The 72,089-nt window shown below is 39.7% G+C and overlaps 4 protein-coding genes across 11 annotated transcripts; 3 read left to right on the forward strand and 1 right to left on the reverse strand.

Moving 5' to 3' along the window:
- Positions 1–30,286: 30,286 nt before the first annotated feature.
- LOC107772946 (uncharacterized) lies at positions 30,287–35,354 on the forward strand. The gene is made up of 3 exons (XM_016592401.2): positions 30,287–30,620; positions 32,074–32,633; positions 34,504–35,354. The coding sequence occupies exons 1-3, from the start codon at positions 30,431–30,433 to the stop codon at positions 34,756–34,758; spliced, it is 1,005 nt and encodes a 334-aa protein (XP_016447887.1). The 5' UTR covers positions 30,287–30,430; the 3' UTR covers positions 34,759–35,354.
- A 272-nt stretch (positions 35,355–35,626) lies between these two features.
- LOC107772947 (casein kinase II subunit beta-3) lies at positions 35,627–40,652 on the forward strand. Of its 8 annotated transcripts, none has more exons than XM_075243715.1 (4): positions 35,627–36,183; positions 37,657–37,872; positions 38,927–39,078; positions 40,340–40,652. In XM_075243715.1, exons 1-3 carry the CDS (start codon positions 35,949–35,951, stop codon positions 39,019–39,021), a joined length of 546 nt encoding a protein of 181 aa, XP_075099816.1. In that variant the 5' UTR covers positions 35,627–35,948; the 3' UTR covers positions 39,022–39,078; positions 40,340–40,652. The 8 variants fall into 8 exon arrangements, with proteins under 8 accessions (XP_075099816.1, XP_075099815.1, XP_016447889.1 ...); XM_075243714.1 differs by having other exon boundaries at positions 35,636–36,183; positions 38,924–39,078; XM_016592408.2 differs by having other exon boundaries at positions 35,645–36,183; positions 37,654–37,872; positions 38,945–39,078.
- Positions 40,653–44,543: 3,891 nt separating this feature from the next.
- On the reverse strand, positions 44,544–48,181 carry LOC107772948 (large ribosomal subunit protein eL43). Its single transcript, XM_016592409.2, has 5 exons — positions 48,041–48,181; positions 45,567–45,606; positions 45,119–45,207; positions 44,901–44,983; positions 44,544–44,772 (listed from the first exon to the last, which is right to left on the reverse strand). Exons 1-5 carry the CDS (start codon positions 48,041–48,043, stop codon positions 44,709–44,711), a joined length of 279 nt encoding a protein of 92 aa, XP_016447895.1. The 5' UTR covers positions 48,044–48,181; the 3' UTR covers positions 44,544–44,708.
- Positions 48,182–52,679: 4,498 nt separating this feature from the next.
- LOC107772949 (acyltransferase Pun1-like) lies at positions 52,680–53,496 on the forward strand. The gene is made up of 3 exons (XM_075242727.1): positions 52,680–52,776; positions 52,874–53,259; positions 53,383–53,496. The coding sequence occupies exons 1-3, from the start codon at positions 52,680–52,682 to the stop codon at positions 53,494–53,496; spliced, it is 597 nt and encodes a 198-aa protein (XP_075098828.1).
- The last annotated feature ends 18,593 nt before the right edge of the window (positions 53,497–72,089 follow it).

Below are 72,089 nucleotides of genomic sequence, written 5' to 3' on the forward strand. Positions count from 1 at the left end.
ATACAACATATCCCAAGAATGCCACCGAATCTAGCCAGAACTCACACTTGGAGAACTTAGAATATAGATTCTATTCCCACAAGTTCTGAAGTACCACTCTGAGATGTTGCTCGTACTCCTCCATGCTACGCGAGTAGATCAAAATGTTATCAATGAAGACAATGACAAACGAATTAATATATGGCCTGAACATCTTGTTCATCAAATCCATAAATGCCTCAGGGGCGTTAGTCAAGCCAAAGGACATCACTAAAAACTCATAATGTCTATATCTAGTCCGGAAAGTCATCTCTGGGACATCGGAATTCCGAACTGTCAGCTGATTGTACCCCGATCTCAAGTTGATCTTAGAGAACACCCTAGCACCCTGCAACTGGTCAAACAAGTCATCAATACGTGGCAACGAGTACTTGTTCTTAATAGTAACTTTATTCAACTAGCGGTAATTAATGCACATCCGCATAGTCGCATAAATAACACCGGTGCACCCCAAGGCGATACACTTGGTCTGACGAACCCTTTTGTTAGCAACTCCTCAAGCTGCTCCTTCAACTCCTTCAACTCTCTCGGAGCCATGCGGTACGGTGGAATAGATATAGGATGGGTACCTAGATCCAAATCAATAAAGAAATCGATATCGCGATCTGGTGGTGTGCGTGGAATATCAGAGGAAAACACATCGGAGAACTCCCGGACCACGGGCACTGAATCAATCGCCGGAGTCTCTATGGTAGTATTCCGAACATAGGCTAGATAAGCCAAGCACCCCTTCTCGACCATGTGTCGAGCCTTCAGAAAAGAAATACCCCTACTAAGTGTACTGAAAGATGAACCATTCCACTCCAATCTAGGCAACTCTGACATCGCCAAGGTAACAGTCTTGACATGGCAATCAAGGGTGGCATGAAATGGAGATATCCAATTCATGCCCAGGATGACCTCAAAGTTGGTCATATCAAGCAACAGAATATCCGCTCTAGTCTTATAACCATAAAATGTAACAATGCAGGACCGATAGATCTGATCCACAATAACAAAATCACCTACTGATGTGGACACATAAAAAGGAATACCTAAGGACTCACGAGGAACACCCAAGAAATGAGCAAACAAAGATGAAACAGATGAATATGTAGACCCTGGATCAAATAGTACCAAAGCATCCCTACTGCAGACAGAAATAATACATGTGATCATGGCATCTGAGGCCATTGCATCTGGTCTGGCTGAAAAATCATAGAATCTAGCTGGAGTGCCACCTGACTGGCCTCCTCCTTCCTGTCCTCCACCTCTAGGACGACCCCTACTCACCTGCCATTCGCCTTTGGGCGGCCGGACGGCTGGTGGGGCAGATGGTGCTGGAATAATAGGCTGTTGACCCTACTGTACTGCATTTCCCCGAAGCCTGGGTCAGAACCTCCTCACATGACTAAGATCTCTGCACTCGAAACAACCTCTCGGTACGGTGGACTGCTCACCTGAAGTCTGACCCTGATGGCCTGAATAACCTCTGGAGGAACCCTGAATAGTTGGCGGGCAGTAAGAACTCGCTTGCATGGCACTGAAATAAGGTCACACTGGAGCACCCCCGAGGTGGAGGCAGTGCTGGATATGTGGGCCTGCTAGATTGACCCGTCATGAACTGACCCATGTCCCTAGCCGGGGCACCACTGAACTCTCCAGAATATCGAAACCAATTATCCCTCGTAACCTGCTCCCGACCACGCTGACCCTCACCCTCAATCCTCTGAGCTATCTCCACGACTAGCTCATAAGAAGTCCTCATCTCAACCTCTCGGGCCATAGTGGCACGTCTAGCAGAGTGCAAAACTACAACAAACCTCCGCACTCTCTCTCCTTCGATCAGAAGTATCATAAGTGCATGGCGAGACAACTCAGAGAATCTCGCCTCATAGTCGGTCACTGACATCTGGACCTGCTGGAGCTGCTCGAACTGAAATCACAACTCTTCCCTCTGAGAGGGTGGAATATATCTGTCCAAGAAGAGGCGTGTAAACTGATCCCAAGTCATGGGAGGAGAACCTGCTGGTCTGCCAAGAAGATAGGACTACCACCACCTACGGGCCCTGGCCTCTAGCTGGAAAGTAGTAAAATCGACCCCATGAGACTCCAATATCCTCATATTGTGCAGTATGTCCGTGCACCGATCAATAAAGTCATGGGGTGCTCGTGTCACTCACCACCAAAGACAGGAGGTTGTAGCCTGGTCCATATGTCCAATAGCCTATGCGGATCGCCCGCTGTAGCTGGTATGGGCTCGTGTATAACTGTTGTAACTGGCTAAGCTCTACCCATGGGCAGTGCACCCGGGGTCTAATATGCGGGAGATACGTGCCCTAGAGCCTGATCAGTAGGGGTTTCTGCTCCCCCTACAGCCTGAGATGTGGTAGGGTCTTCTAGAAATAAACCAGCCTGAGTCATAGAATCCATGAACTGTAGCATACGGCCCATGACCTCCTGGAATCCCGGTGTTGACATGAAATCTACCGGGGTTGGTCATGCTGCAGGCACCTCACCCTGCTCCTCAATAATGGGATCCTCTACTGGATCCATTGGCGGTGTAACTGGAGCAACTCTAGGACGCCCTCATCCTCTACCACGAACTGGAGCCCTCCATCGGCCTCTAGCAATAGGGGAGCAACTCCTCCATGGTTTGTTACATCCGATGTGTGTGTTCTCACCATCTGTGAGAGAATGAGGGAAAAATACTTAGTACTACATCAACTGCACGGTAGGAGATGAAGAAATAATAGTTTCCTAACACCCTATAGCCTCTCGAAGATAAGTACGGATGTCTCCGTACATATCCGGAAAACTCTATTAGGCCTGCTCATAACTTGTGAGACCTACGTGAACCTAGTGCTATGATACCATGCTATCACGACCCCATTTCTCCTATAGGATGTGATGGCGCTTAACGTCGCCACTAGGGAAGCCTATGATGAATTTACTACGAGATTTCTTCTTTTAATGAGTTTCCAAGTAATTAGGTTCCATAAATTAAAAGGTTACGAAATAGCCAATCCAAATAAATAAGACGGAAGCAGCTAAGTGCAATCATAGCAATAGTGATAATCCTAAAACCATAGCGTCCACTAGTGTGTGTGCCAAGATCTGGTGTCACAAGTGTATGAGCAACTAGTAGAATATACAAAACCCTAAATATTGACTCTAGGGATGCAGAACGGCTCGAGAAGCAACTCACCATTAGGCCTCGAGATATCTGGGACGCGTACCAGTGGGGACCGCCAGATGCACCTGCCTCAGATCCTGCACGGTTAGTGCAGAAGTGTAGCGTGAGTACATAAACAACATATAGCCAGTAAGTATCAAGTTTAACCTCAAAGAAAGAGTGACGAGGGGTCGACATAGACACTTACTATGGGCTACCAGTAAAAGTATAGAAGTTCTAAATGGCATGGGTTATGTAATCAAGATAATAACCAAATAACAAGCGGGAAGTAAGCTATTTCTTTCACACATGGTAAGTCCCAAATTAATTCCAACATGTATACTTTTAACCTTTCAAACCATGAAATGATATCAAATATATAATTAAACTATGAGTATTAACACGCACGATTATGCAGAGGTCGTACGACCCGATCCAGAATAATATGTACACTGCCAAGGGTCGAGCGGCACGAACCATAGATGCATCTATCTACTGCTGAGGCGTTCGGCCTTCTCCACAAGAAGAGAGGATATTTTGTAAGGATTTGACTTAATATTATTAAAGGCAGCACACAATGTAGTACAAAATCCATTAACAAACTTCCGCAATTCCTCTAACAAGTTCTAATATATCGTAGGCACTTTAATTAACAAATAGGGTGCGACATTTCAAATAATTCATGATTTGGGTCCTAAACTACCCGGACATAGCATAAATAGTAGCTACGCACGGACTCTCGTCACCTCGTACGTACGTAGCCCCCCCCCCCCCCCCCCCAACCACCACCACTCAAGGAGCTCCAAAATCACCCTAAGAAGTGAAATAAATGAACAAAACATAGCCTAGGTCCGTGTTTAAATGACCTCATTGACTTTAGTGATTTCTCTTTTGCGGCTCCATAGTCGCATCTACGGGAAGGGACTCGCAGATGCGGTCTTCCCCTTAGCTGGCTCCCTCGCTTCTGCGACCAGCGGCTCACTTCTGTGAGACCGCTTCTGCGGTGAGTGCGTATCACTTGCGTGCTCATCCCGCTTCTACGATGGATTTCTACGCACCAGCGCTTCCGCAGGTGCGGTACCCTCGCATCTTCTGTGATCAATGGCCAACCTGTGATGCACCACTTCTACGAGCTCGCACCTGCGGCTAGCCCTCCGCAGGTGCGATTACACCAGAAACCTGTGCTTCAGTTGCTCTTCCAAGTCCACATGAGTTTTGCGCCTCGTCCGATTAACACCCGAGGCCCCCAGGCCCCGCCCAAATATACCAATAAGTTCGGAATCATAAAGTGGACTCGCTCGCGCTCTCGAAATGCGGAAAACAACATCAAAACTATGAATCACACCCCAAACCAAATTGAATCAACTTATGAACTTCAAGTTCTTCCAACTTACTCTGAACGCGCCGAAACATACTTAAACTACTCGGAATGACACCAAATTTTGCGTGCAAGTCTTAAATCACCATACGAAACTATTCCCGGTCTCGTAATCCTGACTGGACCTCGATAACACCAAATCCTACTTCAAACCAACTTTAAAGAACTTTAAAACCTTCAAAGTGAAAATTATCAATATTAAGCGCCGAAATGCTCCCGCGTCATCCAAAACTCGATCTGAACATACGTCCAAGTTAGAAATCACTATACGAACCTATTGGAACTATCAAATCCTGGTTCCGAGGGAGTTTACTCAAAATCTTGACCAAGGTCAAACTTAGCCCTTTTTGCTAACCTTAAGGAACCAAGTGTTCCGATTTTAACCTGAACCCTTCCAAATACCGAATTAACATTCCCCGCAAGTCATAAAACAACAAAATCACATACGGGGAGTCTTATTTAGTGGAAAAGGGTTCTAGAAAGCAAAACAACCGGTTTGGTCATTACATTCTCCACCTCTTAAAAAAATGTTCGTCCTCGAATGGGTCTAGAATCATACTTGGAGTGCTGCATAAGTGTGGATATCTGCTCCGCATGTCCTCCCCGGCCTCCCAAGTTGCCTCCTTGACTGGTTGGACTCTCCACTAAACGTTTACTATAGAAATCTTCTTGGACCTCAACTGGCGAGCCTGCCTGTCAACAATGGCAACTGGCTCATCCTCATAACCCAGGCTCTCATCTAGCTAAACCGTGTTGATGTATAACACATGCGACCTGTCAGCATGATACCACCGGAGCATAGATAAGTGGAATATCGGATGAACTCTCGATAGACTGGGAGGCAAGGTAAGCTCATAAGCAACCTCCCCAACTCTCCTCAACACCTAAAATGGACCTATAAACCTTGGGCTTAACTTGCCTTTCTTCCCGAACCTCATGATCCCCTTCATCGGCGAGGCCTTCAAGAGAATATTCTCGCCTGCCATAAATGACAGATCATGCACCTTCTGATCCGCATAACTCTTTTGTCTGGACTATGCTGTGCGAAGTCGCTCCTGAATCAACTTTACCTTTTCCAAGGCAACCTTCACCAAATCAATACCATATAACTTAGCCTCGCCGGGATCAAATCATCCGATGGGAGAATGACATTGCCAACCATATAAAGACTCTAATGGAGCTATCTCAATACTGGACTGATAACTGTTGTTGTAAGCAAACTCGGCCAAAGGCAAGAATCAATCCCACTGCCCTCCATCCCACATGCTCTGAGCGTGTCTTCCAAGATATGAACTGTCCTCTCCGAATGCCCGTCGGTTTGCGGATGAAAGGTTGTGCTGAGCTCTACTCGTGTCCCCAACTCACTCTGCAATTCCCTCTAGAAATGTGAGGTAAAGTGAAGTCCTCTATCTGATATAATGGAGACTTGTACACCATGCAACTGAATAATCTCTTAAATATAAATCTAGGCCAACCTCTCTGAAGAGTACGTGGTCACAACCGAAATGAAATATGCTGACTTGGTCAACCTGTTGATAATGACCCAAACAGCTTCAAACTTCCACAAAGTCCGCGGCAACCCAACTACGAAGTCCATAGTAATGCGCTCACATTTCCACTCAGGTATAGTCATCTGATGAAGTAGTCCACTTGGCCTCTGATGCTCATACTTGACCGGCATGCAATTTAAACACCTCGCAACATACTCAACTATGTCCTTCTTCATCTGACGCCACAAATAATGCTGCCTCAGGTCGCGATACATTTTCGTAGCACCTGGATAAATGGAATATCGAGAACTGTGTACTTCCTCTATGATCTTATCCCTCAAGCCATCAATACTAGGAACACATAGGCGACTCTAAAGTCGCAGAACACCATCCTCATCGATAGTAACTTCCTTGGCACCACCCTGTAGTACCGTAACTCTGAGAACCAACAAGTGCGGATCATCAAACTGGCGAGCCTTGATCTGCTCGAATAGTGAAGACTGAACGACAACGCATACTTGGTTGGGCTCGAAAATATCTAACCTCACAAGTCTATTAGCCAAGGACTGAATGTCCAAAGCTAGTGGCCTTTCCTCCGCTGAAATGAATACCAAACTACCCATACTCTCCGCCTTTCTACTCAAGGCATCTGCAACTACATTCGCCTTGCACGGATGATAAAGGATGGTAATATCATAATCCTTCAGTAACTCAAGCCACATGCCCTGCCTCAATTTGATATCCTTCTGTTTGAACAAATGTTGTAGGATGTGATGATTGGTGTAAACTTCACACGACACCCCATAAAGATAATGCCTCCATATCTTAAGAGCATAAACAATCGCAGCCAAGTCCAAATCGTGTACAGGGTAATTCTTCCCACGGGGCTTCAGCTGACATGAAGCATATGCAATAACTCGCCCCTCTTGCATCAGAACACAACCCAAACCAGCTCGTAAAGCATCACAATACACAGTATACATCCCTGAACCAGAAGGCAACACTAACACTGGTGCTGAAGTCAATACGGTCTTGAGCTTCTGAAAGCTCTCCTCGCAATCATCAGACCATCGGAATAGAGCACCCTTCTGGGTCAATCTAGTCAAAGATGCTGCAATAGATGAGAAGTCCTCTACAAATCGACGATAATAACCTGCTAACCCCAGGAAGCTCCTGATCTCGGTCAATGTGGTAGGACGAGACCAACTCTAAACTACCTCAATCTTCTTGGGACCAATCTTAATACCCTCGCCTGATACAACATATCCCAAGAATGCCACCGAATCTAGCCAGAACTCACACTTGGAGAACTTAGAATATAGATTCTATTCCCACAAGGTCTGAAGTACCACTCTGAGATGTTGCTCGTACTCCTCCATGCTACGCGAGTAGATCAAAATGTTATCAATGAAGACAATGACAAACGAATTAATATATGGCCTGAACATCTTATTCATCAAATCCATAAATGCCTCAGGGGCGTTAGTCAAGCCAAAGGACATCACTAAAAACTCATAATGTCCATATCTAGTCCGGAAAGTCGTCTCTGGGACATCGGAATTCCGAACTGTCAGCTGATTGTACCCCGATCTCAAGTTGATCTTAGAGAACACCCTAGCACCCTGCAACTGGTCAAACAAGTCATCAATACGTGGCAACAAGTACTTGTTCTTAATGGTAACTTTATTCAGCTGGCGGTAATCAATGCACATCTGCATAGTCCCATCTTTCTTCTTGATAAATAACACCGATGCACCCCAAGCAGATACACTCGGTCTGACGAACCCTTTTGTTAGCAACTCCACAAACTTCTCCTTCAACTCTCTCAGAGCCATGCAGTACGGTGGAATAGATATAGGCTGGGTACCTGGAGCCAAATCAATACAAAAATTGATATCGCGATCTAGTGGCATGCCTGGAATATCAAAGGGAAACACATCGGAGAACACCCGGACCACTGGCACTGAATCAATCGTCGGAGTCTCTAAGGTAGTATTCCGTACATAGGCTAGATAAGCCAAGCACCCCTTCTCAACCATGTGTCGAGCCTTTAGAAAAGAAATAACCCGACTAGGTGTACTGAAAGACGAACCCTTCCACTCCAATCTAGGCAACTCTGGCATCGCCAAGGTAACAGTCTTGGCATGGCAATCAAGGATGGCATGATATGGAGATAACCAATCCATGCCCAGGATGACCTCAAAGTCAGTCATATCAAGTAACAAAAGAGTCGCTCTAGTCTCATAATCATAGAATGTAACAATGCAGGACCAATAGATGCGATCCACAACAACAAAATCACCCACTGTTGTGGATACATAAACAGGAGTACCCAAGAACTCACGAGGAACACCCAAGTAATGAGCAAACATAGATAAAAACATACGAATAGGGAGACCCTAGATCAAATAGTACCGAAACATCCCTACCGCAGACAGAAATAATACATGTGATCACGGCATCTGAGGCCATTGCATCTGGTCTGGCAGGAAAAGCATAGAATCTAGCTGGAGTGCCACCTGACTGGCCTCCTCCTTCTTGACCTCCACCTCTAGGACAACCCCTACCCACCTGCCCTCTGCCTCTGGGCAGTCAGACTGTTGGTGGGGCAGCTGGTGCTAAAATAATAGGCTACTGACCCTGATGTACTGCCTTGCCCCGAAGCCTGGGGCAGAACCTCCTCACATGACTAAGATCCCTGCACTCGAAACAACCTCTCGGTATGGTGGACTGCTGACCTGAAGTCTGACCCTGATGGCCTGAATACCCACTGGAGGAACCCTGAATAGATGGCGGGCAGTAAGAACTCTCTGGCATAGAACTAAAATAAGGTCGCACTGGAGCACCCCAAGGTGGTGGAAGTGCTGGATATATAGGTCTGCTAGACTAACCCCTCACAAACTGACTCCTGCCCCAAGTCGGGGAACCACTGAACTCTCCGGAATACTGAAACCACTTATCCCTCGCAGCCTGCTCCCGACCACGCTGACGCGCACCCTCGATCCTCCGAGCTATCTCCACGACTAGCTCGTAAGAAGTCCTCATCTCAACCTCTCGGGCTATAGTGGCCTGGCTAGCAGAGTGCAAACCTACAACAAACCTCTGCACTCTCTCTCCATCGATCGGAAGTATCATAAATGCATGGCGAGACAACTCAGAGAATCTCGCCTCATAATCGGTCACTAATATTTGTCCCTGCTGGAGCTACTTGAACTGAAATCGTAACTCTTCCCTCTAAGATGGTGGAATATATATGTCCAAGAAAAGGTATGTAAACCGGTCCCAAGTCATGGGAGGATAACATGTTGGTTTGCCAAGACGATAGGACTACCACCACCTACGGGCCCTGCCCTCCAGGTGGAAAGTAGTAAAATCCACCCCATGAGACTCCAATATCCTCATGTTGTGCAGTTTGTCCCTGCACCGGTCAATAAAGTCTTGGGGGTCCTCGTATCGCTCACCTCTAAATACAGGAGGTTGTAGCGTGGTCCATCTGTCCAATAGCCTACGCGGATCGCCGGCCGCAGCTGATATAGGCTCATGTATAGCTGTTGTAACAAGCTGAGCTCCGCCAACTAGTAGTGTATTCGGGATCTGATATACGACAGATGTGTGCCCTGTAGCCTGAGAGGTAGGGGTTTGTTCTCCCCCTTCCGCCTGAGATATGGCAGAGTTTGCTGGAAATAAATCAGCCTGAGTCATAAATCCATGAACTGTAGCATACGGCCCATGACCTCCTGGAATCCCGGTGCGGACATGAAATCTACCGGGGATGGTCCTGCTGCATGCACCTCACCCTGCTCCTCAATAATGGGATCCTCTACTGGATCCAGTGGCAGTGTAACTGGAGCAACTCTAGGACGCCCTCATCCTCTACCATGAACTGGAGCCCTCTCTCGGCCTCTAGCAACAGGGGGAGCAACTTCTCCATGGTCTGTTACATTCGTTGTGTGCGTTCTCACCATCTGCGAGAGAATGAGGGAAAAATACTTAGTACTACATCAACTGCACGATAGGAGATGAAGAAAGAGCAGTTTCCTAATACCCTATAGCCTTTCGAAGATAAGTACGGACGTCTCCGCACAGATGCAAGACTCTATTAGGCCTGATCATAACTTGTGAGACCTACGTGAACCTAGTTCTCTGATACCATGTTATCACGACCTCATTTCTCCTATAGGATGTGATGGCGCTTAATATGTAGATTATGCAGAGGTCGTACGGTCCGATCCAGAATAATGTGTACACTGCCGAGGGTCAAGCGGCATAAACCATAGATGCATCTATCTACTGCCGAGGCGTTCGGCCTTCTCCACAAGAAGAGAGGATACTTTGTAAGCATTTGATTTAATGTTATTAAAGGCCAGCACACAATGTGGTACAAAATCCATTCACAAACATTCGAAATTCCTCTAACAAGTTCTAATATATTGTAGGCACTTTAATTAACAAATAGGGTGCGACATTTCAAATAATTTATGATTTGGGTCCTAAACTACCCGAATACAGTATAAATAGTAGCTACGCACGGACTCTCGTCACCTCGTACGTACATAGCTCCCCACTCAAGAAGCTCCAAAATCACCCCAAGAAGTGAAATAAATGAACAAAGAATGGCCTAAGTCCCTCTTTAAATGACCTCACTGCCTTCAGTGATTTCGCTTCTGCGGCTCCATAGCCGCATCTGCGGAAAGGGACTCGCATATGCGATCTTCCCCTCAGCAGGCTCCCTCACTTATGTGATGAGTGTGTATCACCTGCATGATCATCCTGCTTCTGTGATGGATTTCTTCGCACCTGCACTTCCGCAAGTGCAGTAACCTCGCCGCTTCTGCGATCAATGGCCAACCTATGTTGCGCCGCTTCTGCGAGCTCGCACCTGCGACTAGCCCTCCGCAGGTGCAATTACACCAGAAACCTTGTGCTTCAGCTGCTCTTCCAAGTCCACATAAGTTCTGTGCCTCATCTGATTAACACCTGAGGGCTCCAGGGCCCCGCCTAAACATACCAACAAGTTTGAAATCATAAAACGGACTCGCTCGCGCTCTCGGAACGCGGAAAACAACATCAAAACTAATAATCACACCCCAAACCAAATTGAATCAACTTATGAACTTCAAATTCTTCCAACTTACTCCGAACACGCCGAAACATTCTTAAACTACTCGGAATGACACCAAATTTTGCGTGCAAGTCTTAAATCACCATACGGAACTATTCACGATCTTGGAATCTCGATTGGACCTTAATAACACCAAATCCTACTTCAAAATATATTTAAAGAACTTTAAAACCTTCAAGGTGCAAACTATCCATATTAAGCACCGAAACACTCCCTGGTCATCCAAAACCCGATCCGAATATACGCCCAAGTCCGAAAGTACCATACGAACCTATTGGAACCGTAAAATCCCAATTCCGAGGGCGTTTACTCAAAATATTGACCAATGTCAAACTTAGCTCTTTTTGCTAACCTTAAGGAACCAAGTGTTCTAATTTTAACCCGAACCCTTCCAAATTCCGAACTAACCCTCCCCGCAAGTCATAAAATGGCAAAAGCACATACGGGGAGTCTTATTTAGGGGAACGGGGTTCTAAAATGTAAAACGACCGATCGGGGCGTTACAAAAGAAGTCAAACACGAGAAAAAATCAAGTACTTACAGGTACAGTTCCAAGCCTCGGGAAAGCCGCTGACATTAGCCGCGACGTCCTCAGTTCGGACGATGAAGAATCTCAACTAGAATTGACGATTGGCCTTGTCATCCATTTTCACCACCATGCATTTGCCTCATCGATGGCGAAGGTTCAGCATGGACGAACAAATGTATCAGGTGTATCAGATGTATCAGCTGTCGCAGTGTTAGTTCTACTCCGGACAGATCGGCGAACTTGATAAGAATCTTTATAAGTTTGTAGATATACAGCGTGAGCTGGGCGGAACAAACACCGTAGTAGCGGCAGAATTCCTCCACTAACGGAAGAAGGGGGAAAGAGTAGCCTATTTGGAAGGGATAGGCATATGGGGCGCAATACCCAGGATGATGGACCTGCACCATATCCCCCTCGGCCGTTATCAATTCGACATGATTGGGAATGCCAAATTTGGCCCTGAACTCCACCAATTCCTTCACCGTCATTACCGATCGGAAGATTCCATGCGATGCCTCTGGTGATTTGGTAAAGTCAGACCTAGATTCGGGGTTGCGTAGAATTATTTCCTCCACCGACAGGAATGTTTCATCATCGGCAGAGGTGGAAACGTTCTCCCCACAGGAAGGAAACACCACTGCCAAGGGAGCAACACGACTCCCCTCCCCAATCTCAGAAGGTAATTTGGACATGGTTCAATCAAAGGAAGGAGATTTACAAGCAAGAAAGAGTGAAGAATAACGAGAATCACTTAAACAAAAGGGTTCAAAGAGGTCTGCAAAAAAGACAATGGATAGGCTATTGCTTAAAGAAATGAGAGAGTTGGAAAAAAGTTTCAAAATTGATGAACTTTCCCCTATATATAAAGGTTGAGAGGCGCTGGAATCGAAATGGCATATCATGATTAACACGAAAATTGAAGCAACAGAGCTAATCAAGGGTCACACCCAGATCGATGCAATGCATCGGGAAACAGCATCACTATGACGCATGATGTCATGACATCACCTTTTCCCTTGGCCCAAATGGCTCCAACAGACTTCTCGAAAAATTCAAAAAATTCAAAATATGCGGACCTCAGAAGGCCACGTAGCCCTGCCTCCACGACCACGACCTCAGCCAACACGGAAGAGTTTTATCATGCATAACATTGTCCACTCACCGACTCCGTCCGCGGGAACTACCTCATCCGCGGGAACGATCTCGATAAGCGGAGGGACTAACTGTATGGGCCAAAATCCATCTTTAGTCAAAAACGATGTTAGTAAAGCATTCCTGGGTCGCCATATGTTAAAGTAATCTAACTATCACGGAATGCCGTGGTCGAAGAGTCAACAAGGACCAAGGCCGAGGTCGAGGACTTTTGACAGAATTATAACGGCTAGTTTTAAAATAGGATATTAGAGAGAATATTCTAGTGATATTCTCTTCACTTGTACTATTAGGATTTTTAGGAACATGTTCCCTATAAATAGAAAAAGACATAATGATAGGGGACATGTGATATTCATTTATAAAAATACACTTTGACTTGAAAAAGAGAATCGGGTCTCATTGTTAATATACAAACATCACATTTTCACTGAGATGTCATTTATTCAAATGTCATTTATTGATATTCATTGATATTGAATGCTACATTCTTGCCTGTGACTTCTGGAATATTTATTGCATATTGCCGCCGCTGTCCAAATATATCTACATAGCATATGTTGCTTTTTTGAGAACTCCATATTAGGGATATTATCGTTAGCTAAAATTAACCCTCATTTATATAAATTTAATTATTTGAACCAAGATCTATATTTTTTGGTCAAACACCCTTCTTTTCGTACTTTTTCTTATGTTATAAACAAGGTAGGGGTCAATGTCATACCCCCGTCACCATAAGAGGTGAAAGCCTGTGCCGATGGATTAATTAAAAAACAAAAAAAGAGCTAACAAACAAATTCTTTTAACAAACAAGCCAAATAATCATTTAAAATGCATCAGTAATACAGTAATACTCTATACTATGTAATTAATTTTTGATGTCCTTCATGACATGCTTTCTCCCAAATCCATTGAAGAAACGAAAGAAAATCTGATCTTAATTATAACTCTTATATGAATTATATTTTACTTGACATTTAGTTAATTAACACTCCCAAAGTCAAATATCCGCTTGTAATTTTGAATTCTGAAGTGTAATTAGACTATAGGGCTGAGTACTAAGTAAGATAATATAATAATTAATCATTATTAAACTCAATTAATTAATGATCCTAGTTCCTACCATTTTGTATAATACAGAAATCATGAAGAATCAAAGGCTAAAAAATATGCATAACTACTTAATGGAAGAGAATTATTTAATAAAAAAGGAAATCTTGTAAATTATTTGAAAGGAAAGATTAAGAGAAGACTGTGATTAGAATCAAAGGAACCAACTTTAAACTAAATGTGGAAGCTTAAAAGAAATAAATGAATACTATTTTCTAAAAAGGCTTCATATTATAAGAATATTCTTATTTATTTATTTATTCTTATCAACTTCCACGGGCGAGGTTTGTTCGTACCTAGGGGTGGCAAACAGGCGGGTTGGGTCGAATATGGGCAGGTTAAAATGGGTAATATAAAAACGAATAAATTATCCGACCCAACCTATATTTAATACGGATAGAAAAAGGGTTAGCTAGCGGATAATATGAGTAACCATATTATCCATGGCTTTTTGAATATGATCACTTTTGGGAGTATTCCTAGTCTCCCAAGCTTGAGAAAGCCCCAATCTGAATCTTTACAAATGTAAAAGTTAAACTCTTTAGTTATCAATTGGTTATCCATTCTATATATAAGTGGATAATATGATTTTTATCCATATTTGACCCGTTTTTTAAAAGTTTATTATCCGACTCATTTTTTAATGGATAATATGGATGGGTAACTATTTTCCTTTATATTTTGCCACCAATGTTAGTACCTAACAATCTCTTTCTTGAACAAAATATTACATGGTCCACTAACATGATTCACGGGCTTTACATTTTTATCTAGAAATATTCTTACAATATTGTTTAATAAAAAGGGCAATAGTATCATTCACCTTTATAAGAATATTTTAGTATTTTAACTTTTCACTTAATGTGTTCACACTTATAATATATACTAGTCTCTTTATACATGCATTGCACGTGAATTCAATATCATTTTTAAAATATCTATAGTTTCATCACTCTTCTATTTGATGATTTTGCGGCTACGGGCACTTGTTATATGATCCATTGAATTATACATATCCATGTGATATTAGGCCAAAAATGCATATATTTATTTATTGTTGCCTCACATTCTAGTACTTTTAATCGTATTTTGAGTATTAATTATATTACTTTATGCTTAATATTATATTTTAACTGTGTAGAAATAAAGCGGTGTCTATATGAAAAAATTTGGAGCAAAATTGAATAAAATACGAAAGAAAAAAAGAAAGAAAAATAAACTAATATAAAAAGGAAAAAAATGGGGGGACACCATTTGGGTTTTGCTCCTCCCCCCCCCCCCATGTAGGCAAAAGACTACTGGACGCTGGGTGACGTGGGTTATTCTATTTTATCCGGGACAATGTTATCTCGGCCCTATAGAATCCCAACTTGTATAAAAGGGTCCTAAACCTAATTTGGACAAGAGCTAACATACTTTGAAGGAGAATTCACGTGGGGGAACATACACCATGCTTGAAAGAGGCTTCTAATTAGCTTTTCTTCTCTTCTCTTCCTTTAATCTCATAATTTATTAGTTCTAGAGTTGTTGGGTGCTACATAAATATTGTAGTTTGAAGCTTGAATTGTTCTTATTATTTTATCATATTGGTTTATTTATTCAATCTTGCGCTTAATTATTTGATTGATTGATCACCAATTGAATATTATCTATGAATCTAGGATTGAACTCGGGAGAGGGAATTCTAGATTGCATATAAGATTAAGTAGAGCAAGATCTTAACTCTGAGGGGGCGAATTTGCGGTTAGGATAGGAATATACCTAATCATCTTGCTTGGTTACTATACATGAATTATTAATGCGTTCTTGTTAATTCTAATTCCGTAGGAATATAGGTGTTATATTAGCTTGAATAGGCGAGTAGTACTTCGGGAGAAGGCTACAAGCAATATTAACCCCGTCAACCAATAAACCAGATAAATTAATTAGACGATTTAAGTAAAAAAACTCAACAGGATTGTTAGCTAACCCATAGCTCTAGAATATTTTCTCCCATTGAATTCATCTCTAAGATTGTAGACTTGTTTCCTTTAATTTCATAGTTTACTATTCTAGATTAGTTTTAGTTAAATTTTTTTCACTTTAGAAAATTGCTTGAGTAGATTAATTTTCTTAGTTTAATTTAGTTGGTAGTTAATAAAAAGTCCTTATGGGTATGATATCTGGATTTACAATCCTATATTGTAGTTACATAACTCACAGGGGTGTTTGGTTTTGGTTTCGGGAGAGTTTCAAAGTGATATGAGACACATAGTCCCTAGGACGGAAGTTTAAGTCGTAGGAGTTGACAGTAGATTGATTTGTATAAAGACAACTCCGGAATGGAGTTTTGAAGATTTCAATAGCTCTGTAGAGTAATTTTGGTCTTAGAAGCGTGTTCGGATGTTGATTTGGAGGTCCGTAAGTCATTTCGGCGTAAATTGGCAAAAATTGAAAAATTGGAAGATTTTTGAAAAGTTTGATCGGGAGTGGATTTTTGATATCTGGGTTGAATTTCAATTCCGAAAATTGGAATAGGTTTGTAATGTCAATTATGACTTGTGTGCAAAATTTGGGGTTAATCGGAGTTGTTTTGGTATGAATCAGGGTTGGTTTCGGAATTCGAAAGTTCATAAGTTCTTAGGCTTAAATTGATGCATGATTAGTGATTCTAATATTGTTTGATGTGATTTGATGCTTCGATCGTGTTCGTATGATATTTTAAGACTTGTTGGTATGCTTGGTTGAGGTCCCGGGAGCCTCGGGTGTGATTCGGACCATGTTCGACGCATTTCTGAACTTTGAAGAATTGCTGAAGTTGCTAAATTTGTTGATGTCTGGTTTCTTTTATCGCGTTCACGAGAGAGGTCTCGCATTCGCGAAGGGTAACTAGGAGTCAAGTGAGATTTTTTCTTCGTGTACACAAAGAAGGCCACGCGTTCGCGAAGAATAGAAGAAGGCTGGGGGAGACCTCACACGTTAGTCTACGCGTTCGCGAGAAGGGAATCGCGATCGCGAAGCTGGAAGACCTTGGTCCCCGCGTTCGCGAGTGGAACCTCGCGTAAGAGGAAAAATTGGGCAGTAACATTTGTGCTTCGCGAACGCGAGGCAATTTTCGCGTTCGCGAAGAAGGAATCGTTGGGCAGCAAACTTAAGTTCAAAATCGAGGGTTTATTTCATATTTCACAATTTGGACTTAGAGAGCTCGGTTTGAGGGAAAATTTTGAGGGATTTTCATAAGGATTATTAGGGTAAGAGTTCTTAACTCGATTTTGATTAAATTCTACTAATCTATCATTGAATTTATCATGTAATTAGGGATGTGAGTTAGCAGAATTGGGGAAAAAGTGTGAAAGTTCTTAGACTATATTTTTTGTGTTTTGAAAGGTGAAATGAGGTCGGATTTAAATAATTCTTGTATGGTTGGACTCGATATCAAATGGGTATTCGGTTTTTTTATAATTTTAGTGGGGTTCCGAGACGCGGGCTCGGGGTGACGATTTTGAGCAAATTTTCAATTCTTTGCTAAAATCATAATTTCATTATTTAAATTAATTTCCTATAGTTATATTTATAGAATGAAATTATTTTGGCTAGATTTAAGTCGTTCGGAGTTGAAAAATCGAGGGAAAGGTCTTGTAGTTGATTGTTTTAGCGCGGTTTGAGATAAGTGACTTGTCTAACCTTGTGTGGGCAAAATTCTCCTTAGGATTTGGTTTTGTTGTGATAATTATGATATGTAAAAGCTGTGTACGCAAGGTGACGAGTGCGTACATGGGCTAAATATGAAATTTTCGATTTTTAGCTAGGTAGTTTCCTTTCCTGTTTTAATTGAGTTGCTTTAACATGTTGTAGTCATCGTACCTAGTCTAACTTCACATGTATACTTGTCTTATCGCTTATGTGTGACTTGTACTATATGTTTAGTTGAACTACTTGCTTTCTTAAATTTCGTGTTCATTATTTAAACTGTGGGATTCGTTACTTGAAATTTGCTATCCCTGAAATACCTTGCTGTTGAGTTTGGTGTTGCATTGCAAAGGCCGTTATTTCTATTGAGGTAAAGTGTAAGTGGTGAAATATCATCTTATTAAGTTGTTATGTCTTGGCATTTGTGTTATTATTGAAAGGATTGTGTGGTTGTTTGCACGAGGTTTCTGCCATGCGGTTGTTACTATTTGCATGAGGTTTCTGTCGTGCCATTGTGATTATTGATACGCATGTGGTGCTATAAGATATGGGTGTTGAAATGCATGCGTTGAGATAAGGTGGGCTTGATACGCGTGGCTAGTAGGGGAACTAATAAAAGTTGTGCGGTGTGATAAAGTGGGCTAAAATACTGGTTGATATTTCGAAAAAATGATTTTTAAAACTAAATTTAAAGGCCCCCGCAGTGATATAAGGAATGACTGTGATTTACTTTTATGATTTAGGACTACGAGGCGGTACCTCGGGAGTGCCCTTGTTGATCTTTCTCTATTTGTTGTATTTTGTTTGGTTGTTGTTTTCCTTAACATGTGAAATCCTTGTTTTCCTTCCGGGTTGTATTAGCTGCCTTGATTCTGTGTTGTTATCTTTCCATAAATTCTTTGTTGTTTCATTTCCTTGTAATTATCATCATATCATTATATCTTCAGTCTTGTTTCTTAGTATCTCCAGTAGGGCATTGACCTGACCTCGTCACCACTGTACCGAGATTAGGCTTGGCACTTATTGGGTACCGTTATGGTGTACTCATACTACGCTTTTGCATATGTTTATGTGCATAACCACGTACATCCTATCAGCCCCGGTATTAGAGCGCTGAGTTGTTTGCTTTTGGAGACATTAAAGTACACATGCCCGCCTCTGCAGGCCTAGGAGTCCCCTTCTACCCTATTATTCCTTGTTTCTTTACATTTTTTTTATAGACAATGATGTGTAGGATTATTCGGTACTATATCCAGAGCTTGTGACTTATATCTCACCAGGTTTTGGGAATTGTACATATTGGGTCTACAGGTTTATTTACGATATTGTTGGAGTTTTGAAATTTTAAGCTTTTATTTACTATTTCCGCACGTTGTTTAGGTTTATCTAGTCTTAGAGACTAGGTGTCGTCACGATACTCTACGGAGGGAATTTGGGGTTGTGACAAGTTGGTATCAGAGCTCTAGGTTCATAGGTGTTATGAGTCACGTATAAGTTTAGTAGAGTCTCGCGGATTAGTACAGAGACATCTGTACTTATCTTCGGGAGGTTATGGAACTATTAGGAAAAGCTTCACTTATTTGATTCCTTATCGTGCAAAATTTTTGACTTCGGATTCTAAATCTCTGGCTTTCTATTCTCTCACAGATGGTGAGTACATGTACAGCTAAATCAGATGACCAGACACTTGCGCCCCCTGCTAGAGCCGCAAGAGGCAGGGGTCGAGGACGTCCACATGGTGCGGCCAGAGCACCCGCACGAGATGCTACAAAGGAGCCACCAGTAGCTCCAGTTGGAGGGCATGCACCTAAGACACTTGTTACTGTACCAGCTCTCCAAGAGACTCTCGCCAAATTTCTGAGCATGTTCGGCACTTTGGCTTAGGCAGGGTTGATACTACTTGCTCCTACCACATCTCAGGCCGGGGGAGGAGCATAGACTCCTGCCGCCCGTACCCTAGATCAGCGGGTCTAGGTTGACCAAGTCCCAGAGGTCATACGAGTGCATCCGGTTGCTCCAGTTCTGCCCGAAGTTAGGGCAATAGTTTCTGAGGGGGAGCAACTCAGGCTCGAGAGGCACAAAAAGTACCACCCTCCTACTTTCAGTGGGTTGGCGTCAAAGGATGCCCGGTATTTTCTTGAGGAGTACCATTATATCCCTCCATACTATGGGTATTGTGGAATCTAGTGGGGTTGCTTGCACTACATTCCAGCTTAAGGGAGCGGCTTATCAGTGATGGCGAGCATATGAGCTGGGTAGTCTGGCCAAGGCAACTTCGCTTACTTGGACTCAGTTCTCAGATATGTTCTTGAGGGAGTTTGTTCCCTAGAGTCTTAGAGATGCATGGCATGTAGAGTTTGAGTAGTTGCGCCAGGGTTCAATGACCGTGTCGAAGTATGCGGTCTGGTTCAGTGATTTGGCTAGGCATGCACCCACCTTATTTGATACTGCTAGAGAGCGGGTCCCTCAATTTATCGAGGAGCTCAACCCAGATATCAGATTTAGCATGGCCCGAGAGTTGGAGATGGACATCGCATACCAGCAGGTAGTGGGTATCGCTAGGAGATTGGAGGGTGAGTTTACTCGGGAGAGAGAGGAGAGGGATGCCAAGAGGCCTCGAGATTCTGGCACATATGGTGGTACCCGTGCCCCAGTTGCAGCTCGTCTTGGTAGGGGCTATGTGCAGTGACAGAGCCACCTTATAGGAAGGGGTGTCAAATGACACCCCTTCACATAAAAATACACTGTGTAGATAAGTAAAAAACTAAATTATATGTATATATACTATGTATTGACTCCCCTTAATTTCCTCATATGTTTACTTTTATATATTTTGACACCCCTTAACGAAAATTCTGGATCCGACACTGGCTATGTGAGTCGCCATATTCATTCAGCACTTCCAGTTTCCAGCGGTATTCTGGCCACTCCTAGGCCTCAGGCTTCTTATTATGCATCACCATTGTCTAGTGCACCTCCTGCACGGGGTGCTTTCAGCGGTCAATCCAGTCGATCAAGCCCGAGCCAGCCACAATAGCCACGTCCTCCGAGAGCTTGTTTTGAGTGCAGTGACACTCGTCACATGGTGAGGGATTGCCCCAGACTCAGTAGGGTTTCACCTCCACAAACTACTTAGGCTCCATGCATTCCACCGAGTCCTCAGTCTTCTCAGTCCATGGTCGCCGCACCAGTTGCCACCCCACCTGTACAGCCAGCTAGAGGTGGAGGTTGAGCAGGTAGAGGTCGCCCTATAGGGGGAGGCCATGCTAGGTATTATGCTCTTCTTGCTAGGACGGAGGCAGTTACATCTGACTCAGTCATCACAAGTATTGTTCTTGTCTGTCATAGAGAAGCATTAGTTTTATTTGATCCAGGCTCTATTTATTCCTATGTGTCATCTTATTTTGCTCCATATTTGGGTGTATCTTGTGGTTCTTTGAGTTCTCCTGTCTATGTGTCCACACCTGTGGGAGATTCTTTTGTTGTTGACCATGTGTATTGGTCGTGTTTGGTTGTTCTTAGTGGTTTTGAGACCATAGCAGATTTATTGTTGCTCAGCATGGTAGATTTTGATATTATTTTGGGCATGAACTGGTTATCGCCCTATCATGCTATTCTCGATTGCCATGCCAAGACCGTGATGATGGTTATGCCAAGATTACCACAGATAGAGTGGAGAGGTGCTTTATATTATGTTCCTAGCATGGTTATCTCATTTTTAAAGGCTCAGCATATGGTCGAGAAAGGGTGTAATGCTTATCTAGCTTTCGTGAGGGATGTCAGTGTTGATATTCCTACCGTGGAGTCAGTTCCGGTAGTGAGGGATTATCCAGATGTATTTCTGGCAGAGTTTTCTTGGTTTGGCGGGGTATTACCATCGATTTGTAGAGGGTTTCTCGTCTATTGTAGCACCTATGACCAGATTGACCCATAAGGGTGCTCCGTTCATATGGATCGAGGAGTGTGAGGAGAGCTTTCAAAAGCTCAAGACAACCTTGACTACAACCTTAGTATTGGTGTTGCCTTCGGGTTTGGGGTCTTATACTGTATACTGTGATGCATTGCTTATTGGTCTCGGTGCGATATTATTGCAGGATGGTAGGGTGATTGCCTACACATCTAGACAACTAAAGGTCCATGAGAATAACTATCTTGTTCACGACCTCGAGCTAGCAGTTATTGTTCATGCCTTGAAGATCTGGCAGCACTATTTGTAAGGTGTCCCTTGTGAGATCTACACCAACCACTAGAGTTTACAACATCTATTCAAATAGAAGGATCTTAACTTGAGGAAATGGAGGTGGTTAAAGTTGCTTAAGGACTATGATATCACCATTCTATATCATCTCGGGAAGGCCAATGTGGTGACCGACGCCTTGAGTCGCAAGGTAGAGAGTTTGGGAAACTTAGCATATCTACCAGTAGCAGAGAGGCCATTAGCCTTGGATGTTCAAGCCTTGGCCAACTAGTTTGTTAGATTGGATATTTATGATCCAAGCCGAGTTTTGGCTTGTGTGGTTTCTCGGTCCTCTCTTTATGATCATATCAGAGAGCGTTAGTATAACGACCCCCATCTGCTTGTCCTCAAGGACACGGTTCAGCACGACAATGCCAAGGAGGTCACTATTAGGGATGATGGTGTATTACGAATGTACGGGGGGCTATGTGTGCCAAATGTAGATGACTTGCGTGAGTTGATTCTCCGGGAGGCTCACAGTTCATGGTAATCCATTCATCCAGGTGCCGGGAAGATGTATCAGGACTTGAGGCAGCACTATTAGTGGAGGCGGATGAAGAAGGACATAGTGGGATATGTAGCCCGGTGCCTAAACTGTGAGCATATGAAGTATGAGCATCAGTGGCCTGGTAGATTACTTCAGAGGTTAGAGATTCTAGAGAGGAAATGGGAGTGGATAACTATGGATTTTGTTGTTGGTCTCCCACGACTCAAAGGAAGTTCGATGCAGTTTGGGTGATTGTGGATAGATTGATAAAGTCAACTCATTTCATTCCAGTGGTGACTACTTACTCTTCAGAGCAGTTGGCACAGGTTTATATTCGCGAGATTGTCAGGCTTTATGGCATGCCGGTATCTATCATCTTTGATCAGGGTACGCAGTTTACATCACGGTTTTGGAGGGTTGAACTACATGAGTTGGGCACGCGGGTGGAGTTGAGTAAAACATTTCACCCTCAGACGGATGGGCAGTCCGAGCGCACTATTCATATATTCGAGGATATGCTTCGTGCGTGTGTTATAGAGTTTGGGGTTCTTGGGATCAGATCTTGCCGCTTGCGGAGTTTTCCTACAACATTAGTTATCAGTCGAGCATTCAGATGGCCCCGAATGAGGCTAGTTGAGCATTCAGATGGCCCTGTATGAGGATTTGTATGGTAGGCGGTGCCGGTCTCCGGTGGGTTGGTTTGAGCCAGGTGAGGCTAGACTATTGGGTTCAAACTTGGTTCAGGATGCTTTGGAAAAGGTTAAATTGATTCAGGATCGACTTCGTACAGCCCAATCCATACATAAGAGTTATGCGGACCAGAAGGTTTGCGACATTGCATTCATGGTTGGGGAGCGGGTCTTGCTCTGATTTTCGCCCATGGAGGGTGCTGTGAGGTTCGGGAAGAAGGGCAAGTTGAGCTCTAGGTATATCGGGCCTTTTGAGATTCTTGAGAGGGTTGGAGAGGAGGCCTACAAACTTGCACTACCACCTAGTCTAGCTGCAGTTCATTCAGTGTTCCATGTTTGTATGCTCCAGAAATATCACGGCGATCTGTCTCATATGTTAGACTTCAGCTCAGTCTAGTCGGACAACGATTTGTCTTATGTTGAGGAGCCGGTGGCCATTTTGGACAGGCAGGTTCGAAAGTTGAGGTCGAAGAACATTACTTCAGTGAAGGGGTCATCCAGTCGAGAAGGCAACTTGGGAGATCGATCATGATACGCGTAGCCCTTATCATTATCTTTTCACCACTTCAGTTATGTCTCTATACTCGTTCGAGGACGAATGCTTATTTTAAGAGGGGGAGGATGTAACGACCCGACCGGTCGTTTTGAGTGTATTAGCTCTGATCCCCTATTTATTGCCTCATTTGTTCTATATTGTAGTTACATGAGTCGCCGGGGTTTTTGGTTTTGGTTTCATGAGAGTTTCGTAGTGATATGAGACACATAGTCTCTAAGTTGAAAGTTTAAGTCGTAGGAGTTGACCGTAAGTTGACTTGTATGAAGATGACTCCAGAATGGAGTTTTGATGGTTCCAATAGCTCCATAGAGTGATTTTGTTCTTAGAAGCATGTTCAGATGTTGATTTGGAGGTCTATAAATTGTTTCGGCGTAAATTGGCGAAAGTTGGAAAATTGGAAGATTTTTTGGAAAGTTTGACAGGGAGTAGACTTTTGATATCGGGGTCGGATTTTGATTCTGGAAGTTGGAATAGGTCTGTAATGTCAATTAAGACTTGTATGCAAAATTTGGGATTAATCGGAGTTATTTTGTTATGAATTTGTGTTGGTTTCGGAATTCGGAAGTGCATAATTTCTTAGGCTTGAATCGATTCGCGATTCATGATTCTAGTGTTGTTTGATGTAATTTGATGCTTCGAGCGTGTTCGTATGATATTTTAGGACTTGATGGTATTCTTGGTTGAGGTCATGGGGGCCTCGGGTGTGATGTGGACCATATTCGGCGTATTTCGGAACTTTGAAGAATTGCTGAAGCTGCTGAATTTGTTGATGTTTGGTTTCCTTCATCGCGTTCACAAGAGAGGTCTCACGTTTGCTAAGGGTACCTGGGAGGCAGGTGATATTTGTTCTTCACGCTCGCAAAGAAGGCCACGCATTTGCGAAGAAGAAAGGCAGGCTGGGGGGACCTCACGCGTTGTTTACGCGTTCGCGAGAAGGGAATCGCGATCGGTAAGCTAGAGGACCTTGGTCACCGCATTCGCAAATGGAACCTTGCGTTTGCATAAGAGGGGAACTTGGGTAGTAACATTTGTGCTTCGCGAACGCGAGGCAATTTCCGCGTTCGTGAAGAAGGAATCGCTGGACAGTAGACTTAAGCTCAAAATTGAGGGTTTATTTCATATTTCACAACTTGGACTTAGAGAGCTCGGTTTGAGGCAAAATTTCGAGGGGTTTTCGGTGGGATTGTTGGGGTAAGAGTTCTTAACTCGATTTTGATTAAATTCCACTAATCTATCATTGATTTTATTGTGTAATTAGGGATTTGGGTTGGGGAAGTTGGGGAAAAAGTGTGGAAGTTCCTAGACTAAATTTTTGAGTTTTAAAAGGCGAAATGAGGTCGGATTTGAATAATTCTTATATGGTTGGACTCGATATCTAATGGGTGTTCGGTTTTTGTAATTTTAGTCGGGTTCTGAGATGCGGGCTCGGGATGACTTTTTGGAGCGATTTTTCAATTCTTTGCTAAAATCATAATTTCATTATTTAAATTAGTTTCCTATAGTTATATTTATAGTATGAAATTAATTTTGCTAGATTCGATCCATTCAGAGTTGGAAAATCGAGGAAAAGGCCTTCTAGTTGATTGATTTAGCGTTGTTTGAGGTAAGTGACTTGTCTAACTTTGTGTGTAAGTTGTGAAATATCATCTTATTGAGTTGTTATATCTTGGCATTTGTGTTATTTTTGAGAGAATTGTGTGGTTGTTTGCACGAGGTTTCTGCCATGCTGTTGTTACTATTTGCACGAGGTTTCTGTCGTGTCGTTGTGATTTTTGATATGCATGCGGGAGTTCGCATTTGCGAACTATTCTTCGCATTTGCGAAGAAAGCAGAGGTGTGATGGTTCTCGCATTTGCGGGGCTCGCATTTGCGAGCCTCAGGTCGCAAATGTGACATCTGCAGCTGAACAAAATATGACTTAGATGGGATTTTTGGTTCATTCTTCAAATTTTCAAAACCCAAAACCTTAGAGGCGAGTTTTCCAAGACTCCTTCTTCCCCAAATCATTAGTTAGTGGTTCTAACTTATTTCTTTTCAATCTTTCACTATATTTCACAAGTTTTCAACCTAAAATCTAAGGCTTGCATGGTGGAATTGGGGGGAGGGGGGTAGAAACTAGGGATTTGGTAAATTGAGGATTTAGACCTCAAATTGAGGTCATATTCCAAAATAAATTATATAACCGGGCTCGGGGAGATGGGTAATTGGGTTTTAATCCGAATTTCGAGTTTGGACCAAGCGGCCCATATAAGGTATGGATGTTGAAACACATGCTGTGAGATAAGGTGGGCGTGATATGCGTGGCTAGTAGGGGAACTAATAAAAGTTGTGCGGTGTGATAAAGTGGGCTAAAATACTGGTTGATATTTCGAAAAAATGATTTTTAAAACTAAATTTAAAGGCCCCCGCAGTGATATAAGGAATGACTGTGATTTACTTTTATGATTTAGGACTACGAGGCGGTACCTCGGGAGTGCCCTTGTTGATCTTTCTCTATTTGTTGTATTTTGTTTGGTTGTTGTTTTCCTTAAAATGTGAAATCCTTGTTTTTCTTTCGGGTTGTATTAGCTGCCTTGATTCAGTGTTGCTATCTTTCCGTAAATTCTTTGTTGTTTCATTTCCTTGTAATTATCATTTTATCATTATATCTTCAGTCTTGTTTCTTATTATCTCCAATAGGGCCTTGACCTGACCTCGTCACTACTCTATCGAGGATAGACTTGGCACTTACTAGGTACTATTGTGGTGTACTCATACTATGCTTCTGCACATATTTTTGGGCAGATCTAGATATATTTTATTGACGAGAGCAAAACACACACTTAAATATGCTCGCTAGTCAAATATAGTATAATATAATATCGTATCCATATGGATTGGAGTTAAACAGTATTTTCGTAGTTTATAGCTTGATTGCTATCCAAGGTGATCAACAATTGAGATTTATGTGATTAAAACTAAAATTAACTAAGAGTCTAACTTATTGACGAATGACACTCGAACAAAAGTAAGCAAGGAAGATATTAATGGGAGAAAATAAGAATTGATTGGATAGGTGCAAGATAAATGTCTGGGACTTAACTTTAGTTAATTCACTTCTAATGTTCAAGTGAGTCTCTCGAATTCACTCAATTATTAAGTCAAACGTTTAGTAGCAACTCCTCTCTCGATTAAGTCTCAACCTCACCATATGAACCAATTTAAGCTCAGTAAAGATATGCAAGAATTCGTAGTGGATTGGTATTTAGGAGAACCTCTCTCGATTATCCTCCTAACTAAGGTTAAACAATAATTCAACTAGCCTCTTTCGATTACTAAGAAGAATTAATGAACTCGACTAACAAGATAATGCAACGATATCACAAATTATGCCTCTCTCGATTACATGAATATGTAAATATAGATGCAATAATTTAATCAACCATAGCGATTCAATACATAAGCCTAGAGTTAATATCCACAACAAATATCAATACACCAAATCCATCAAAACCTAAAGAGAACTACTCCATAGGTATAGAGTAATTCATCACAAGTATGTTTAAAGTAAAGGAAAACATTAAACAATCCAAACTCTTGTCTTGAGTGAGGATTGAATGATGAACTCCTTGTGCTTTTGCTTCTCTAACTCCTCCTTAGCCTCCTTAGGTCTTAGATGTGTCAAAGTTTCAGAAAATACTATTTTCGCATGTATATATGCCAATTAGGGTCGGGCCCAAACGAACACATTTTTCCTACGCGAAATAGGATAATTGTTCTATGAGCTATCCTTGCCTCCGGATGCAAAAGTCCTTCCAAGTAGCATTTTTAGGTCTATTTATATGTGTAGTAAAAGACCTAAACGTGTAGGCCAAGTCCTAGTCAAATTCAGAAACGAATTAAGTCTTCAAAACTCGGATTGGACCTGGCCCCATGCCTGGCGTCGCCAGCCTAACGCCTGGTTCTGCTTGGCCTTTGCCTTGCGTCGCCAGCCTAACGCCAGCTTCAAGCCTGGCCTTTGCCTTGCAATGCCAGCCTAACGCCAGCATCAAGCCTGGCGTCGCCAGGTTCTCTCATTCACCGTTCCCGCGCATGCTTTTCGACTTGTAGGTCTCCTTTTTCTTCTACTTTCATCTCCAATTCACCTACACATAAAATGGACCCTATTACACGCAAATAAGGTGTGCTTTATCATTAATGCGTATAAAAATGCAAGGCGAATAATGTGCTAAACCATGAATTATAGCCACACATCAATACCCCACACTTAAACATTGCTCGTCCTCGAGCAATCAAACTACACTCATAGACACAACCTATTAAGCAATTCCCTTAACTCGTTATACCAAGAATCTTTAAAATAGTTTAAGCACAAAGGTGTGACATTCTCGCCTCAAGATTCGACTCACAAATACCATGCTTTATTCACAGTTTACTTACGTACTCTACATGAAAGTCAACACACTTAAATATGCTCGCTAGTCGAATATAGTATAATATAATATCGTATCCACATGGATTGGAGTTAAACAGTATTTTTGTAGTTTATAGCTTGATTGCTATCCAAGGTGATCAACAATTGAGATTTATGTGATTAAAACTAAAATTAACTAAGAGTCTAACTTATTGACGAATGATACTCGAATAAAAGTAAGCAAGAAAGATATTAATGGGAGAAAATAAGGATTGATTGGATAGGTGCGAGATAAATGTCTGGGACTTAACTTTAGTTAATTCACTTCTAATGTTAAAGTGAGTCGTTTAGTAGCAACTCCTCTCTCGATTAAGTCTCAACCTCACCATATGAACCAATTTAAGCTCAGTGAAGATATACAAGAATTCGTAGTAGATTGGTCTTTAGGAGAACCTCTCTCGATTATCCTCATAACTAAGGTTAAACAATAATTCAACTAGCCTCTTTCGATTACTAAGAAGAATTAATGAACTATACCAACAAGATAATGCAACGATATCATAAGTTATGCCTCTCTCGATTACATGAACATGTAAATATAGATGCAATAATTTAATCAACCATAGCGATTCAATACATAAGTCTAGAGTTAATATCCACAACAAATATCAATACACCAAATTCATCAAAACCTAAAGAGAACTACTCCATAGATATAAAGTAATTCATCAAAAGTATGTTTAAAGTAAAGAAAAATATAAAATGATCCAAACTCTTGTCTTGAGTGAGGATTGGATGATGAACTCCTTGTGTTTTTGCTTCTCTAACTCCTCCTTAGCCTCCTTAGGTCTTAGATGTGTCAAAAATTCAGAAAATACCATTTTCCCGTGTATATATACCAATTAGGGTCGGGCCCAAACGAACACATTTTCCTACGCGAAATAGGATAATTCTGGGTCTGGACGTACGCGGCTGCGCACCTGGAGGTGTGCTCGCGCATATGGCCGCTTACTTTGGACAGTGTTCTGCCTGACTTGCACGCCCAGTGCGCGCTCGCGCACCTGGGTGGCGTCCTGCTCAATTCTTCATTTCTCTCGTTAAGTGCACTATTATCTGTTGATCCCCGAACACGGTCCGGCTAAATTCTTAGGCTTTTACTTAAACTTCCAAACTTCAGAATAGTTTAAATTCATTCCAAAACATCTACATAGCTAGGAATCACTGCTACAAGGCATAAAACACACAATTAATGCAAAACACTAGCGATTAAATCTTAACTCAATCAAAGTGCAATAAATTAGAGTGCGATAAGCGACTAAAATACGAGATTATAGCCTACCATCACCTATCAACCCCGGTATTAGCGCACTGAGTTGCTTGCTTTTGGAGACTTCAAGATACATCTGCCCGCGTCCGCAGGCCTCGGAGTCCCCTTCTACCTTATTCTTCCTTGTTTCTTTATTTTTTTTATAAACAATGATGTATAGGATTATTCGGTACTGTATCTAGAGCTTGTGACCTATATCTTATCAGGTTTTGGAAATTGTATGTATTGGGTCTACAATTTTATTTACGATATTGTTGGAGTTTAGAAATTTTAAGCTTTTATTTATTGTTTTCGCACGTTGTTTAGGCTTACCTAGTCTTAGAGATTAGGTGTCGTCACGATACTCTACGGAGAAAAATTGGGGTCGTGACAAGTTGGTATCAGAGCTCTAGGTTCATAGGTGTTATGAGTCACAAGCATGTTTGGGGTTCCTACTTTTAATATTTTATATATATATAATATATTCTCATTCATAACTATAAATTTACACCTTTGTCTAAATGGTTACTAGCTAAGTTAACATGTCTATTTGTCCATCTATAATAATTTTAAGGGGTTCAAAAAGTAATAGCCCATAAAAAATACTCCTTTTGTTTTAGTTTGTGTGAATCTATTTTATTGGGCACATAGTTTAAAAAAGAAAAAGAAGACTTTTGAACTTGTGGTGTAGAATGAGATGCACATATATTTTGTGTAGCTATAAATCATCGCATAAAGTTAAACTGTTTTCAAATACGAAAATGGGTCATTCTTCTTAGCACAGACTAAAAAGAATATATGTTCACATAAACTAAAACGAAGAAAATATATTTTGTGTGTGTATATATATATATTGACTAGCAAATATAATTACCCAAGTATTTTGCCCAAAAAATAAAAGAAAAACGAACAGAATCGATCCACCTATGCCCCCTTATATGAGTTGAAATAAACACTGTGTTTCAAGGGCAAATTTGTAAAGGTATGGCTGAGGTCTGACCTGAGCGACTCAGAAAACATCAAAACAAAGGAGAATTTATTTCTCTTCTCGCTCGCTAGTGGAAGTGTTATACTGCTCAGCGCTCGCGAACGAGAATCAAAATCTAGGGCTCTGTAAATATGAAAGTGGAGGACTCGACGTCTATGGACAGAAGTTTGAGTAACCAATCCATGGAGAAAATATCAGACAGGCTTTCAGGACTGGATAACCTCTACTTCCCACGCGCTCAGCAATCATCTGCCTCCACTGCCTCCCAACGGAAATCCCTTCTTCTCGATCTTCTCACGCGCGACGTGCCGCTTTTTTTAGGTACTCTTCCCATGCCTATGTACTCCATTAATATATACTTTTGCTCGCAATATGTGTGTATTATATGTGGCTGATAGTTGGCTTTTAGTTCATACATTGTGATCGAACATTTTTTCTTTCTATGTAGTCTCTAGAAAGGCCTTAATTTCGAAATTTCTCTTCGGATAACTACAAGTTTGAAGTAAATAGGATAATTTAGAACCCCTCCCCCCTAATCCAGCACTTTCAATTATCAAAGGAGATAACTTTGCTTATGTGAAAAATAGATAATTTCTTGTTGAAGTATGCTTTTCCTAGAAGAAATCTTAGTAATGGCATTAGACCTATACCCATATGGATGTTTACAGAGTCGGAGCCAAAATTTGATGCTTAGGGGTTCAAGACTCTAGCCTTTTTGAGTTGCGGGGTTCTAAATATATATTTTTATACATATTAAATGGATTTCTTAAGACAAATAGTTGGTATGGAAGAACTGCTGCGCCGCGGGAAATCCTTCTCTATACAAGTTCTCGAACGACAAATCCTGAGTTTGGACCAAGGCTACTGGGTTTGGCGGAACTCGTACCTTGGTCTCTAGCTCCGCCCCTGTTTGTCAGAGTTGTCAAAGGTGAGAAGTGCAATTAAAGTGTGATCTCCAGAGGTGACAGGAACTAATAAAGAAATAAGAAATAATAATATATGTAATGGCATGCAAGGAAAGATCATTATAAGCATAATACTTCTTTAGACAAAAGATTGAAAAGCTAATAATGAAGCGAAATATATGAGGTAAAATCTCGGTTAATTAAGTTCAAAACAATTTTGAATTTTTGATATATACGTAAAGATGTAGTTCTAAGTACTCACTTGCTAGTTTTCTGATACTGAATTTTTAATTTCTTATTCCTTAATCATTATAATAGCTGGTGCTATCTTGTTAGAAACAAAGACCATGAGCCATGCGGCTCATGCCCTTTTGGCCTGGTGTGACTTGTGAGTGCCACCAAAGTGAGGCAAAGCATCCAACACGAGCTTCCCTCCTTAAGCGAGTCTTTTACTCAGCACTGATGTTTGTTCACATGTTGAAAGCCAGTTTTGAGAGATTAAAGAATTGACAAACAGGAGAGAAGCCAAATATATAAATCTTAAGAAAATTGGGGAAAACGTAGGTTATTATGCTCCAAACTCATGCATTTTTGTAACTTCGTATCGACTGAAATTGCCCCAGTACTTGCTCTCTCTTTGTATGTTCTAGGGTTCAGCTTGAAAATTCTTTGGTTCTAGTAAATGTGCTTATATTTGATTTGCCATGTTCTTGTTGGATGTTGACCTCACTAAAGGCGAGATAGCTGGTTTGCTGAACTTGAAGTTTTTAGCTGAAACATTATCTACATTATTTTTCTGAATGAAGAACATTATAAACATCATTAACATGTGTTTCTAAATATGTCTTTTTTTATTCTTGGAATCTCAGAACGTTATGGATCGCAGTTAACATCAGATGATCTTAATGAATTTGAAGCGTTAAAAAATGATTATGAAATCAATTGGCATTTGAATCGTCTGCGAAGTGTTATTAGCCCAACGCAAGAAGATTTGAAGTCCAGGTCAGTTAAGATTAAGAACAGACGACGAGCATATCTGGACAAATTAGTAAACGATGGACAGTACTTTTCAGAGGACGCAATGAGAGAACGAGAGCCATATTTGCACCATGAGTATGTTGGGAAGTTCCAAGATCCAAGTGGGAGGAGCATGGCAAGACCAGGGGAACGATGGTCTGAGACGCTGATGAGGCGGTCAGAAGAGGCAATGCTTGTTGAAAAAATTAGGGATGAGCAGCAGAGACGAGGTGTGGCTCAAAGTGATTGGATAGGATTTGACAATCAGGAACTTGAAAAGGTGGAGGAAGAGGAGGAGGAGGAGTCGGAGGAAGAAGAAGAAGAAGAAGAAACCGAGGAGGAAGAAGAAGAAGAAGACGAGGAGCAGGAGCAATACGAAGGTGAAAGGGACATTTCAGCTAATAGACAAGAGGTAGTTGCTGTACTTTTTCTCTTTTTATAGATAGTATACCAAATATTTTTTCTGTCTGTCTGCCGGTTAATTTTAGTTGAAATGCTAACTTGCAGGTTAGTTTTATTTTTTTGGAGGGTGTTTGGCTAAGCTTATAAGCGGATGAAACTGGTTTAAGAACCTTTTGGCTAATCTACACGTTTGGTAAGCATCCAAGGTGCTTATAAGCCAAAATCAGCCAAAAGTCATAAGTTGGTCACCCCTAACTTATGGCTTTTCAGCTTACAAGCTCTTTTAGTTTGACCATGACTTTTGCCATTTTATCCTTAATGATGTTTTATAATTCACTATATTTTGTGGAAGCTTTAGGGGTATTTTAGTTGTTTTAACAAAAGAACAGCTTATCAACATTTTTTAACCAAACACGTCGACTGCTTATTACAGTTTCAGCACTTCTATCCGAAAACGTAGCCGCTTATTTATAAAATCAGTTTCAACACTTAAAAATGCTTTTCAGCATTTCAAGCTTATCAGCTATCTATAATCAACTAAACCAAACGGGCTCTTAGTACGTATTCGTAATTGTCTCGTGTCTGGTTATTATAGTGCAGTTATGCCGAGGAATGATGGGGTTCTGGTTATTTAGTGTACATGATGCATTTTAAGATGTAGACAATCATGTAACTCTGAACAAGCTAATTCAAGAGTAACCTTATAGGCTTATACAGTGGCTATTCGGAATGAAAGAAAATAAATTGGTTATGTTTTATCGAATGTGGAAAACTATTTTTATATTATTGTAATGGTTGAGTAGGAATGGGAAGATTGGTTGGAGGTACTTTTAGTAATGTGTAGGGGTTGCAGCATAAGGAGTTACTCTTGTAGTACTTTGCCTAAAGTTTAGAAAGTTTTAGTTAATGAAGCCCAAGTCTTTGTAACTTCTGACCCACTTATCTTTGCAATTTGCCCTAAGAGTTAACAAACTCTGGAGAGCTATGAAGTTATGCTTCTTAATTGCCAGTTTGAAAGTCCTACAAGGCTGCCCCTTAAGTTGTGCCAACTTTTTTTTTTTTGGGGGGGGAGGGGGGGGGTGTACCCCACGTAGCTGTCTAACTTAAAATGCTGTCTTTCCATTGAAATTGAGAAGTAAAAGTTCGTGTTGAAAAAAGCGTATGATTTTTAGGTCACTTCAGCTGAAAAGTTGATGTTTTAAGAGCTTATCTTGTGGTGGAAACCTTCTATGAGCTCTCCCAGATATCTGCTTGATGTAAAAAACAGAGTGGAGGTCGTCTTTGTGCCTTTTAGTTTCTAGTGTGTGGTGCTTTTGCTTGCACCAATTCGAGTTCCTACGTACCTTAAGTGAATTAAGGCCCCCTTCAGTGAATTAAGTCTGTCTCTTGCTTAACCTGGGGGCCAAAGGAATGCCAGGAGATCCTTGCATGTTATCTTTTTCAAGGATTTTATGCTGGTTTCATCCCTCTCCTTTCTCTGTGCTTTTGCCTTCATATTCCTGGAGGCTAAGTGTTCAAGTATATCTTGTATGTTGGCACATTCGGTTTATTCTGAAGCTTTTTAGAAGCTCAACTTATAATCATGTCTAGGCTTTGTTGTGTATCCTTACCTGTCAATAGGGCGCCTCACAATTTTCATTCTCAAATCACGACCATTATTTTCTTGTTTATTGACTCATTCCAGTTTTAGTGAAGCTTTGTAGAAGCTCAAGTTAGAGATATATCTCGGTTTTGTTGCCTGCATGTTTGCATGTCAATAGTACTCTCACAACTTTTATTCTCAAAATATCGTAAATCATTTTTTTTGTTTAGCCTGTTACCCTTCCTTTTCCTTCTTACTTATCAGAGAATGATCCATTCCTTTTCCTTCAAATTTGAAGGTTCAGCCAAACAACCTTGATACTTCTAATGACACGCCATCTGAAACGAGAAGACCTGCTGTGATGGAAACTTTGTCAACGGAGGAGATGCAAGAACGAATGGACCAGTTTGCTTACATCATGCAGCAAAAGTTTTTATTGGGAGAAGATAGTCTGGATTACTCAAAAATTGACGGGGATGAGACCTTGGATGATCATTGGATGAAAGAAGAAAATTATGATGCTGAAGAAAAGTACTTTGATGATGATGATTGAGCTTAAATACTGACATGACGCAGGGTGTGATTTTTGTTTTTGACATTACAAGTTTCTACCATGTATATGTTGTTAGCCTTTTATGCAGATATGCTTAGGTTTTGTGGCTGAAGACAGTTTTAGGGTTGTGGATGGCTAAGATTTGGTTCTTGGAGTTGCTTCCGAGCCATCTTCTTGTGTTAACCTTACAGTTACTTGATTTCTGGGAGTAGCTAGCAAGTTTATACTACAATTCAAGCCTGTCAAAAAAAAATTATATTACAATTCAGCAGCCACACTAGAGTGAAAGAGACATTGAAATGCTAACTTAGCAGCCACACAAGAGAAGGATAGAGATTCTTGTCCAGATAAGTGACATTGTGCTCAAGTCGCAGAACTCGGAATTACTTTAATAGGAAGGAATCTATGCCAATTGATAAAGTAGAAAACTTAGGGATTTTGAGAAGCTTCCTTGTTTGGATTGATTTTATTGGTCTCTGTACAATAACTGACTTTATTGGACATATTTGTTGTTTGGGAGTAGGGACTCTACATGTTGATTTAGAGTGAGTGGCTGCTACTCCAATTCCATATAAAGATTTAAACATCTTTTATCTTCTTATGCCTACAATTACCTTTAACAAGAGGTATTAATTTGAAAATTTTGGAGCTCTCATATCAAGTTCTACAGTTAATATCTTTTTATCTGCCTAAGTGTTGGCATGGACGCATGATTATTAAATCAACTTTAATCACTAGTGTTCTCTTATTCATCAAAGAAATAAAATAGAAAGACAACCAATTTAATCCCTGAAACTACAACAATAGGTTACAATTTTACCAAATTGACATGCACAAAGATACTCAAAATACTACAGTCCCTTGTGAAGTCAGCAGTGACAAAAATACACGTATACAATCGCACCAAAGATAAAATCTCCAAGCGACAATACACTAGCATTAACCATCCGAAAAAATCGTCTAAGCAAAGCTAAGCCCTTACCGCCGGTATATTATCACCTTCTCCGGTCACAATTCCCTCATTTTCTCTCTCCAAAAATCACCGATAAGCATAAATTAGAGAGAGAAATGGGATAACACTTTCCCTTCATCAAAAAGCCCAATTTCTCTCTCCTCGTTCGTTTTCTCCGACACCGAAACCCTAGGATTCGAGTGATTTCAAGTGTTGTGAAAGCTGAGGAGAGAGAGAGATGTACAAAGAAAGGAGAGGTGGCGGTGGATCGAAGGCGGAGATGGGACATGTAGTAGGTGATAGGAAGAGATTAAATGAAGCGTTGGATAAGCACTTAGAGCGGTCCTCTCCCTCTACCTCCGCTACTACTGTTAGGTGTGCTAACGGAAAGGATAATCGCTTTTCCATTTCCAAATCAAAGGACCAGCTCAGGAACTCTGCTGCTCCTCCTCCTGATAATAAGTGCTCTGATGGTATATATACACACACAGACACACACTATACTCCTTCCATTCCTATTTTATACTAATGGTAATTGACTTGCACAGAGTTTAAAATGCTAATTTAACTCATACACACACAAACACACATGTATGCACGTATTTTTTTAGATAGTATTAGTGCTAGTGGAAAAATATATAATTTTCTCTTGAAAATGGAAGAACAATATTAGAGTGATAGTTGAAAAGTTCAATAGGGAAAATATCACGACAAATTTTTAACATTTGGATATTAAGGAATTTGAATTCTTGAAAGTTGTGAAAGTTTGGATGGAAATGGAGTAATGTTAAACATTCTAGACATCTCAAAATGGAATTGAAACATCGTTATATAGTTGGAACAAAGTCTTGTGTGCACCTCGACTAATTCCATTGCATATCTGCTACTTTCCACCAGCACAAGTGCCGCGTAACTGTACCCACTAACAGCTTGTTTGGATGGTTGTTATTTGTTGTATTGTATCGTATTATTACTTTAAATACAATGTTTGTTTTGATTGTTACTTAAATCTTATTGTATCGTATCGTTAAATCCGTAGTTACGTAACAATGAAAAGTGACACTTTATGGATCGACCGATTTGGTGTGGTCGCGTCGTTACCTTATTTTGTTCTCTCATCTTATCCTTATTATTAAATAATTTTATTTTATCTTTTACCCTACCTATTTATATAATAGTTCTATTTCGTACCTTATTTTTTCTTAATAATATTGCAAGTTCATTCTTCATATTATTGCTTCATGCCATCATGAAACGACGACAAATAATACAATATATCCAAACATTGTATACATAAAAAAGATACAATACAATACAATATAAGATTATACGACATTGTGAAAGGATACATAACTACCATCCAAACAAGCTGTAAGGCTTGGGCATATAGGAAGAGATCACATAGTGTTTTTTGTCTTCACTGAGATTTGAACATGAGGCCTCATGGTTCTCCCCAACTTTATTAACAACCAGGCCACACCCTTGGTTGCGGTTGTTGCTACCTTTCTTTTTTCAATGTGTGATGCTTGTTGGTCCTAGTGCACAATTTGAAATTTAGTTTTATGGTTAGAGATTTCAACTGGAAAGAGTATTGATAATTAGAATCACATTTTTAAGGCATGATGTAAAGTTGAGGAGTTTACAAGTGTTAAGCTTTTTCTGCATTGGGGTACTGATGAAGACTGGCGATATTAAAGCTTCATGTGGCAGTATGTTGATTCTGGTGCTAGTCTTGTTGTTATTATAACTTCAGGGTAATACATGTCTTTTTAATCTTTTAAGGTCTGAACTCTCTGAATGACAAGAAAATAAAAAGGTGAGAGTTGATTGCAATGGCATAAGTTTTTTTGGAGTTCAATTGGTAGAAGCATTAATTCACCTGTGTGGTCTGAACTCTCCTAAACCTTCATGTTAAAGTTTGTGCTTGTGTTTCCGTTTTACAGCAGAATCTGAAACAGACAGTGAGGCGTCAGATATTAGTGGTTCTGAAGGAGAAGACACTTCATGGATCTCATGGTACTGCGGCCTACGTGGGAATGAGTTCTTCTGTGAAGTTGATGATGATTACATCCAAGATGACTTTAACCTGTGTGGTCTAAGCAGCCTTGTTCCGTATTATGACTACGCACTTGATCTGATTCTAGATGTCGAATCTTCTCACGGTGAGTTTTATGTTTTCAGATTGGAGCACTTCTTTCTGCTATATACGAAAATTTGCACGTCCGAATGCACTCTAAAGTTTCTTTTGCTGTCATGATTGTCCTTTAATTGATTGGCCTGATTCGTTTCTCCTCTGTTCTCTTAGTTAGCATTTGTAGTTAATGAAAATTAGACAGACCATATTACTAATGGTTTGGCATTTAGAGAGATTTGTTTACCGTTATGGATCCAATAATTATGTTAGCTGATCCCTATCAAAAGAATAATTATGTTAGCTGATATTTGATACTCTCTCAGGTGGAATGTCTTAATAATCTGTCTTATGTGCATGTATTATAACCTGCATTTGATAAGATGATTGTTGAATTAGTTTGCCATGTGCTGTACTACTATGCATCTGGAGTTCTGGAGCGGGGCTCTTATGTGTTGCTAATTTGAAGGAAATCATGTCTTCTACTTGAGGGTTTTAAAGGACATCGGAGAGGAACAGAATCTGCATTTAAATTCTCTGAGAAGTAAATGTTGCATTGGTGACTGGTCAAATAAAAATAGCTCCCGAGCATGATGTACTGAAAATGAAGACTGGTTTGCTGAGTTAGCTTCCAATATAGTTTTGTAATCTAGTGATAAACTTGCCAAATGAACTAACCTACAGTTGAAGAAACATAACATTGGTTTCTTCAATAAGAATTTGTTGAAAGTAAACATCTATTTTGGATATGACGTGCTGTTTAGAGTGGACTTTGTGATTGGTATTTTTCTTGTATCTTAGAGGAGACCTTTGGCCTTCTATAGTTACAACTACTGTAAATTTGAAGATTTTTCTTTATATAAGATTGTACTAGCAACTTGATGTGAGAAGCATTTCTTGATTCCATAATAGAAGTCATGTTTACACCAATAGGATTTAAAAACGGAAAAGGGTCAAATATACCCCTTTACTATTAAATATTGTTCAATCCTATCCCCCGTTATACTATTCGTTTGTATTTACCCTTACCGTCAATCAAAGTTTTTTAATATACCCCTAATTTAAAGTTCTATTCATAATAGAAGATGCAACGTGTTTGGTAGATGTCCAAGAGTTTACTGCTGTGGACAACCATGCCTCCCTGTTGGTCAGTCAGACATTCCTCGACAAAGCAGGGTGAATATATACTGCCCTCGATGTGAAGATGTGTATACACCTCGGTCAAGATATCATGAGAGTATCCTTTTTGTTCAACTCTGTTATTACTTAATGCAACATACTTTAGTGCAAACAATATGTTGAAATAGTAGATTTAGTAGATTACGTTCTTTCTCCGGGTATGAATTTTTCCCTTTTGGAAGGCCCCTGTTGTGGCAATTCAACAATAGTTACTATAACTAATAAGAAGCATAGTAAAGTCAGTGTAGAATAATAGAATCTCTTATTAGCTTATGAAGGAAGGAAGGAAATGTAGCTTTGAAAGCAGCAAGGAGGCATTAGGGGAAACCTAGATTCAAGGTCGGAGAATCGGAAACAGACTCGAAAACGGAACCCTGTCTCTAGCGGTCTCTTGGGTTCTTTCTTTACAATCAGTCCAGGCCAGTAGCTGCTCCTGGCTTCCGGACGGCTAGAGCCCTGACAGATAGAGCGAAGGGTCCATAAGGAGAGGACCCAAGGCTTGTCGTAAATAAGAGTTGTATACGATAAGTTTGTAGTCTTTCTTATTCGCGAGAATTTCTTCTCTCTGGTCGTGTCTCCTCACTAAGTGGCTGCACACACCTGTCTTAAAGATAGAGTCAAGCAGGAGACAGGTATTTACTTGTTCTTTTTCTGACATGTGTAAACGAACTTGACCTGTGTGGTTTAAAAGGAAGTGAAAGACTCCACTAATGTGGTAGGACTTGTAGATCTCACCTACCCCGGGAAAATTAAGTTATTGGCATATTCCATTATTCTCTCCTTATTTGTTTCCCGGCATCTAGTTCCTTTTTCTTAATAAGTCTGTCATTTTCTGTTTTACTAATTTGAAAGCGCAGTAGAATCATGTCCTGTATCTCCCTAGCTTGAATTGGGCTTGCAGCTTTCATCTCATGGTGAAAGTTGTGAGGATATAAGTGTTCCGGGAAATTTGGGATGTTAAATCCACCTTAGAGTTAGCAGCCAGCATTTTTAGTCATGTTAGCTTTTATGGAGTCTCTTAGTCCCATCAGGGGTTTATATACACTAGAAAATATAGAGAACTTTTATGTTTTTTTTAAAAATATTTTGTATACTATTGACCTAAGATGAGCTTAAATGGAATCACATATCAGTGAGGATTCTTATAGCTTACCCCAACTTGACACATTTGAAGAGGGAATCAATCTGTGAACACTGTTGAATCTGTCGACACATTTGGACATTTACTACCAAGTAATGCAGTGATGATATTATTATTCTATTTTCCATTTTAGCATCTATAACAATGTTGCTTAAGCATTTCCTTTACTGTGCCAAAGACATTGATGGAGCTTATTTAGGAACCACGTTCCCGCACCTATTCTTGATGACTTATGGACACCTCAAGCCACAGAAGATTTCTCAGAGCTATGTTCCCAGAGTGTTTGGTTTCAAGGTCCACAAGCCGTGATCCTGGTAGTGACCTACTGGCAATTGTATCCTTATTAATGTGCTAGGAGAGGTAATACTTTTAATAGCACATCTAGAATTGTTAAGGTTCTGTTGTAGGTTCTCTATTTTCATATAGGCTTTCGAAGATACTGTAACAAGTTAACTTGAGCTACTTATGTATGGAGTTACTTTCTGTGCTACAATTTGTGCCTTTTCCCTGTGAGAATCTCTCAGACTGCATTACATACTTTTTTGTTGCCTGAGTTTTATGTCAATGTACAACCATGCATCATAATTTCCATTTTTCACAGATATTTCGTACATGGCATGTACGATGGACCTCTTTCAGCCTATGGTTTCACCTTTAGTCTGTGATTTTTGTCAAAAGGAGTCCGTCAAATATAGTTTTCATCACTATCACACTGCGCTCTTGAATAGTTGTTATGATGTGTCTATAAAAGCCTTTTCTTTGATTTTCCTCGACTTCTGATTTACATTATTTTACAGGGTGAAAGGGGGTCTTGTGCAAATAGTAATTTTTCATATTGTGGCCGAGTCAGTCATAAAAACTGCAGCCTCAAGGACTTTGGTTTAATGGCAAATGTATAACAGTGGCAGGATGTGCGGTAGGTGCACATCGCAATTTGAAGGCCGACCTCACTGTTACGCTGAGTTTGGTACTTAAATAGAGAAGGGTAGAGGGGAAACTCATTGTCCATTAATCTTAAAAGCTTAAAATAAAGGCTGAATACATGAGGAGACCCTTAAACTTGTCCAAATTTTTCATATAGACACTTGAACTATGCCTTGTTCCTATTGAACATTTAATCCAACCTCAAGTGTACCTATTACACCCAATTCAGTAACATGGAACTGTGCGTGTAAGACACATTCTTTAAGAGCGTGAGAGGCCATATTTTCTTTTTAATTTTTTTTTTTTTTTTTTTACGTTCTCCTTCCTCCTATCTCTCCCCTCCTAGATCTCCACCACCATATACCACCACCCTCCGCCATACTTCTGTCTTGCCGCGACATACCTCCTCTTCTCCTTGCCCGTTTGATCTCCGTCACTCCCACCACTTTTACCACCACATTCATTCGTTTCCTTTCCTCTTTTCTCTGTTCATACCATCACTGCCGCTGCCACCAACCAGAGGCAGATCCAGGATTTGAAAGTTGCGGGTGCCACCATGTTATGCATACAGTATACATGTCAGTAGTTACAAAGACAGATTAAGAATAATGGGTCGGTTCGGTTAGTTTTTGGTTAATTTAAATAGGCCTTTCATTTACAAATCAAATAAGTTCGATTTTAGTTCGAATTTTTAACACTTAATTTAAACACATTCTAAATAAAAATGCAAAAGAAAAATATCATTTCATGAAAGAGCGCATTCAATATAAATATTTACTTAAAGAGTAGCTTAACTATATTATATATTCTTTGTTTGACTAGATTAATTTACTTGTATTGTTCTTTGTTTATTTTTTCATCTTAATTTTTGAGTTATATGACAATTATTTTCAAAGAAAAACCTTCAACATTCAACATATAATATTCGACTCAAAACGACTATCAATCAAGCCATTTAATTTTTTTTCAAAACCCAATAGAAAATATTGCTCAAATTATATTCCAATATATAAATTAATATCGTTTCATTAAAAATAAAGAAATTATATGCTAATTAAAATCAATTCAAATTACCTATAGAAAATAATTGTTCATAAAGTAAGGTATAATGATAGAACCAAAATGAGGACTGAAAATTAAAAAAAATGAAGAAGAGAGAGGGAAAGAACCGAAAAAGAAGGAAAAGAGGCTTACCCGAAAATAAAAGAAATTTTAACAAGTAGAAAAAATAAAAAATAAAAGGAGCTGCTCCAACAGAAATCTCGAACTTGCATGAGGCCAAGAAAAGTCTTCAAAAGGAAAGCTGAACATTAGGCCGTAGATCCGCTCCTGCCCCAACCGCACTTTAATTTAGAGAAATGCTGAAGGTTGGAAGTTTTTTAGACAATGCTAATGACACACTGAATGAATTTAAATGCAGTACGTTGAAAATGAATTCCAAACATACCGTGAATGTTTAGCTATCAACATTAAAGGGATGCCATTTCAACAATCCTAAACCACCATTCTTTTGGAGAAATCCAAACACCATTTGAATATAAGCTCCTTCTTCTACCTCCAGTTTCGCTCCTCCAACAATCACTATCCCTGCTGCTTCACCGCCACCAGTTAGCTCTCCACCACCGACTCCGTGGCCGGCTGCTGCCATGGAACCCCCAGAAATTTACAACCTTCCACCATCGTATTGTCTTTAATATGTTTCTCGACGTAAAGAGGAAGAACGAAGAAGACAGGCTAAAGTGTTTCCACCGCCGGCCACCATCGGTCAATGCCTTCTTTTTTATTTTTGACCGTTTTCCTTTCTTCGTTGATGTGTCAATGTTTCATTGGTTTGATCTGCCATGTTATTGGCAAGTGATATTCACTCACTCTAGTTTATTTAGAGTTGTCAAATTTGTGTTCAATTGGTACATTTTTCATAGAGATTAAGTGTTTAATAGGAATAAGGCTTAGCTTGGGTGTCCAAGTGAAAATTTTGGACAAGTTTAAGGGGCCATGTATGTATTCAGCCTAAAATAAAGGTAAAAATATAATTCGCCTAACCAATTGATGCAAATTCTTTTCTTTTGCATACTAGTAAAGCTAAATTAACTTACAACAACAACAACCCAGTATAATTTCATTAGTGAGGTCTGAGAAGGGTAGTGTGTACGCAGACCTTACCCCTACCCTGGGGTAGAGAGGCTGTTTCCGATAGACTGTCGGCTCCCTCCCTCCAATAACTACTCATCTTGTTCTTGGATAACTCGAACTCACAATCTCTTGATTGAAAGTGGAGGGTGCTCACCATGTAGCAACCCACTCTTGACCAAAGCTAATTAACTTATGGTTCATGTTTAACACGTAAAAAGCCTTTTCGCTCAAACCAAACAAGTCAAAAAGAAGAAATTCAATATGCAAGTGACGTTGGCTTTCTTTGTAGATCAGTGCACATTTTGTGGTTATCATCTTAGAAACTGGATGATATTGGTCCAAATTGGATATTATTATAACTTTTTTTAATTCGTCTTACTCTACGGCCTAAGTAACTCGGAGTCATTAAATGTCAATCACCTGAACTTGGATGATCAAGAATTTATGATGTTAAATCTTGACATAAGTTTTATATCTCCATTCATGTGGTTGACTTTACCATGCTAGTAAACTCACATTCCAGTAAAGAATCAGCGCATCAAATTTCAAGCTACAGCCTGTTTTATTATAAAGGCTGTTGCCCAGTAAGTGTGTTCATATTCGGTTTGAATCGATTTTTTCCTAAAAAAAATTAAAAAAAAAGCAGACCAAGTAAGTCAGTTTTTCAAATATTGGAACTTAATCAAACCAATTAAGTCAGTTTTTTATCAATTCGATTTATGTAGATTTTTCGATTTTTTATCGATTGTTTTTCTTATATATGACACACATTACCAAACACATATTCCGGCTACTATATTTTAAACGTAATACTATCAAACCAATTGCTCTTTAAAAAATTCATTATTTACCAAAATATATTGATAATAATTGAATCAAATAGTGATAAATAATTTAAGGACTCAACTAAAAATAAATTATTTTCAATAGAAAATTTATTCTTGTACTTAGCAAAGAAAACTACCAATCAAACTAGAATTTAAAAGCAAAGAACTAGATTACTATAATAGCAATCAACATGCACCACAAAATTTTAGAAACCTTGAATAAAATAATATATATATATAGGTGTAATAATAAATTCTAAATAGCTACTTCTAAAGTCGGTTTGGTTCGATTTTTTCAGTTATTTTTTTTATCAAAACCAAAACCAAACCAAATTTAATTGATTTTTAAAATTCAAAACTAAAACCAAACCAAACCGAAAGAGTAATTTGATCGGTTTGGTTCGATTTTTCAAGTTTTTATCAACACCCCTATACTGCCTACCAGTGAATGTAACACAAACCGGTTACCAAGTTGACCATATTTAATGCATCCAGATAACTCTAAACTTGAGTGCAACGAGAGGCAATAATGATAGCAATCATCTCGGATTAAACTAGGTTTTCCCTACAATAGACTGAGCTGGTTCACAACCATCAAAATTTCACGAGGAAAAACAACACTGATCTTGAAACACGAACGTTGCCATAAAAGATAAAACGTGCTCAACTCTCAGTCTGCTCCCTCAGTCTGCGAATTGTGCTCCTAACAGTCACAGCACTTGCAGTGCTGTTGCAAAGGAAAGAAGAAATAGTTAACAATCACAAAAAGTGAAACTTGGTGTTATTGCTAAGAGAAAAAAAGGAATTATTTGACAACAAAAGGGAAAACTATAACCACATTCAAAGAGTAATTACTTCAATGTATATGCGCCGCCAGCTTTTACTTTGCCACAATCTTTGCAGCCCCATATCCCCACTGCCTTTCTCTTCACAGCATACTGAACATAAAAATAAGAATCCGGTAAGCACAATGAGCACAATTATAAAGCAGACTAATGCTCTGTAAAGAACAGAAATGCAGAATTGCGGCACAAATATGGTAAATATCACATTCCTAAACCAGAAAACCATACCTTTCCACAAAACTCACAGAAGTACTTGCTATGCTGGCTAACCTCCATCTTCTTAATCTGCTTCCGCAGACTAGCACCATAACGGGTGCCTGAAAATAGAGAGGAAATCAAGTCAGGGAGGACAACTTTATCAAGAATTAAAAGCACATAAAATTTCAACTTCAGAAGACATGCTAATCATCTTACATCACAGGAGATGTAAAAAACTATAGCATTTCGTAAAAGTTCTCATCATTTTAGCCACAAGAAAATGGGAAACTAAAACAAGTTCAGAAGAGCACAAGTGGTCCTTAAATTTACCAAACGGGCCCAACAGCTATAGAATCAGAAGCATAAACAGTCAAGCATAGCCCTTAATAAAGTTACACTTAGAAATGCATGAATCTTCATAAAGGCAAAGGTGACCATAAGAAGGAAAAAAAGAGGTAATAAGTAACCATATACATACCATACTTCCCAACTATTCCAGCCTTCTTTGTCCTCTTAGTCTGCAGCAAAGATAGTATATCGACTTCAAAATTTGGCTTTGAAATGGATAACTTTGAAAAGAGCTTAACTGAACAGAGTTCTATCTACACTGGCTCAACAAGGTCTAGATCTAGGTCTTCCATCCAGTTGTAACCATAGTGAATCCATAAAAACTACAGGGTAGCTGGCCTCTATGTCAGTTTTTTTTTAATAAGGTAATTAGGATATCATTAATAGGCATCAAGAAGATGCAGAGATTACAAAAGAAGGGAGATGTCAGCTCTAATACAAAAAAAGATATCATAAGACTAAGGAGCTGACAAAATCCAAAAACATATCAGAATTATTTACCAGGGAAAGATTCACCCAACTGAAAAGATTAACCAAACATTTAGCATGTATGTCAGTTTTTCAATCATAAACAAGTTGCTAAACTGGATAATTGACCTCCCACAATCCAAGCCATCTAACAGCTGCCTCAATTGGATATTTGGATATACTATTTGAGAAGACATGGTAATAATGTAAAAGAATCGATATCTTGCACATGTTACTGTTTACAGTATCTCAATACATTCTTCAGCCTGACACTGCTAGTGCTATATGAAACATATTTGAAATCTCACTTCGCTTAGCAAAGACCCAATAAAATATTACACCTTATAAATGAGGATCTCGTTTTATTTTGTGAAATAATAGTAATATGAACTGCATGTACATGGCGCTACTTGCACTGGCTCAACTGGGCCAATATCTTGCACATGTTACTGTTTACGGTATCTCAATACATTCTTCAGCCTGACACTGCTAGTGCTATATGAAACATATTTGAAATCTCACTTCGCTTAGCAAAGACCCAATAAAATATTACACCTTAAAATGAGGATCTCGTTTTATTTTGTGAAATAATAGTAATATGAACTGCATGTACATGGCGCTACTTGCACTGGCTCAACTGGGCCAATATCTTGCACATGTTACTGTTTACAGTATCTCAATACATTCTTCAGCCTGACACTGCTAGTGCTATATGAAACATATTTGAAATCTCACTTCGCTTAGCAAAGACCCAATAAAATATTACACCTTATAAATGAGGATCTCGTTTTATTTTGTGAAATAATAGTAATATGAACTGCATGTACATGGCGCTACTTGCACTGGCTCAACTGGGCCAATATCTTGCACATGTTACTGTTTACAGTATCTCAATACATTCTTCAGCCTGACACTGCTAGTGCTATATGAAACATATTTGAAATCTCACTTCGCTTAGCAAAGACCCAATAAAATAGTACACCTTATAAATGAGGATCTCGTTTTATTTTGTGAAATAATAGTAATATGAACTGCATGTACATGGCGCTACTTGCACTGGCTCAACTGGGCCAATATCTTGCACATGTTACTGTTTACAGTATCTCAATACATTCTTCAGCCTGACACTGCTAGTGCTATATGAAACATATTTGAAATCTCACTTCGCTTAGCAAAGACCCAATAAAATATTACACCTTATAAATGAGGATCTCGTTTTATTTTGTGAAATAATAGTAATATGAACTGCATGTACATGGCGCTACTTGCACTGGCTCAACTGGGCCAATATCTTGCACATGTTACTGTTTACAGTATCTCAATACATTCTTCAGCCTGACACTGCTAGTGCTATATGAAACATATTTGAAATCTCACTTCGCTTAGCAAAGACCCAATAAAATATTACACATTATAAATGAGGATCTCGTTTTATTTTGTGAAATAATAGTAATATGAACTGCATGTACATGGCACTACTTGCACTGGCTCAACTAGGTCAAAATCTAGTTCTTCTATCGAATTGTTGCAAAAGTGATCCATACAAAATACAGAGTAACTAGCCTCTATGTCAATATTTCAATCATAAGATAGTTGCTGAACTGCAATATCTAACCTCCCAATGCAAGCGATCTACCTGGCTGCCTCATTGGGATGTACTATTGAGAAGAAATGGCAGCAATCCAGAAGAATTGATGTCATCCACATGTTACTGTTTACAGTAAAATCATTGAAACATAATTCCAACAAAGCCATTTCACAGACGAAAGTTAAGAAATTTTTTTTGGCATACCCCAATATGTCATATTCAAAGCAGCGAACTAATTAGCTTATTGAACTCATTTCATATATATAACTGAACAATTATAATTTATTTTTTTTTAAAAAGTACATTCATACTCGTAATCATATCGACAAATTTTGTGGGCAGTGGCACTTGCAATACTAACTTAAAATCCGTCTATCCAAAAAGAACTATGAAAACCCCTCTGAACAAGCGCTCAGTAAATCATAACACAACGATACTCGCTCAAAATAAGGGCGGAAAAGCCACAAAAAGAAATGAACATCAAATGTGTGCATAAATTATAGTTGCATAAACACCAAAAATTCATGCATAATACAAAAATAGCGTACCATATTCGCTGTGAATGGAGATCCCCGGATTTGAGAGAGGGAGCAGCTGTTGCTGAAAGGCGATATAACAGAAGAAAACCCTAGCTTTCCCTTTCGTTCGCCATTTTATACCTTCAGATAGTAATCAGTTTCGCACTTTCGCTAGACAAACTGTGGATCGGGCAAGGATTGGCCCATTTGGGTGATGTTCAGACTGATCCAAATCATTTTGGGCCTCCGAGCATATAAAGGGTGATTTGCTAGAATGGCCTTCGAAGTAGATGATGATCTTGATTTTTTACGGCATGGTATAACAACATACTCATATAATTGGCAGAAAATAGCCCTAGTTATAGATATTGGCATCAAATAGCTAATAAATGTATATCACAATAATAATATGCATATCACAACTTTTTTCTTCTTCTTTGTCTATATCAACATGTATATTAAAATTTTATTTTCATTCTTTGTATATAAATAATATTATTCTTTGTATATCGATAATATAAAATTATATATATAGTTATTGCTGCATTTATATCAATGTATATCACAATAAAAATATTGTATTATTTGTATATCACAGTGTATAGCACATCAGATATGTGTATACCAAAATAGATATCATAAGTTTATTTTTCTTCTTTGTATATATCAAAAATTAATTTTCTTTGCATACCAAAATATTATTTACTCCCGCAATTATATTTATTATTTTTATATTTTAGAACTTGCTCAAACATGCTATATAAAAAATATCCTTTTTGATCAATAATTAATAATTATATTATTTGTATATCACAGTATATAACATAATAATAATGTGTATATCAAAACAAATTATTAAAATTTTATTTTTCTTCTTTATATAACACATTTCAAATTAAAAACTCAAGTTCAAGACGACTCCACATGTGTATCCCCTATTGTAACCCGTGTATATCTCTAAGTACATCAATGATATCTCATGTATATTATGTGTGTATGTTTATATCCATGAAAATTTGTGTTATATATATGATATACAATGTGATATACACAGACGTCAATAAATAAATTGTGTTGTATACATCATATACAAAGTGATATACACAGACATCCTAAAAACTTGTGTGTGATATACACTGATGTACACGATATACAACGTGATATACACATGTCGCAATTGGATTTTTAAGTCTGATTTTTTTACGTGAAACCAATCTAAATCACTTCTAATCTTGCTCAAATTTTGGATATAGCCTTGTTTAGGCATTTTCAACCAATTTCAATCACACAAACTCATTCAATCCAAACAAACAAAAAAAGGAAGAGAGAAGAAAAACGAAGTTGAAATATATTTTTTTCTCTCTTAGTTTTTACTAATCTTGCTCAAATTTTATATATAGCCTCGTTTAGATATTTTCAACTAATTTCAGTCACACTCACTCATTCAATCCAACCAAAAAAAAGAATAGAGAAGAAAAACAAAGTTGAAATATATTTTTTCTCTCTTAGTTTTTGCTTCTGATTTTCTCTGATGTGAGATCAACCTTACCTTTTTATCCCACTGATTTTTTTGCATAATTTGCAAGAAATTTTGCTAAACTATGAGAGAAAAGAGAAGAGATAGAAGAAGGAATACAAGGAGAGAAAAGGGGTGGGAAGTCAAAATAAGCGTGTAGGATTTTTTTGAGAAAGAATATAAAAGAGAGTAGTTTTTTTAAGATTTGGCTATATAATACTAATTATTTGGGGCTATCTTTGCCAAACCTAATATAAGGCTAAAAAAAATTACCAATTCATGTTATGTGTTGTTATAGGATACCAATTTTTCTTTTTTTACCATGCTTGTCCCACGTGCAGAACTTTAATTTTAACAATTATTTCCTCTTGCTTGCCCATCTTGCTTGTCCTATGGGCAACACTTTTGAATTTTAAAAAAGTTTGCTCATGAGGCAAGTGCGGGTTAAAAAAATCAAGATCATCCATTTTCAAGGTGATTAGATTTAATTTTCTGAGCATATAATTATATTTTTGGGCCGCCCGAAAAAATAATAGCCGATAGTTGTATATGTTTTGTACATTAAGTATAAATATACATATAATGTATATAAATGTATCTATAACATACATATTATATACATTATCAATGTATATATTTTGTATATTTGGGCTACCCCTTATGATTATTTTGGTCCATCAGGCCAAAATAAAAATTCCAATCTTTTAATTATTTATGTATAAATTTCTTTCTTGAAAATTACGATTTTGACTGTGGAATGAAATTTTTGTAATTGGTAAAATTCTTTCCACATGATAGCAACTTCGTCACTTGCTGTGTAGATATTATGAGTTTTAATGTATTTCATATGTTCTATGTTTAATGAAGATTCCAAGTATTTTTCTAGCCGGAGCTTACATCCAAAGTTCATACATAAACTTAAAAATGTGTATTTTCAATGAGAAAAGATTTTCTAAAGAGTTTCTTGTCACTTAATCTCAACAACAGAAAATCCTTTGCTACGGTACTCTATTTTATAGTTTTTCACCTGCAGAAACCATACGCATACAATACGCAAAATTAGAAGGTAAATTTCACAAATCGTGTCTAAACTAATAATTTATCGCACTGTACCTAAACACTATCTTCATATAACAGAAAGTACAAGTCCATATTTTTGTTACTAATAAAAGATAATTTTTAATAGAGAAAATTACATCCTAATACAGCCCACCAACATACATTACAATCGGATGACCCATATACAACTTTGTAAAGCTATAGCCCAAAAATAATAGGCTTCAACATCCACCTCTAAATGGGTTCTCGAAACTGCTATTTTATTTTTTTAAAGCTCAAACTTCTAACGCAATCCCTGAATCAGTAATTGTGACTCAAACATTCGTCCGACAAATCAAATTCATTTGGATGGTTTAAGGTATTTTTTGAGAAATTTAGAGTTACTGTTATTTAGACTTGTTAGAAATAGTTGAAGGAGGTTGTCTACCAACGTGAAGTTATTTAATGGAGATTTGGACTAATTTTGAACAAGAATTACAATTGCAAATTGTGGAAGATAAAGATGAACAAATATATTTGCAATACACTATGTGTATAGGCGTAAGAAGAAGAAGAAGAAGAAGAAGAAGAAGAAGATTCATGGGTCGTTTCGCAATCGAGCTACCCACCTACATCAATATTTCTAACTTTTAAATCTCTGTATGAATTTTGAACAAAAATTACAATTGCAAATCGTAAAGATGTTCGTCTAGAGACGCGCATGTCATGTAAATATTGTTGTGTTATATATATATATATATATATATATATATATATATATATATATATATATATATATATATATATATATATATATATATATATTTAAAAAACCAAATTACCTGTATTACTCACTTTTTAAACCCATCAACCCATTTCAATGGTCATCCTAATTAATTACACCTACCATTGTTCTATGACAAAAATGATAAGATAGATGGCAACAATGGTTCTGATTGAGTAGTAAGTATTTCTTCATATTTAATTAGAGGTTTCAGATTCAAGCCTTGTATAGAGAAACTTTTGTTGGGAAGCGCTTTACTTCAATGTAAAACTTTCCGTCATGAATTCGAATTTCATTGGATTCCAATGCGAATATTGGACACGGAATGAGGAACCCCCAAAAAATTGATAAAGTAGACCATGTTAGTATTCTTTGTAGATTGAATTTGTGGCAAAAGATATTTTAAATATGTTTTTAATATGAATTTCTAGAAATCATTTAAATTTAATCTTGGTTAAGGTTCAAATTTTCTTTTTCCAACAATAATTTCCTAGAGACGCACACATGGTTGTACAATATTGCTTTTGGAGGCATAATATGAATTTGCTTTATCTCTATTCTTTTCTCCTTTCTCCTTTCTCCTTCTCTAGTCTTTCTTTATTTGTACCATGTTACGTTGGGGGCATCTCATCATTTGGATAAATGACAAATTTATTTCATAGAATAATAGTAAGATCGCGTCTCTGTCATTTTGATGACGGGTAAGATACCTGTCATTCGTCGAAAATATTGTGAACTTTTTGAGTTTTGTTCCATTCTCCAATCTTGTTCTTCACTACTTGTAATGTTCCTTAAAAGATGGAAACAATTTATTTTTTTTGTGGTTTTTTCGAATCAGTATGTTTGTCATCATTATAACGTCATCACTACTCATCTTTTATTAACGAGTTTATTTATGCCCTCAAACTTATACTAACACTCTACTAACCACGAATTTTGGACAGCCTATGAGCAATTTAAAAACAACAACAACATATATATACTATAATAAAACCAGAGGTATAATGCTGCCGCACAACGACACAAATAAATGACAAAGTACGAGAAGGGGGACTAAGATTCTAATATAAAGTTTTAGAGCAAACCTGTGCAAGATAACAACTTTTAATTAATTTGTTCAACTTGCAGTTTTAAATTCATATACATCACGAGTCATACTTCACTTATTGGTGGTCAAAATTTAGTTTGTTCATTTCCAAAGGGATCTTTTCTTCCTAATATTTGTGCAGTTTTTCTAGGCTCCTACGTTTACAAATACTACTGTAGCTATTTAAGTAGTCAGGGAAAGACTAACAAGAAATGTCACTATATTGTTTGAGGGTTTTGAAAAAATGGGGGTTTTATCAAAGATTGCACAAGCTTTGCCTTCCTGGTCAAGCCTTCACTCCCAGTCCTATACCTTTGGTGTTTTTATACTCCAAACAGCAAGTAGATACAATATTCCCAAATGGACCTAAACAACAACTATCTAAATTTCTAGAGATCTCTTTGTCAAAAACATTAACTTGTTACTATCCATGGGCAGGACGTCTAAAAGATAATGCCACTGTAGAATGCAATGATGTTGGAGCCGAGTACTTTGAAGTTCAAATTAATTCTCCAATGGATGAAGTTGTTCATCACTCAGATTCAAGAATCAAGGATATGGTCACATTTCCTCAAGGTGCAACGTGGGGAAATTGTACAGATCGTGCTTTAGCTATAGCACAACTCATCCATTTCGAGTGCGGAGAAATAGCAATCAGTGTCTGCTTATCACACAAGGTGGGAGATGGATGCAGTTGCTACTGGTTTTTAAGGGATGGGGCCTCATTAACACGAGGTCCAAACGCGAAAATCACATCTACTCCATACTTTGTTGAGGATTCTGTAATACCGTCACCACTGCCTGATGGTCCTCTTGTTTCCCCAGTGAGTAAAAAAAAGCAAGAATATATAGAAAAGACTTTTGATTTCTCTATTAAAAAAAATCAGTTGGTCCAATACACAAATATTTGAAAAAGTGTTTCACCTCCATTGGGAATCTTCTAACAGTCTGGCATGTCGACACTACTATACAATAGTAGTAGAGAAGGAGACTTCAATTTGTCAAAAGTAGTTGCTGATATAAGAAACTCAAAACAGAAGCTCTTGAGCAGAGATAATTAATATCAAAGAAAATGAGTGGGCTTCAGAGATACTAAATGCATATAAAAAAGGAAAGGGGCCTATGCCAGTTCCCGTTCTAAGATCAAGATTTTGTATGGGGGAAGCCAAGTAGAGCACGCTTAGGAGGTCATTTCGTAGGCAAGTAGTTTTCCTTGATAAGTACCTATAATGGACGAATACAAGCCTCCGTCCACTTAAATAAACAAAAAATGCATGTCTTTGAGAATGATGAGCACCTTCTCCGGTTTGCTGCTCCTACTGGTCAGGATGTTGTTCTGGAGAAGCACTACTAATATGACTTCATCGGATATTAAAGGGACGGATGCTTCTGATTCATGTCTCTTTTCTTTTTCAAATAACTGTTAGAGACTGCTTTAGTCAGTTTCCTTTCTAGATGTTTCTTTCTTTTTGTGTTGTTTTTTTCTTGTAGAACATAATTACTGGTAGTCTTGATGGTTGTTTCCAGTCACCATTGTGTTCTCATAATTACACCCTTCTACGTACACTAAAAGGGGAAACAATCGATCGATTGTTGGTCGATAATTGACAAAAATCGACCAAAAAATGACTGATTCGTGATGGTCGATAGATATTAATTTGAGTGCCCATATGAATTACTAAGAAATTGGTTCTTTACCGTGTTTCTTAAGCGAAAAGTAAACAAGCAATAAAATGAACACAGTGATTTTTACTTGGAAAATCACCCGTCTCAAAGGTGCAAAAACTACGACCTACCAAGTAGGATTTTCAAGCTCCAACTCCACTAGAACAATGAGCCAAAATGTATCAATTACAATATTGTAATTAAATACTGTCAAGTACTCCTACTACTCCTATTTGATTCACAAGTAACTCTAACTTGTAAAACCAAACACTCAGTCCAACTCACTAATTCTTTATAACACTTGATTACAACTCAATTTCCTAAAACACATTTACTTGACTAACTCGAGAAGAGTACAAGACAAGTACTCAACACAAGTGAACTACTTTATGAGTGTTGTTGATATGTAAAAGGATAGTTCAGAAGTCCAAACTCAATCCTATTTAAACACGACTTGAGATCTTCTAGGAGTCTTATTCATAATCAACTTCCTCTTTGATAGTACTCCTACTGTTCTAAGGATTCCACAAGCTTTGGGACTTTTATCTCTGACAGACTTATCCATATCTTCTTGAGCAACGACCTTTATTACTTACAACAACCATCTTCCACCAAACTCGAACCTGGTAACTTTGAGATAAAGTTACAATGTCTTGTACAAACGTATAAGTATCAATCATGAGGAGTTAATCCTTTAACTTGAGAAACTAGTTCTTCACCCAGTTAAACAACTACATTGAGTACCTGGTTATTTGAATAATTAGTCACATTTTGTTAATCATCAAAACATCAATACTCAACAAATTCCCCCTTTTTGATGACAAATAATGTACCCAGAATCATCAATCAAAGAACCAAATGATCACACAAAATACATGTATTTCCCCACCTTATCTTCCCCCTTTTGGCATCATTGAAAAAATACAAACAAATGTTAGACAGTAAGCACAAGAGTGCAAATCAGTAAAGTAAGCTGATGATCCAAAAGAGTGCAAATCAGTAAAGTAAAGGAATGAGAGACAATAAGTAGTGCCAAAAAAATCCCATGGACTTATCTTCATCATTAGAACACAATAAACTAAGCATACTGCAGACAGCTCAGACTAAGAAAGAAAAAGAACAAAAGATAAGACATCACTAAAAAGGCAAACGAACTAAGGACGCCGGGAATGAACATGCTCAAGGGTTAGAGGCAGAGGGAGTCAAGGCTTTCACAAGAGTAGCAATCTGTTGAGCATGGGCCTCCCTATCTCTTCGGAGCTCTTCCCTGATTTGCTTAGTTTTTGTCTCAGTTCATTACTGTATTCACGAAGCTTGGCATTCTCTTCAATAACCAGCTCCAACCTCTTGCTGAATTCTGCAACCCTACTGCTCCGAGGAAGAATGGCAGATCCTGTGGGTCCTCTAGCCTTGATCTACTCATAGCCACAATGCTTGAGGGTAACAATATCTAAAACATCATTGTGGTTTCCAAACTTAAGTTGTGGTAAGGCAATGTTGAGCTTGTCAAATAACTTAGTTAACATGAAACCATATGGCATAGCATGCTTTGGTTTGGAGGTATCTACAGCTCTTGTCATGTGCTGAATCATCAGGCTAGGGAGATTGATAGGTCGACTAGTGTTAAGCAGTTCCATCACAGCCATGTCTAGTAGACTACTCTCACACCTTCTCTCAGATCTCTGAAGAATGCATGAGTTTACTAATTGAAACAATAGCTTATGAAAGGGGTCATATCAGTCTTGTACATTTTCTGGGGAGCATCTAGTTCAAACTTTTTGGAGAACTTCCTAGTGACCTAAATGCCAGTGTCAACATCATTGTCTATGGTTGGCCACTTCTTCTTCAAATAATTATCAAATCCTAAAGAAGGGATATTCAAAAGTATTTTGAGTTCCTCAGCATCAAACTCCATGTCGAAACCCCCTACTTTACTATTGACTACCTTCCCATCAAAACTGAAATTTGTGTAGAATTCCACCACAGCAGAAACACATACTGTGGGTAAAGCTTTGACAAACATGTGTTTCTACCCCATGTAGCTCAAGTTTCTCTACCAGTTGAGCCATTCCCTTCTCATCAGTGTTTGCAAGAATCTTCTCATTTAGTATTTTTTTGTTCCTAAACTCTGTGAGTTGATCAACTGCAACTGAAATATTCTTTTTTGTCATACCCCTACTAGCCCTTGCAGAAGAGGTAGCAGGTTTGGTGACTCCCCTTTTCTTTGGTGATACAGATTCATCTTCTCAATCTACCTCAACAACAGGTTCCACAATTGAAACCTTCTTCTTTGGCTTCTTTGCACTTTTGGACTACTTCATGATTTGTGCATCAACAACTTTCTTTTACTCCTTGTGAGAGGAGTTCTAGCAGGAGGAACCACTTCTTTCCTTGTTGAAACTATTGTCTTTGTAGCTTTCTCAGTGGTCTTTCTGAGCTTCTTCCCTACCTCAGATAGTGGTACATCATCTTCATCACTGCTAACTTCTTTATCTCCAGTGAAGGGAGCCAACAGAGACCCAAGTTCTTGAGCCCTCGTCTCCTCACCAATTTCTTCTGAAGGGGATATGACAGTGTTTCCAATTGGCATAGAGCCTTTTCACTCACATTCCCTTCTTCTTCCTCACTCTCATCATTACCTTCGTCACTCTCACCTACCTTTTCTTGATCCTCTCCCTCACTTTCAGAAACCTTATTTTCTTCACTCTGATTTTCTTCTTTTGCAGAATTATTAGCATGTTCACCTATCTTATATATATATATCACTCTCCTTCTTATCTCCAGATACTCCCTCATTCTTACTCTTTCCTTCTTTATTGACTATGTTTTGTGCTTCATGTTCCTCATGACTGGTCACTACTTCTTCTTCCTTCTCACCTTCATCATCTTCCCCATCCTCAGTCTAGCTAAAATTAAGGCTATCAGACGCCTCCTTTTGTACTGGTACTTTACATCCTCCCCCTTCAACCACAGGCTCCACAACCGCTATATCTACCTCCTTTCCCAAGCCCCATGTATGTTCTTCTACTATGAATATCTCTTTTGGTGACTTCTTACTCGTAGGTGGAAGAGTGTCTAGGGGTGCAACATCAATAGCAGAAGCCAAAATATTTAACTTGGAAGCAGAATGTGATACCTTATCAGTAGTGTCTATACCCGATTCCCCCTAAATCATAGATTCCTTGACTCCAGAGTCACTTTGCGTAGCAGTCTCAGGCACTTTCTTGACAGATTTTCTTGAAGTTGCTTTGACCTTTGCTGTCCTAGAGATATTTTTCGTAGGAATCTCAGGTGCATGGGTAGTGGATTTTGAAGGAGGAGGTGCAGTGGAGATGGGAATAACAGGATTAGCAGTAGTAGGAGCAGGGGAGGATGATGTAGGTATGGTGGAGGATATTGATGGAGAAGGAACTGGTGTGGATATGGGTTCTCTTGAAGGCTTGACATTTTTCTTTGATTTGGGCTTCAAGATTTTGGGTTTTGCTTCACCCATGGTTGATGATTTAGCTTTAGAGGGTGTTTGACTGTCTTTAAGCATGGTGATCAGATGAGAACCTCGAAGAAGAGAATGGAAGGGTTAGTTCTTGATACTTGCTTTCGATTTTTGCTTAGGGTTTGACAGGAACAGTGAGGTTAGAGAAGTTGATCATAAGGGCCTTTTAAAGGTGTTACTCCTGATTTGACTGGAAGGGAGAATGTGACTGAGTTTGAGTTCTAACGAGACTCTGATAATGGTTACTTTGATTGTAAGGTTTTAAGGAGTAATTGATCTCTAATTACATAAGGATTCCCCCTTACTCTTTGACTAGAAGAGGACTAGAAGTGATGCCAACTGAAATAAAAGTGTGAGTATAGCAGTAATTTAAGAGTACAAGTTCTGGTGACTTAAGACAGTCTGGCACATACCTGAGTCAAAGAACCTAATTCCTTATTCGTTTCTGCAATAAAACTTCAACACTTCATATTAGTATCATGCAACACAGTTATCAGCCATACTTTCTATGCGAGTGTGTGAGCTTAATACAAGCACAAAGCTAAATCAAACATATTGTACTTAAATATCTACGTCTTATTATGTTTTTTTCTAACCAATCACTGGAGTCAACTTAGTGGGAGGAGTTGATTAGACCTACTTCTAGTCTATTCCTTTCAAAGTGATCCATACTTAGAGCTTTAGTAAAAATATCAGCAATTTGATTTTCAATTTTACAGAAGTTAATTGAGATATTTCCTTTTTCAACATTGTCTCTGAGAAAGTGCTATTTAATGTCAATGTGCTTGGTTCTTTTATGCTGACATGGATTTTTTGTAATGTTTATGGCACTGGTGTTATTACAGAAAATGGGAACACAATCAACAAATATACCATAATCCCTTAGCTGTTGTCTTATCCATAGTAACTGAGTACAACAGGATGCTGCTGCCACATATTAAGCCTCAGTTGCATATAATGCCATTGAGTTTTGCTTCTTGATTCCCCAAGACACGAGACAAGAACCTAGAAAATGTGTTATTTTTGAAGTGCTTTTCTTGTCAACATGAAAACCTGCATAGTCAGCATCAGCATAACCAACTAGATCAAAGTTGTACCCTCGGGGATACCATAGATAGAGGGCAGGGGTCATTTTGAGATATCTTAGTATTCTTTTGACAACTTTCGAGTGGGATTCCTTGTGATTTGCCTGAAATCTTGCACATAATCCCACACTAAATACTATATCAGGCATGCTTGTTGTGAGGTACAATAGTGACCCATTATTCCTCTATATAGCTTTTGTTTCACATTTTCCCTTCTTCATCAAGGTCCAGCTTTGTTGCAATGACAATGGGGTATCAATAGACTTGAAGGAGTGCATGTTGAATTTCCTGAGTATCTCTTTGATATATTTCTGCTGATGTATTGTATCATGGTTCCAGTAGATGTTTTCTTGATTTGTAGCATCAGAAAGAAGTTCAGTTCACCCACCATGCTCACTTCAAACTCATTCCCCATGTCTTAGAAAATTCCTCGCACATTGCTTCATTGGTAGCTTCAAAGATAATATCATCCATATACACTTGCACAATCAAGATATTCCTCCCTTTACTCCTTAGAAATAGAGTGTTGTCCACCTTTCCTCCTACAAAGTTGTTAGCTAAGAGGAATTTTGAGAGCCTTTCATACCAAGCTCTAGGAGCCTGTTTCAGACCATAAAGAGCTTTATCTAGTTTGAACACATGGTCAGAAAATTCTTCACTTTCAAATCAAGGAGGTTGTTTGACAAACACTTCCTCCTTTAGGTACCCATTTAAAAAGGTACTCTTTACATCCATTTGGTAAAAAGTGAATTCCATGTGGGCAGAAAAGGCTATCAACATTCTTATAGCCTCCATTCTAGCTACAGGTGCAAATGTCTCATCATAGTCAATGCCCTCATCTTGATTGTATCCCTGAACCACCAGTCTGGCCTTGTTCTTTGTGATATTTCCTTGTTCATCCAACTTGTTTCTGAACACCCATCTGGTACCTATGACTGTTCTGTTCTATTCTTGGGTTTCTGTACCACGTTCCATACCTTGCTTCTCTCAAACTGAATTAACTCCTCTTGCATGGCTATGATCCAATCTGGATCCTTTAGATCTTCTTTGATGATCTTAGGTTCAACATGTGAGAGAAATGTTGTGATTGCACATAGATTTCTTAGAGAAGACATGGTTTGCACCCCTACATTTGGATCAGAGATGATATTTTCAAGATGGTGTGAGCTTTGATGCTTCCATGGTCTGGTCTGTATACCCAGAGAAGATTCACCTAAGGAGTGACCCAAGGGAACAGGTTCAGCAGTTAGAGTAGCTTGGTCTTCTTCTAGTTTCTCATGATCACTGTCAATTTCCTTGTGATTTTCTGATTCGTCTTTATCAGATTCCTTTGTATCTCTATCACCAGTGAATCCTCTGTCATAATCTTCATCATGCATACCTTTCTCAACCAAATTATTAGATTCATCAAAAATAACATGAATATTTTCTTCCACACATATAGTTCTTTTATTAAAAACCTTATATGCCTTACTATTTGGAGAGTAACCCAAAAATATTCCCTCATCATTTCTGCCATCAAACTTACTTAGAGCTTCTTTCCCATTATTGTGCACAAAACATTTGCACCCAAAGGCTCTCAGATGGGTGATGTTGGGTTTTCTTCCTCGAAGTAACTCATAGGGAGTTTTCTCAAGAATGGGTCTGACCATGCATCTATTTAGCAGATAGCAAGTAGTATTGATTGCCTCAACCCAGAAGATCTTAGGCAGTCCATTGGCAATCAACATGGTCATCCCCATGTATTCTAAGGATCTTTTCTTTCTTTCTACAATTCTATTTTGTTGTGGAGTTCTAGGTGCAGAGCAATTATGATCAATCCCATGTGAGCCACAGAACTTAAGGAATTTTGAATTTTCAAATTCAGTTCCATGGTAAATTCTTATACTTAAAACATTACATCATATCTTTTGTTGAATCATTCTAATGAATACAAAGAAAACATCAAAGGTTTCATCTTTGGATCCCAAAAACAAAGTCCAGGTATACCTGGAAAAGTCATCAACAATCACGAACATATACCACTTACCTCATCTACTCCTTATTCTCATGGGTCCACACAGATCCATGTGAATGAGTTCCAGAGGTTTAGAAGTGCTTACAGATTTCTTAGATTTAAAGGATGACCTAACATGTGTCCCTCTAATACATGTATCACATATTTTGTCATAGGTGAATTCAACTTTAGGTAGCCCAAGGACCAAGTCCTTAGTTGCCAACTTATTGAGTTGAGAGAGACTGGCATGTCCCAATCTTCTATGCCATCATAGTGGATCATCTTCTACTACACTCACGCATGTGTGCTCATTCTGGGGAAGTGACATAATCGATATCTTGCAGACATTATTATGTCTCTTTCCCTTCAGCATAATTTCATCAGTATCAAGCTTGGTGACAGTGCAGATTTTGAAATTTAATTTTACCTCATTTCCTTTTGTCACGACCCAATTTCCCTTCCGTTTGACGTCATGACGATACCTAGTCTCTACGACTAGGTAAGCCTAACATTTGCGAAATATTGAAATGAAAACAAAAATTTATTAACTAACTGTAGAAATAACATCGTAACTGAATACCATGCCGCTGGGCATGTACAATAACCAACTCGTCAATATACTACACAGAATTTCCAAAACCTGGAAAATCGTGAATCACAAACTACAGAAGAAAACTCTAGTGTTTCTATACAGCAAAGTCTATCAAAAGAAAATACAGAAGATAATGGACATGGGGAAGAGTAGAAGGAAACTCTGAGGTCTGCGGACGCGACAGATATACCTTGAAGTGTCCAAAGCTATCCCGGCTCACTAATAGTGCAGCTGATAAGGAGCACCTAGATCTGCACATGAAAAACATGTGCAGAAGAGTAGTGACTAAGAGACAAGCCTAACCTCGGTCGAGTAGTGACGAGGTCAGGTCAGGACCCTACTGGTATAAATAATAATAAAGCAAGGCATGAACGAAATATCGCAGTAAAATAAAGATTGAAATTTAACAAGAAGGAATTTATAGAAGATAACAGCTTAGTACATATAGATAACAACAGGGGATCTTCTGAGATACCGTCTCGTAGTCCCGAACGTAAATGTGCAGAGGGATCTCCCGGAATACCATTCTATAGTCCCAAAGTAAATATGCAGAATAGGGGAATCTCCCGGAATATCGTTCCGTAGTCCCAAAGTAAATATGCGAGACAGGGGATCACCTGGAATATCGTTCTGTAGTCCCAAAGTAAATATGCAGTATAGGGAGATCTCCCAGAATACCGTTCCGTAGTCCCAAAATAAATATGCAGGGAGAACTCCCAAGGAACCTTCTCGTAGTCTCAAAAGTAAATACACAAATCAAACGACAAATACAACAGTTAACAATAAGATTTCTACGGCTATACTGATAATGAACAAGGAAAAATAAGGAAAAAGCAGGAAAACAACTAGGCATACTTCACAGAGTTCAAGTAAGCAGTTAAGGCACGTAGACATGCGATATTAGACTAAACAGGATAGCTACAAATATTGGAATAACTCAATTAAGAATGAAAACATGTTAATACTCATTAAAATGGTATAACTCAAAATAAAAGGAAAACAGGTTGCTGCTCAGTAAACAAAAATCGGGTTTTTCAACAACTAGCCCGTGTACGTATTCGTCACCTCACGTGCACGACGCTCACATATCACAATAGTTCCAAATCCTAAGGGAATTTCCCCCATACAAAGTTAGGCAAGACACTTATCTCAAGTCAAGCTCAATCAATTCGTAAGAATGCCTTTTCCTCGATTATCCGACTCTAAATGACCCAAATCTAGCGAAACACAATTGCATATCATGAATACAACCATAGTAGACTCATCTAATTAATGAAATCAATAAATTAACAAAAATTCCGAAATTCGCCCTAAAAAGCTGACCCGGGCCCATGTCTCGGAATCGGGTAAAAGTCACAAAATACGAACACCCATTCACTCACGAGTTCACTCGTACCAAAATTATCCAAATTCTATGTCTTAATCCCAATCAAAACTCAAAAATTCGGTTAGGGAACGTTTCCCCCATTTTTCCAACTTTTCAATCCAAATCCGAAATTATATGGAGGAAACAACTATACATGAATGAAATACAACCAAAAACGAGTCAGGAATCGTTACCCCAAAGCTCTCTCCGAAAATCCCTCGAAAATTCGCCAATTCCCGAGCTCCCAAGTCCAAAAATGAATAAATGAATCAAACCCTCGATTTTTCCTCTTTCCTGGCCAGAAATCTCGCTTCTGTGAGCCTTCAACCGCAAACTACGGAAATTCCATCGCAGGTGCAAAAATCACTTAAGGGGGACTAAGTCCGCATCTGCGAACAAGGGCCGCTTTTGCGAGCCCGCATCTGTGCTCCTCTTCTGCTTCTGCGGATCTATGGCCGCACTTGCGGTACCAGCTGGACAGGGCCAAAACTGCTTCTGCGGCTCCATTGTCGCTTCGGCGGCACCGCACCTACGGCCCAAAGTGCGCAGGTGCGATTACACCAGGTGCAACAACTCCAGCAATTGCACAAGTCCCAAACTCAATCCGTTAAGCGCCCGAAACTCACCCGAGGCCCCCGGGACCTCGACCAAATATAACAACCAATCCTAAAACACCATAAGAACTTAGTTGAGCCCTCAAACCACATCAAACAACGCTAAAAATCACAAATCGCCCTCCAATTCAAACTTAAAGAACTTAAAATTTCTAATTTCCACAACTTATGCCGAAACCTATCAAACCACGTCCGATTGACCCCAATTTTTGCACACAAGTCATATTCAATATTACGGACCAACTCAAACTTCTGGAATCAGAATCCGACCCCGATATCAAAATTTCCACTACCGGTCCACATCTTCAAAAATTCGACATTCACCATTTCAAGACTAAATGAGCTATAGACATCCAAAACACAATCCGGACACGCCCCTAAGCCCAAAATCACCTAACGGAGATAACGGAATTGACAAAACTCTATTTCAGAGTCGTCATCACATAGTTCCGATTACGATCCAAATCTTAAGGCTTAAACCTCCATTTAGGGACTAAGTGTCCCAAAACACTCCAAAAGCTAAAACGAAACCTCCCAGAAAGTCGCAATAGCAGGAATAGATATAGGAGAAGCATTGGACTGAGCTGAAATCCAACACATGAGATGGATCCTCGTGATACTTTCGGAGCATAAAAACACAGAATACCAGATGAACTCCTGCTAGGCTGGGAGGTAAGGCAAGCTTATAAGCAACCTCCCCGACTCGCCGCAACACCTCAAACAGACCAATGAACCTTGGGCTCAGCTTGACTTTCTTTTCAAATCTCATAACGCACTTCATAGGCGAAACCCAGAGCAGGACCCACTCTCTAACCTACTGGACTGGGCTGGGCTGTGCAAAGTCTATCCTGAATCACCTTAGCCTTCTCCAAGGCATCCTGAACCAAGTACGTACCCAATAATCTGGCCTCACCCGACTCGAACCAACCCACTGGAGACCAGCACCGCCAACCATACAGAGCCTTATATGGTGCCATCTGAATGTTGAACTGATAAATGTTGTTGTAAGCAAACTCCGTAAGTAGAAAAAACTGGTCCCAAGCACCCCTAAAATCTATCACACAAGTGCGGAGCAAATCCTCCAATATCTGAATAGTGCGCTCGGACTGCCCGTCCATCTGAGGGTAAAATGTTGTGCTCAACCCAACCTGAGTACCTAACTCATGTTGTACAGCTCTCCAGAACTGTCATGTAAACTGCGTACCCCGATCAGAGATGATAGATATTGGTACGCCATGAAGCCTGACGATCTCACGGATGTAGATTCGAGCTAGCTGCTCGGAAGAATAGGTAGTCATCACAGGAATAAAATGAGCCGACTAGGTTAGCCAATCCACGATCACCCAAACTGCATCAAACCTCTGCTGAGTCCGTGGGAGTCCAACAACGAAATCCATAGTGATCCGCTCCCATTTCCACTCCGAAATCTCTAACTTCTGAAGCAACCCACCTGGTCGCCGATCCTCATATTTCACCTGCTGGCAATTTAGACATTGGGCCACGTACTCTACTATGTCCTTCTTCATTCTCCTCGACCAGTAATGCTGTCTCAAGTCCTGATACATCTTTGCGACACCCGGATGAATAGAATACTGCGAGCTATGAGCCTCCTGAAGAATCAATTCACGCAAACCATCAACATTGGGCACACATAGCCTGCCTGTATCCTCAATGCACCATCATCTCCAATAGTGACCTCATTAGCATCACCGTGCTGGACTGTGTCCTTAAGGACAAGAAGATGGGGGTCATTATACTGACGCTCCCTAATACGATCATAAAGAGAAGATCGAGAGACCGCACAAGCCAATACTCGACTCAACTCAGAAATATCCACTCTCACAAACTGGTTGGCTAAGGCCTAAACATCCAGAGCCATGGGCCTCTCTGCTGCTGGTAGATATGCTAAATTCCCCAAACTCTCTTCCCGTTGACTCAAAGCATCAGCCACCACATTGGCCTTTCCCGGATGGTACAAAATAGTGATATCATAGTCCTTAAGCAGCTCCAACCACCTTCTCTGACGCAAATTAAGATCCTTCTTCTTGAAAAGATGCTGCAAACTCCGGTGATCGGTGTAAATCTCACAAGGAACACCGTACAAATAATGCTGCCAAATTTTCAAGGCATGAACAATAGTTGCTAACTCCAGAGTGGATAGGATAGTTCTTTTCATGCACCTTTAACTATCTTGACGCGTAGGCAATCACCCTACCGTCCTTCATCAACACCGCGCCGAGACCAATCCGCGATGTATCATAATATGCAGTATAAGACCCTGAACCTGTAGGTAATACTAATATTGGGGCTGTAGATAAAGCTGTCTTGAGCTTCTCAAAGCTCTCCTCACATTCCTCTGTCCACCTGAACGGAGCACCCTTCTGGGTCAGCCTGGTCATAGGTACTGCAATAAATGAGAAACCCTCTACAAATCGATGGTAATACCCCGTCAAACCAAGAAAACTCCGGATCTCTGTAGCTGAGGATAGTCTGGGCTAACTCTACACTGCTTCGCTCTTCTTCGGATCCACCTGGATCCCATCACTCAATACTATATGACCCAAGAATGCCATTAAGTCTAGCCAAAACTCACACTTTGAAAATTTTACATATAATTGCTTTTCTCTCAAGGTCTGAAGCGCAGTTCTCAGGTGCTGCTCATGATCCTCCCGAGTCCGGAGTACACTAGAATGTCGTCAATAAACATAATGACGAATGAGTCAAGATAAGGCCGGAACACACTGTGTATCAAGTGCATAAAAGTTGCTGGGGCATTGGTCACTCCAAAAGACATAACAAGAAACCCATAGTGACCATATCTGGTCCTGAAAGCAGTCTTCGGGATATCTGACTCCCGAATCTTCAACTGATGATAGCATGAGCATAAGTCAATCTTGGAAAACACTCTGGCACCCTGTAACTGATCAAATAAGTTATTAATACGAGGCAATGGATACTTGTTCTTCACTATGACTTTGTTCAACTGGTGGTAATCAATATACATCCGTATAAACCATCCTTGTTCTTCACAAATAAAATAGGAGCACCCCAAGGTGACACACTGGGCTGAATGAAGCCCTTATCAAGCAACTCCTGTAACTGCTCCTTCAACTCAGAAGGAGCCATACGGTACGGAGTAATAGAGATGGGCTGAGTGCCCGACAACAAATCAATTCCAAAATCAATATCTCTGTTGGGCGGCATGCCCGGAAAATCAGTTGGAAACACATCTGGAAAGTCCCTCACTACTAGAACTGACTCAACTGTAGGGGTATCAATACTGACATCTCTCACATAATCTAGATACGTGTCATACCCATTCTCAACCATTCGTTGAGCTTTAAGAAATGAAATAACTATGCTGGGAGTATACTTTAAGGTACCTCTCCACTCTAATCACAGAAATCCTGGCATAGCCAGCGTCACGGTCTTAGCATGACAATCAAGAATAACATAATGGGGAGACAACCAGTCCATGCCCAAAATAATATCAAAGTCCACCATGCTGAGCAATAGTAAATCGGCTCTGGTCTCAAAACCACAAAAAGCAATCAAACATGACTGATAAACATAGTCCACAATAAGAGATTCTCCCACATGAGTAGACACATAAATAGGGGAACTCAAAGAATCTCGAGATATGCCCAAATACAAGGTAAAATAAGAGGACACATAGGAATATATAGACATGGGTCAAATAATACCGACACATCTCTATGAAAGACTGGAACAATACCTGTAATGACAGAATTAGAAGCAAATGCCTCTGTACAAGCAGGAAAGGCATAATATCTGGCCTGGATTCCCCCTCTAGGGTGTCCTCTACCTCCTCGACCTCTATCTCAGGCTGGCTGAGCAGGTTGGGTGGCAACTGGTGCTGTAATTATAGCTTGAGGACCCGGTGGAGCACGCTGTGGCTGAGAAGTTTGTGGAGGTGCACCCCTCCTAAATTTGGGATAATCCTTCACCATATGGCGAGTGTCGCCACACTCAAAACAAGCTCTGGGGGGCATGGATGTTGTGGCTGGAGTGGACGCTAGGAACACCCCGTGCAGGAGGCACACTAGATACCGGAAGTGCATAATAAGGCTCATGGGGCCTAGAAGAGACTGGAACACCACTGGTGGCTGGAAGAGCTGAATGAATGGGGCGACTCACATAACCCCTACCATGGCGAGCTGCTGGGGCATAAGCACCAGAATAATAACCAATCTCTCGAGACCTCTTGGCCTCTCTCTCCTCTCAGTCCCGGGCAAGCAAGCCCTTCAATCTCCTGGCGATACTCACAACCTGTTGATAAGAAATATCCATCTCCAACTCCCTGTCCATACTGATCCGGATGTTGGGGTGGAGTCCCTCAATAAACCGTCGAACCCTCTCTCGAACTGTGGCAACCAAGGCCGGTGTTTGTCGGGCCAAATCACTGAAACATACTGCATACTCTGACACAATCATAGATCCTTGGCGCAGCTGCTCAAACTCCGCGTGCTATGAGTCCCTGAGGCTCTGAGGGACATACTCTCTCAAAAACCTGTCCGAGAACTAAGAACATGTCAGTGAAGCTGCCTCATCCGGACTACTAAGCTCATAATCACGCCACCACTAATAGGCTTCTCCTCTAAGCTGGAAGGTGGTAAAAGAAACCCTACTCATCTCCACTACTCCCATAGTACGGAGAATACGATGACACTTCTCCAGAAAACCCTGAGCATCATCTGTAGCCAATCCGCTGAAGGTAGGTGGGTGGTACTTATTGTACCTCTCAAGTCCGAGCTGCTCCACCTCAAAAGCGGCTGTCCTGGTCCCGAGGTGAGCTGGAGCTACCAGTTGCATTGGTACAATCTCTAAAACTTGGTCGACCTGAACCCGCTGCTCTGGAGTACCGGCGACAGGAGTCTGTGCTCCTCCCCCGACCTGAGATGTGGTAGGAGCAAGTGGAATCAATCCAGCCTGAGCTAAGGTGCTGAACATGCTCAGAAACTGGGCTAGAGTCTCTTGGAGGACTGGTGCAGAAACAGGTACCTCAGGTGTCTGCCCTCCAGCTGGAGCTACTGGGGGCTCCTCTGTAGCAGCTTGTGCGGGTGCTCTGGCTGCACCACATGGACGTCCTCATCCTCTACCCCATCCACGGCCTCTCACGGCTCTAGCAGGGGGCGCGGGTGCCTGGTCATCCGATCCACTCGTATGTCTCCTCATCATCTGTGAGAGAATAGAATACAGAAGTTTAGAATTTTTGAAGTCAATAATTTTTGCACGACAATGAATCAAAGTAGTGAAATTTTCCTTACAATTCCATAGCCTTCCGAAGATAAATCCATACATCTCCGTACCAATCCGCTAGACTCTAATAAACCGACTTGTGACTCACGACAACTACGAACCTAGAGCTTTGATACCAACTTGTCACGGCCCAATTTTCCCTCTGTTTGATGTCGTGATGGCACCTAGTCTATACGACTAGGTAAGCCTAACATTTGCGGAATAATAAAATAAAAATATAAATTTAATAACTAACTGGAGCAATAACACCGTAACTTAATACCATGCCGCTTGGCATGTACAATAACCAACTCGTCAATATACTACACAACATTCCCAAAACCCGGAACATCGTGAATCACAAACTACAGAAGAAAATTCTAGTGTCTCTACACATCAGAGTCTATCAAAAGAAAATACAAAAGATAATGGACATGGGGAAGAGTAAAAGGGGACTCCGAGGTCTGCGCACGCAGCAGATATACCTTGAAGTCTCAAAAGCTGTCTCGGCTCACTGATAGTGCGGCTGATAAGAAGAACCTAGATCTGTACATGAAAACTATGTGCAGAAGAGTAGCATGAGTACACTACAATCGGTACCCAGTAAGTGCCAAACCTAACCTCAATTGAGTAGTGATGAGGTCAGGTCAGGACGCTACTGGTATAAATAATAATAATAAAGCAACACAAGAACGAAATATCGCAGTAAAATAAAGACTGAAATTTAACAAGAAAGAATTCATAGAAGATAATTGCTCAGTACACATAGATAACAACAGGGGATCTCCCGAGATACCGTCTCGTAGTCCCAAACGTAAATGTGCAGGGGGTCTCCCGGAATACCGTTCCGTAGTACCAAAGTAAATATGCAGAACATGGGGATCTCCCAGAATACCGTTCCATAGTCCCAAAGTAAATATGCGAGATAGGGGGGGTCTCCCGGAATACCGTTCCGTAGTCCCAAAGTAAATATGCAGTACAAGGGGATCTCCCGAAATATCATTCCGTAGTCCCAAAGTAAATATGTATAGAGAACTCCCGAGGAACAGCCTCGTAGTCTCAAAAGCAAAATACACAGATCAAACGACAAATACAACAGTTAACAGTAAGATTTCTACAGCTATATTGATAAAGAATAAGGAAAAAGCAGGAAAACAACTAGGCATGCTTCACAGAATACAATTAAGTAGTTAAAACACGTAGACATGCGAAATTAGACTAAATAGGATAGCTACACATATTGGAATAACTCAATTAAGAATGAAAACGGGTTAATACTCATTAAAATGGTATAACTCAAAATAAAAGGAAAACAAGTTGCTGCTCAGTAAAACAAATCGGGGTTCTCAACAACTAGCCCATGTACGTACTCGGCACCTCACGTACACGGTGCTCACATATCACAATAGTTCCAAATCCTAAGGGGATTACCCCACACAAAGTTAGGCAAGCCACTTACCTCGAGTCAAGTTCAATCAATCCGTAAGAATGCCTTTTCCTCGATTATCCGACTCTGAATGGCCTAAATGTAGCCAAACACAATTGCATATCATGAATACAACCATAATAGACTCATCTAATTAATAAAATCAATATTTTAACAACTATTCCGAAATTCGCCCTAAAAGGTCGACCGGGCCCACGTCTCGTAATCGGGTAAAAGTCACAAAATACGAACACCCATTCATTCACGAGTTCACTCGTACCAAAATTATCCAAACCCGATGTCTAAATCCTAATCAAAACTCAGAAATTCGGTTAGGGAACGTTTCCCCTATTTTTCCAACTTTTCAATAAAATCCAAAATTAAATGGAGGAAACAACTATAGATTAATGAAATAGAACCAAAAACGAGTTAGGAATCGTTACCCCAAAGATCTCTCTGAAAATCCCTCTATAAATCGCCAATTCCCGAGCTCCCAAGTCTAAAAATGAAAAAATGAATCAAACCCTCGATTTTTCCTCTTTTCTACCCAGAAATCTCACTTCTGCAAACCTTCAACTGCACATGCGGTACCGCACCTGCAAATATTCCATTGCATATGCGAAAATCACTTAAGGGGAACTGAGTCCGCATCTGCGATCAAGGGCCGCTTCTGAGAGCCCGTATCTATGCTCCTCTTCTGCTTCTACAGATCTATGGCCGCACCTGCGGTCCCAGCTGGATAGGGCCAAAACCACTTCTACGGCACCACACCTGCGGCCAAAAGTGTGCAGGTGCGATTACACCAGGTGCAGCAACGCCAACAATTGCACAAGTCCCAAACTCAATCTGTTAAGTACCTGAAACTCACCTGAGGCCCCCGGGACCTCGACCAAACATACCAACTAATCCTAAAACACCATACAAACTTAATCGATCCCTCAAATCACATCAAACAACGCTAAAAATCACGAATCGCCCTCCAATTCAAACTTACAGAACTTGAAACTTTAAATTTCCACAATTGATGCCGAAAGCTATCAAACTGCGTCCGATTGACCCCAAATTTTATACACAAGTCATATTCAATATTACGGACCTACTCCAACTTCTAGAATCGGAATCCAACCCCAATATCAAAATTTCCACTACCGGTCCAAATCTTCAAAAATTCGACTTTCACCATTTCAAGGCTAAATGAGCTACAGACCTCCAAAACACAATCTGAACACGCTCCTAAGCCCAAAATCACCTAACGTAGCTAATAGAACTGACATAACTCTATTCTAAAGTCGTCTTCACACAGTTCCGACTATGGGCCATGCTTAAACCTCAATTTATGGACTAAGTATCCCAAAACACTCTAAAAACCAAAACGAAACCTCCCGGAAAGTCACAATAGAAGGAATAGATATGGGAGAAGCGGTAAATAGGGGATCGGGGCTATTACTCTCAAAACAACCGGCCGAGTCATTACAGCTTTTTCGTACATTTGAGAGATACTAAGAAGATTGTGTTTAAGACCTACCATATAATACACATCTTATATAGCATAAGAGAGTGATTAGCCAATCTTACTAATACATGTTATCTGGCCCTATTTCCCATTACCAAATGATACACTCCCTCATTGGAAGGCTGTCAGTGAGAGCTTACCTCCACTTACCTAGAGCTTCTTTCCCATTATTGTGCCGCTTCGATGTCTTCATTTCCAAAGTCAGTTTCTAATGTCCTCCATATATCATGAGCAAAGATGCAAGAGGACATTCTAAAGAGGGTATTTCTAGACAGACTTCTGTAGAGCAAGTCCTTTGCTTTGGCATTTTTCTAAGCTAGCTGACGATCTTCATCATCGTATTCCTCTTCTCATTTGTTGCACTTGTTACCTTAATCATCCAATTTGGTTGAGAGAATTGGCCTATGACAGACGATTACCCATAGATCAAAGTCAGTAGCCTGAAGAAATATTTCCATACGTAACTTCCATTCATCATAGTGGAGTTTATCAAATAGAGGAGGTCTTCCAATATGTATCCCAAGTTGTACATGGGGTTCTATCTTCACAGCTTGATGTTCATCGATCATAATGTAGAGACTAATAGCCTCATCCTCCTTTTCTTCCTTTTGATCACTCTCACTATCCTCATCTGCTGCCAAGAAT

This window comes from Nicotiana tabacum, chromosome 22 (genome assembly GCF_000715075.1).
Source record: "Nicotiana tabacum cultivar K326 chromosome 22, ASM71507v2, whole genome shotgun sequence".
Lineage (NCBI taxonomy): Eukaryota > Viridiplantae > Streptophyta > Magnoliopsida > Solanales > Solanaceae > Nicotiana > Nicotiana tabacum.

Excerpts from the sequence above, each read along its gene's own strand:
- LOC107772946 (XM_016592401.2), top strand. The coding sequence starts at position 30,431 with ATGAAAGTGGAGGACTCGACGTCTATGGACAGAAGTTTGAGTAACCAA. Across the intron at positions 30,621-32,073 it reads CGACGTGCCGCTTTTTTTAG|AACGTTATGGATCGCAGTTA; the intron begins GTACTCTTCCCA and ends TTGGAATCTCAG. Across the intron at positions 32,634-34,503 it reads TTTCAGCTAATAGACAAGAG|GTTCAGCCAAACAACCTTGA; the intron begins GTAGTTGCTGTA and ends TCAAATTTGAAG.
- LOC107772947 (XM_016592402.2), top strand. The coding sequence starts at position 35,949 with ATGTACAAAGAAAGGAGAGGTGGCGGTGGATCGAAGGCGGAGATGGGA. Across the intron at positions 36,184-37,653 it reads TGATAATAAGTGCTCTGATG|CAGAATCTGAAACAGACAGT; the intron begins GTATATATACAC and ends TCCGTTTTACAG. Across the intron at positions 37,873-40,339 it reads AGATGTCGAATCTTCTCACG|ACATTGATGGAGCTTATTTA; the intron begins GTGAGTTTTATG and ends ACTGTGCCAAAG.
- LOC107772948 (XM_016592409.2), bottom strand. Across the intron at positions 45,208-45,566 it reads TGGAATAGTTGGGAAGTATG|GCACCCGTTATGGTGCTAGT; the intron begins GTATGTATATGG and ends CTCTATTTTCAG. Across the intron at positions 44,773-44,900 it reads GGCGGCGCATATACATTGAA|CACTGCAAGTGCTGTGACTG; the intron begins GTAATTACTCTT and ends CCTTTGCAACAG.
- LOC107772949 (XM_075242727.1), top strand. The coding sequence starts at position 52,680 with ATGGGGGTTTTATCAAAGATTGCACAAGCTTTGCCTTCCTGGTCAAGC. Across the intron at positions 52,777-52,873 it reads TTTTATACTCCAAACAGCAA|GACGTCTAAAAGATAATGCC; the intron begins GTAGATACAATA and ends ATCCATGGGCAG. Across the intron at positions 53,260-53,382 it reads ATGGTCCTCTTGTTTCCCCA|TCTGGCATGTCGACACTACT; the intron begins GTGAGTAAAAAA and ends ATCTTCTAACAG.